Here is a 72,089-nt window from a genome sequence, read left to right as displayed (position 1 = left end):
GTAATTAAACTAGGACTTGTTATGGTTTGTATAATGTGGGCTGGTTGAAACTATTCGATTTTGTTCATTCATTAGTAGTTGTAGTATCAAATAGTTTAATATCCTAGTCAGTTCGATTTCGTTTTCATTGGACGTTAGTCATTTGAAATCAAGTTGGGAATCACAGGGTATTTTGTAATTGAATTTTAGATGTTGCCTGACTGTCTCTTATTTGTAATGATGTGAATAAGGTCATTGCACCTAGTCATGAGTCAATGTTAGAATCAGTGTGATTAAACTGAAGAAGGTTATTCTGGCATAGCATCATTCAAAGTAGTAACTAGGACTTTTATAATCTAGCTTCATTTTAGACACTAATGAATCCTTGTGTTTAGCTTTCTGTAGAATCAATTGTTTAATGCATACATGTCATATCGACCATCCCTCATTGATTATTTTATTAGCTCAAACTCATATAAATCTGAATTGCAAGACCTGCGTTTCATTGTGTGCATTTGGAAAGTGAAACTCCCACTGGAACAGGGCATTGAGTTAGCTTTAGCAATTGAGGTTTCAAAGTACCCTTGCCCAAATGTTAGTTGCGCCAGTCATAAGCCCACAGGCTGAAAGCTTTCGCCTACTGGTCCGGTCATTACTAGCGTCACCAAAGCTGGTCTAATTTCCTTTTTTGTGGGTTGGCCTCGAGACCCATCTATTAAGGCTATTCTCGGGTTGCCTCCAATAATTACTCATTCATCAAATAGGATAATTAATTAGGATCCTTTCTTTGTTATTAGAGGTTAAAAATAGAAAATCGTAGTTGCTTTAGGATTGGCCTTTAAATAAAAAGGATGAGACGAGCCTCGCCGAATAAAAATGCAAATTGCGGGGCCCTCATTCAATGCTTAACTAAAAAATACTTAGACTTCGGGATGGGCCGTTTAGCAAATTTCACGGCCTTCCCCAAAGATAATAACGCGATAGTCTCTGCAGGCGCGCTTTTAATAATTTACTTTCTTAAATTCGGGTGCGCATTTATGTGACCCAAATCCAAAATTCAACGGAGTCGAAACGTGTCAACAACCACGGGTGCATTGATGTGACGTGGTTCGAGACACATTTTCACGATATTGCAATTCTCATAAATAATAATAATAATAATAAAAGCGGTTCAAAATTAAAAGCCCATAAGCAAGAACATGTTTTGAAATCAGATAAAATCAAATACAATAGTTGAGCGACCGTGCTAGAACCACGGAACCCGGGAACGCCTAATACCTTCTCCTAGGTTAACAGAATTCCTTACTCGAATTTCTGGTTTGCGGACTGTTAACAGAGTCATAATTTCCTTGGTTCGGGATTCAACCGATGACTTGGGACACTATTAATCTCCCAAGTGGCGACTCTGCATATTAATAAATAAATCCCGTTCCGATTGTCCTTTAATTGGGAAAACTCCTTTATGCCCTTGCGGGTGTAGTGAAAAAGGAGGTGTGACAAAAGGTTCGAAGGGTCAGAAAATCCTCCTCTTCTTCTTCTATCTCCTGCTTTCCCGATTCGGTCGAGGCTGGTGGCTGTGATTGCTATTTAGTTTCTTGTTTACCTTTGATGCTCGACATTTCCGAGGTTGATAGCATCGATACCGGTATTGCCTCGTCAACTGCAAACATTCCTTTGCAGCATGCTGCTCCCCTTACACTATTTTCATACCGTCCAATATCGGGAATTTCATCATTTGGTGGAGAGTCGAAGGAACTACCCTCATGTTGTGGATCCAAGTCCTCCCGAGTAGGGCATTGTACCTCATATCGCCCTCGATCACGAGGAACTTGGTATTTTGAATGGTTCCAGCCACGTTCACCGGTAGAGTAATCTACCCTTTAGTTATTTCACTGGCCATGTTGAAGCCGTTTAAGACCCGAGCTGAGGGCACAATTTGTTCTTGTAGGCCGAGCTGCTCCACAACCCTCGATCGAATGATATTCGCCAAGCAACCTGGATCCACTAAAACGCGCTTAACTTGAACTTTATTTAATAAGATAGAAATTACCAGGGCGTCATTGTGGGGCTGAGAAATGCTGCTTCTTTGTCATTGAATGATAAGGAACCCTCGGGCACATAATCTCGGGTCCATTTCTCCCTGGTAATCAATACCTTAGTACGTTTGAATATGGTCCCTTGTGGATTATCGACCCTGCCGACTATCATATGAATGACATGTTGAGGTTCCTCCTGTTCATTTTTCCTGTTGGCGTCTCTGTCTCTGAAATGATTCTTGGCTCGATCGCTGAGGAACTCTCGAAGGTGGCCCTCGTTGAATAGTCGGGCTTCCTCTTCCCTTAATTGCCTGCAATCCTCTGTCTTGTGACCATGCGTGCCATATACTTGCACATCAAATTTGGGTTTCTTTAGGAAGGATCAGTTTGTATGGGTCTGGGCCATCTAGTATCTTTGATCCTTCTGATTGCCGATACAATGCCTGATGTGCCGATGCTAAAGTTATATTCCGATAGCCAAGGTGCCTCTATGGGATCGGCATGCTTTTCAAAACCACTTTTGCTCATATGTCCCCGAGAATTATGTCCTCGATTATTTCTTCGATCATTCCGAGTGAAATTGCATCCTGAACCATTATTCCTTCGATCTGCAGTGCATGGTTGATATCGTTCCCTATTCGACCTTGGTTCCCTGTCAACGTCCCTCTGGGTCTTAACTGCCAACTTGTTCGGATATACTGAACCGAAAGTGGCTCCTAATTGGTTGTCCTCGACCTTGATCTTCGATTGATGTCAATTGTGCACATCTGCCCAAGTTACAACTGGATACTCGACCAAATTTTATTTCAGCTGTCGTGTTACTATCGAACTCCGCTCGTTCAGCCATTGAGTGAAAGCTTGAACGACCCAATCATCTGTGACCGGTGGCAACTCCATACGTTCCATTTGAAATCGAGATACGAACTCCCTCAGCATTTCATTATCCCATTGTCTTATCTTGAAAACGTCCGATTTTCTTGTTGCAACCTTTATGGCCTCGGCGTGTGCCTTCCCAAAAGAATCTGCTAACATGGCAAATGAGTCGATGGAATTTGGTGGCAGGTTGTGATATCAAATCATTGCTCCATTTGATAGAATTTCCCCAATTTTTCTCAATAAAATGGACTTGATCTTATCGTCTTCTAAGTCATTTCCCTTTATTCTGCATGTGTACGAAGTGATGCATTCATTAGGATCGGTGCTCTCGTTGTATTTAGGTATATCCGGCATACAAAAGTTCTTAGGAATGGGCTTCAGAGCCGCACACTGAGGAAAAGGCTTTTGCACGAACTCTTTTGAATCCAAACCCTCTAAGATCGGGGGTGCCCCCGGTATCTGATCAACTCGGGAGTTGTATGTTTTCACTTTTTTATCATCATCTTCGATTTTCTTCTCTCCCAACTCAATTCTTTTGGTGAGCTCCTCGAGCATTTTCATAATTGTAGGATGAGTCTCTGATCCGTTACCATTTGACCTCTCTGTCACTGGCTCGGTATGGTGAGTGGATTTCCGGCTCGACCACACTCGGAGTTCTATGTTGACTTTGAAGCTGAGCAATAGCGGCCTGTTGAGTCTGTAGCATCTCAAATATTACCTGGAGACTAACTCCCCTGTCTCATGCGCCCTGTGTTCCTTGGCCACCAGATCGACCTTCCCTGCGCACACTCCCTTCGGGGTCCGCACCTAAATCCGCATTCAAAGCAATGTGCAAACTGACATCGACTGGATCAGCAACCGGTACTCCCTCGAGGTTAACCGATGGCACCCCGGCTCCTGGAGAAATTACATTTCGTTTTCCGTGTGAAACCCCAGACCATCATCACCATGTACGGGTGCGTTTTGTGAGTTTGACATGTTTTAATCTGAAAGCAAAAATACTTGGCAAGAACAAGCGTGAAATAATGTGTGTTATCTGAATCAACACTAAACAATCACTATTATCCTAAGCCCCACGGTGGGCACCAAACTGTTTATCCTGAAATTCGAGTAACAATTAAATTTGTATTGTGGTATTAAGGATATGTGATTTTATTCAATACCAATTGATAAACCAGGAATTACATAGATAAATTAAAGAATAAAGTAGATCAAATCACTGTGTAAGCTAAATCTCGACCTCGACTTGTGACAGTCTCGAGGTATGATGATGAGGATAAATGATAAAACAACTCTGAAAAATAGTAAATGAAATAGCAAGAGAGTAATGCACTTATATTTTCTTATCAGTGAACCGTGGGGTTACAAATGAATGGGATCCCTCTTTATATAATAGGGGAGTCCTAAATAAGGTACACTTCTAATTACAGTAAGAAATCATATTTGACAACTGTCTAACCGTCGAAGACCAATCCATTCCGAAATTCACGCCGTGATCTCTGGCCCGTTGTGGGTATCACGCTCTTTCCGTTACTGAATCGTAACGGTATCATCTCGATGCATGCCTTCTTCTGACCTCGGTAAATGATGTCGACCCCGACATTGGAAAGGAGTTTCGACCCCGAGTTCAGCGTCCTGGCCTTTCGATGTGGTATCATTTTTTCCATCGGAGCACGAAAACGGGTAGCCCCGATTTCTAAAGTATACAGTATCTTTTTTATATTTAAAAAAAAAAAAAAAAAAAAAAAACTTACTCTGAGATGCTGCTCTTGGTCTTGATTTCCGGAAAATAAAATTTGTATTTCGAAATCAACTCATTTGTTTTCGGGTTTTTCTTAACTTTCATATCCTAACGGTAATAGGTTGTTTACATCAATCCATGAATGGTCGACCCAAGCCCACGTCTCGGAATCGGTTAATGGTCACAAAATCCGAACACACGTTCAACCACGAGTCCACCCATATTACTCAAATTCGATACCTAAACCTCGATCAAAACCTCAAAATTCGGTCTAAGAATCTCACACGTTCCTCCTCCCCCCCCCCCCAATTTCACAGCCCAAATCCTTAATTAAATGAAGAAATTAATGATATATTAGTGGAATATAATATTCTTGTCAAAAGATTTTTTATTTCAAACATTCAAAACCAAAATCTCTAATTAAAGATGTATAAATCTTAAGCATCCTATTATATCCCTTAAAGATCCATTATTAATTAGGTTCTAACTTAAATAATTCGACCTACACAAGGTTCACAGAACACCGAATATAACTAGAATATTCATTTTGTTCTACTAAAGAATGATACACAATGTACAGTACAACAACAATATCTTCTTCACAATATGAAGAAATCGAAGAAAACAATACAGTAATTTGGTGTATCCATCTTTGCGCAAAGTAATATATTCGTACGTCAATTTCAAAATAGGAAAGAATAATTTGTAGAATGACGTAACTATGAAAGAAGAATATTATTCTAGTTAGAGAAAGATTGTAGCCATTGATCAGCATCAATGAAAGACGAGCTGAGGAAAGGAAGAGCTTGGGTGTCATTAAGCTTTTGAACGTATGGTGCCCTCTGCGACATATTTGATCCTGCACCTGAGCAATTATACTCCCCATAGAATATTGTCCTGTACTCAATATTTCTAATCAGTTCATAAACTCTACATTAAGAGACAGAACAGAATCTTAAGTGATTAGGTTACAAAAATCATGTTTTGTAATAGTAGTAGTGTATTTAAACATAACAGAGATACTAGATAATTAATCAAATATATATGAGTCATAATTAATATAGTGATATTTGTTGAAACTTGTGGTGGCAAAATGGATAATAATAAAAAAAAAGTTATCCGTCCATATTATCCACTAAAAAATGTGTTGGACAATGAACTTTTTTAAAATGGGTCATATATGGATAATATTTATTATCTCTTAAAAAAATGGATAACCAACAGGTTTAACTTTTATATTTGCTAAGACTCAAATCAGCGGCTCCTCAAGTTTGGGAAACTAGGAATTCTCCCAAAGGTAATCATATTCAAGAAGCCATGAATAATATTGATATCCATATTATCCGCCGATTAACTCATTTTCTATCCGTATTAAATGAATCGGGTCGAATAATTTATTCGATTTTTGTATTACCTATTTTAAACCCACCCATATCCGTGCGAACTCGCCCGTTTAATTTGCCAACCCTGGTTGAAACCTTGGAGCTTCTGACCAAACACTAATCATCACGGTTTACAATCAAATGGGAGAATACAATATCGTCCGATATAGTTATAGTTGCGAATTTGGTTAAACATATAACTTTTTGCTCAAACGTTATATCAGATTTATATTTCATAACTCGTATTTTTAACTCAAAACTGTCTAAATCCTAGATGGAGAGAGGGGGGAATATATATTATATTAGTGAAATGAACTTAACTGGTCTCTTGAAGGGTCATTGAGGTCGTTCCAGCCGTCAGGAGAGATAATATCAGTCATGAAAGTGTTGGCGAAGACTACAGTAGAGAAAGGCCTCCATGCTCTGCCTAACCAAATCCTACCACTTCCTCCCACATTGCAGTTTACGAACGCAAATCCACTGTCTTCCTCTTTGGAAGCTCTGCCGTGTGCTGTCACTGCTCCATTTATCGACCTCGATCCTGGACTCGCCATTGATATCAACTCGCAGTTCTGCACTTCAATTATCATCACATTTTAATTATTTCTCGTTCCAATTTATATGGTGGCGTTTGACCAGGTACAGAGTTTATAAAAAAATAAATTAAATTTATGGTCGAAAACAAGTCATAGACTTTTTGCAAATAAATAAATAAATTATGGCAAAATATATAATAAATGTCGTCAACTAGATAACAATGTTTAGCTTAAATTCTATTGTAGCTATTAATATATTATTAATCTTAATGTTGGCGAAACTTATAAGGATATTATAGATTTTTTTTCTACAGACTAAGTGACCATTGAATGTATGTTCGAAGTGTTTTAAATCTTCTTTTCTTCTTCCAATATAACATTTCCTCTACATCATTCCAATTTCATCAGTGTCCCTCAAGGGACTAAAATCTTCTCCTTTTGGCCTCTTAAAACTTGCATGAGTGTGTTGTCCCCAACTAACACGGCTACATACACCTAAAGTATTTTCTATTGTTATCTTTTGTAGGCGGATTCAGGATTTGAAATTTAATGAGTTCAACTTTATTCTAAATTAATTACTGTTACAATTATGGGTTCAATCTAATATCTGTTGAGATTTTAATACATTTTTACATATATACCTATATTTCATGTCGAAAGTTATGGGTTCAGATGAATTCATAGCCAAAAAGCTACATTCGCACATGATTATCCCCTAGACGGATATACAAAGTGTATTTTCTTTACAGTGATAAAAACTATATATATCTACTCTCGTGATTGTTCGCAAAGTGCGCCTATCTACCTTAATATAGTATATCTAAATATATATATATATATATATATATATATATATATATATATATATATATATATATATATATATATATATATATATATATATTCAGATAACTTTCTGCATTTCTTCTAAAGTGATTTGCCATTGCCAAAAACGAAGTCGATGGAACCTTGAATATAACATTCCTTGAAGTAATGGCGACCCCTATCGTCATGGAGGGTATCCTGAGCTCCAAAAAATCCACAACCCCAGAAGGCAGCTTGGTCTCCTCCTATCCTAATGGCCACTGCTTGTGCTCCTACCGCACCCGGCCCTGGAATCGGAGCTACATTCTGTATTCACAAACATAACGACGTGTAAAGGATATAAGTTATATACACTGACAATTTAATTCGTTATTGTTGGTGCATATAACTTAACTCTATGCATTTTTTTCCAACAACACATTACGACAAGCTATTACTTTGCACAATATAGGAGTAGTAATTACGCTTTCATTAGAGGAAATTTCCTTCTTTTTTTTATTTTATGTTTTGATGCATTATTAAGATGAATGAATAGAGTAGGGCAAGGGTGATATACCATGAAACTTATATTCTTAGCGATGAAGTTGGTGGAGAATACTTGGACAGAGCCACTGTAAAATGTGCCACGTGAAGAATTGGCATTGTCATTATATACAATAGCTGTTGAAGTATACCCTTGCCCTTGAAAGGTGATATTAGGTTTAGTTTTTGGAATAATGACCTTTTCACTGCATACACAATAACAAAATTATTGGTTTTAGTCAGATAATACCTTATACTCAACAACAAACAAGGAATAAAGTTATTACAAGAACAATAAGATCAACAATGATTTAACTAATTGTACACACAGAATCTAAAGAGCTTTTACACCACTAGTACGTACTGTAATTTAATATGTTCGTAGAAGGTTGTCTACCTTATTTTTAAGGTAACTTGTTTCACTTATTAACTACGCAGACTTACCTGTAGTTATCTTTAAGGTGACTCGATAGACTGTAAATGTTTTTCTACACTGTTATTGTATAGAAGTAGAACTCAAGGATAAAGGACTTACAAATATATGCCACTGTTGATCCAAATCAAGCTCCTTGTCGCGCTGAAATTCCCAACTGAATCAACAGCAGCTTGCACGGTAGTGAAATTGCAGCAACCATTATGATCAACACAGAGAATGGAGGTTGTAGTAGGATCTATAGTTGGGAAATTTGGGGAGAAATTGTCACATATTGATTGTTTTTTGTCATCACGGTGATGACGATGATGACCTCGATGAATATTGCTGTGAATTATTCTTGAGATAATAGGAGATGATAATTCCTCAAAAGTTAAACGATCAAATATCTTAAAGGAAATTGATGCCAAAATGGCCACAATTGCAATGGAAAGAGGGAAATATATGCCTTTAGGAATATTCATTTTTATTATTGGAGCTAAAAGAAAGAAGGTGAGAGATATATTAATTGAGAGGATGAGATATTTTTAAATAGGAAATCTTGGATTAATATATATACTTGGAAAAACAAGAGGGAAAAAAAGGGTAAAAAGAGGAGTACATGAATGAATGAAGTGTAAGAATGGTTTGACATGTCTTGCAAATTACCCTGTCCCTTTTGGTTACTTTTTTGCAGAATGCACGTACCAACCTGACTTGACACCTTTGTCACACTGTAATTCCTAAGTAACTGATATTAGAAAACAGCATAAAAGACTTCTATTAACTGGCATGACAATATAAGAAGCATTAGGTGACATTATAAAATACTACTAATTAGAAGCTTTATAGATGTTTTTGTGGCAATATTTTGGGTTTTGGTGACCAGGGTGGCTTGGACGAGATAGAGGAAATTAGTTCAGATAGCTTGATTAGGTGAAAATGGATTATAAAGTGTCATAATGGTTTCGGACCTTATCTAACATCGTTATATGGTAGAGTAACAATCCACCTTTTGATGAAGAGAACAAAAGCAATCCTTGTATTAATTACAATCAATCAAATACGCCTTAATCACAAATTAGTTGGACTCAGTTATGCGAATTCAGATCCATATGCTATGGATTTCATAGTTAGATTAATTTTACATTGATCATTAACATATATGTTCTACCTATTATTTGACCGAAAAATGTTAAGTTTTTTGCTAAACTAATTAAATAAAATGATAATGGGTAAATCATAGTTAAACATAATAAATCCTAGATCTGAAATTGATAAATGTGAATAACGTAAAATCGCACTCAAAGTTATTTCATACCAAGGGGTGTTTAATGGCACTGTTATAAATGTATAATGGAGTAATGACAAGCAATAAATATACTAAATGACAATACATATAAATAGAGAGAATGATTCACCCAAATATTCAATGAGGTGGATGATTCTCTCTCTGAGAATGGTGTAAGACCAATAAACGTGGGAATATAGAAAGCTTTCTTGGATCTGATGTGACAAAGCTTGAGACCAACAACAAATCGAATATTTTTGTAAAGACAATGTTTGTAATTTACTTTATCAGAGTCAACTTTTCAAGAGAGAGCTTATCATATAGAATATTACATGCCCCTTTCTTTTCTCTATTCCTACTTATATGGGACATATCCTTTAACTAACTGAAAGCACAAGTGCAGAGAATATTCTATAGAATATTTCTCTAAAATTTGAGTGCTCGACCTCGACCTCGACCCTAACCATTTAGCTCTCCAATAGGTTCATTCTTAAGTGCGACCTCGGCCCAACCGACTTTTAGTTATCTTCTCTTAGTCAATATTCTCTTGGTCAGATTTTGACCCATACACCTATATCTTAGTTGGGTCTCAGTTATGCTTTGGTATTATAATAAGTAACTAGTTCAGCAACCTGGTTCTTGTAAATGAAATTTGGTATTTGGAACTGTTAGCGGAAACGTAAAAGAAAGAACACAAGATTTAACGTGGTTCGGATCAAAATAATCCTACGTCCACCAGAGAACAGTTGCCTTTTTAATATTAACAAAGGAAGGGGAGAGTTCCCAATTACACTTAAGAGAATTTCTCTCTTAACTCTCTACTCACTACAATGTGTTGTATTATTTTTGGGATGGTTTCTACAAATGAAGGAGTGCATCTATTTATAGAGGTAAAGACCTCCTCTTGATGTCATTGGTGACATCAAACTACCTCCTCTTGATGTCATGGGTGACATCAAAGGAGGAAGCTTCCTCCTAGCATCCACACCAACTCTTTCCACCAACTCTTCTAATTGGCATGTCATTGTTGACTAAACATAAACCAACACCTTCAATCTCCACCTTGGTTTGCGTTTCGAGCGTGCGTGTGAACAACTCTGGCCAAAACTTCTAAGCTTACTGGGCAACCCCGTTGTAAGAAACAAGAAGAATCAAACCATTGTTGAACATACCACCTCCACCTAACAACTGTTCTCTTCGGAGTTGCATCAGTTAATGCACACCCCCGCCAAGTCCTTGCATTGTGCAAACTTAGCGAGTGGGACTATCTTGGTCAACATATCTGCAGCATTATCGTCTGTGATAACCTTCACGACCTTGATAGTTCCCTCTTCAACAACATCTCGAATAAAATGAAATCTGACATCAATGTGTTTAGTGCGCTCATGAAATCTCTGATTTTTCATTAGATGAATAGCACTCTGACTATCACATCTAAGAGTTGATTCCAGCTGAACAAAACTCAATTCCGCTACTAAACCTTTCAACCAGATAGCTTCCTTCACCGCCTCCGCTACTGCCATGTATTCTGCTTCTGTCATAGACAAAGCGGCAATCGACTGCAGAGTCGACTTCCAACTAACGGCACTGCCAACGAGGGTAAAGATGTATCCAGTTGTGGACCTTCTTCTGTCAAGATCTCCTGCATAGTCAGAATCTACATAACCGAGAATTGAAATACCTCCACCACTTTTTTGAAAGGTCAGACCAACACCAGAAGCTCCTTTAAGATATCTCAATATCCACTTGACAGCTTCCCAATGCCTCTTTCCTGGGCTGGACATGTATCTACTTACCACACTTACAGATTGAGCAATATCTGGATGTGTGCATACCATAGCATACATAATGCTACCAACTGCACTGGCATAAGGAATCTTTGACATATGCTCCACCTCATCCTCGGACTGAGGCATTTGTAACTCTGAAAGTTTAAAATGAGGAGCTAATTGTGTACTTACAGGCTTGCACGTATGCATATTGAATCTCTTGAGAACCCTTTCAATATACCTCTTCTGAGAAAGATGTACAACACCGTCTTCTCTTGAAATCTCCATACCAAGGATTTTCTTTGCAGCTCCTAAATCCTTCATGTCAAATTCTTTATTCAACAGTTTCTTCAAAGCATTTATCTATGTAATGTTGTTAGCAGCAATAAGCATATCATCAACATACAACAGTAAATAAATCATTGAGTTACCGACATCTTCTTGTGATACACACAGCTATCAAATGCACTCCTTGAGAATTCATGTGTAGTCATGAATGCATCAAACCTCTTGTACCACTGTCTAGGGGATTGCTTCAAACCATACAAAGACTTCTTTAGTTGGCATATGTGATCTTCTTTTCCCTCAGCTAGAAAACCTTCAGGCTGATCCATATAGATTGTCTCTTCTAGATCACCGTGTAAGAAAGCAGTTTTGACATCAAGCTGTTGAAGCTCCAAGTCAAATTGGGCAACCAATGCTAGTAGCACGCGAATTGAGCTATGCTTCACGATTGGAGAGAAAATCCCATTGTAGTCAATTCCCTCCTTTTGACTGAATCCTTTTACAACCAATATTGCCTTGAACCTAGCATCTTCCACTTCAGGAATTCCCTCTTTCTTTCGGTAGACCCACTTGCATCCAACTGTCCTCTTCCCCTTTTGTCTTTTCACTAAGACCCATGTCTGATTCTTGTAAAGAGAATCCATCTCTTCAATCATGGCTAACCGCCATTGTACAACATCCTTGCAAGAAGTTGCTTCAATATACGAGGAGGGCTCCAGATCCTTAATCTCTTTTTGTGCAGCTACGAACGCATATGCAATCAAGTTTGCTTGATCTATAAGGCGTTTCGGTTCTCGTGTCTGCCTCTTCTCCCTCCCCTTTGCAATTGTGTATGGTTCATTAACAGCAAGTTCTTCAAGGTCTACATCTTCTGACTCATCTTTAACCTGAGTCTCTTGATCCTTTTCCTTGGCAAGCTCCACCGGAAGCTCCACCTGCTAGTCGTTCTTGTTTCCTGAAAACTCCACGGAAACTTTACGGGGATCAAGTATAGAGGATTCATCAAAGGTGACATCTCTACTAACTATAAATTTGAGTAAAGACAAACACCAAAGTTTGTACCTTTTTACTCCATCCACATACCCTACGGATATGGCCTTCTTAGCCCTTGGTTCAAGCTTTCCTTCATTAATGTGATAATAAGTTGGACACCCAAATACTCGTAAGTATGAATAGTTATAGGGTTCACTTGACCATACCTCATTCGGAGTCTTAAAGTCAATTGCCGATGCTGGAGATCGATTGACAATATGAGCAGCAGTGTGAAATGCTTCAGCCCAAAATACTTTGGACATTTTGGCTTGTAAGAGCATACAACGAGCCTTTTCAAGAAGAGTTCTATTCATTCTCTCGGCAACTCCATTCTGCTGTGGGGTATACCTGACAGTCCTATGTCTTGAGATCCCATGAACCTTGCAGAATTCATTAAACTCTTTATTGCAAAACTCCAAGCCATTGTCTGTGCGAATATACTTGATTTTCCGCTCCATTTGATTTTCAACCAAAATATTCCACTCTTTAAATGCTTCAAAAGCATCACTTTTTTCCTTCAAAAAATGCACCCAAACCTTTCGTGAGAAATCATCAATAAAAGTGAGAAGACACCTCTTTTTGCCCTTCGATGGAAGTTTAGAGGGACCCCATAAATCTGAATGGATGTAGTCTAGCACTCCTCTTGTCTTGTGTTTGCCAGTGCTGAAGCTGACCTTCTTTTGCTTCCCTAGAACGCAGTGCTCACAGAAGTCAAGTGTGCTGATCTTCTCACCTTTCAAAAGGTTTCGATTGCTCAACATCTCCAGTCCACGTGCGCTCATATGACCCAGTCTCATGTGCCATAGTCTTGCCTTGTCATCATTAGATAACTGCACTGTAGATGCATTTACAGAGCCAACAATGGTGCTTCCGGCCAATGTGTAAAGGCCGTTCTCCAGCTTGCCTTTTAGCATGACTAAAGAACCTTTAGTAACCTTTATAGTTCCTGCTTCGCTCATGTACCTGTAGCCTTGTTCATCCAGAGTACTCAGGGACATCAGATTCTTCTTCAGATCAGGAACATGACGGACTTGTGTAATAGTCCTCACAACTCCGTCATGGCAGCGAACCAGAACTGAGCCAATGCCAACTATTGCACAAGTTGCATTATTGCCCATTACTACGGTTCCTCCACTTTTCTCATAGCTACTAAACCAGTCTTTTCGGAACGTCATATGCAGAGTGCAAGCAGAGTCTAACACCCATTTGTTTCCATAACTACTATTATTATTACACGGTGTTGTTAGAACATAATCATTATCAAAATCATGTACCTGTTCAACTGTGGATGCACTCGCCTTTTCCTTGGACTTTGACATTGGCCAGTCTCGTTCAAAGTGCCCCTTCTTGCCACAACCCCAACACTCTGTATTCTTCTTGTTCACATGAGACTTTGATTTGTGCTTTGATTTGCTCGTTCCCTGTTGGCTAGTCCGGCCTCTCACAAAGAGCCCACTTGCCTGGTAATCTCTATCTCCTTCAATGTGCCTCCGCACATCACTAGAGTTAAGTGCCTGCCGCACTTGCTCAAGATTGATAGGCTCCTTGCTATACATCATTGAATTCTCAATATCACGATATCCTGAAGTCAATGAAAATAGCAAAGCACATGCAAGCGTCTCCTCCTCCTTTTTAATTCCTGCAATCTGTAAGTCCATGACAAGTTTATTGAACGCATCTAAATGATCTTGTAACGAAGTACCTGACCCCATCTTAAATGTATGAAGACGCCGTTGTAACAACATCCTTGTTGTCACTGATCGGTCTTGGTATAGCCCTTCTAGCTTTTCCCATAACTGTTTGGCCGTCTCTTCGGTACCCGTACTCACTTCACAAAGCACGTTAGGTGCAAGGGATAGTTGGATTGCACTCAATGGATCCCCTAAAATCTTCTCCTTGTCGGGAGTTGATATATCCTTAGGATACTTTCCGTCAATAGAATGGATTGAACCTTCCCTCCGCAGTAACGCCATCATCTGGATCTTCCAGATATTGAAGTTGTTACGTCCACTGAATCTATCAATTTCAAACTTCATGGATCTCATCTTTGCTTGTTCTTCCTCCTTGGATCGTTAAAGAATCATGTTGTTCTGATACCAATTGTTAGCGTAAACGTAAAAGAAAGAACACAAGATTTAACGTGGTTCGGATCAAAATAATCATACGTCCACCAGAGAACAGTTGCCTTTTTAATATTAACAAAGGAAGGGGAGAGTTCCCAATTACACTTAAGAGAACTTCTCTCCTAACTCTCTACTCACTACAATGTGTTGTATTATTTTTGGGATGGTTTCTGCAAATGAAGGAGTGCATCTATTGTAGAGGTAAAGACCTCCTCTTGATGTCATTGGTGACTTCAAACTACCTCCTCTTGATGTCATGGGTGACATCAATGGAGGAAGCTTTCTCCTAGCATCCACACCAACTCTTTCCACCAACTCTTCCAATTGGCATGTCATTGTTGACTAAACATAAATCAACACCTTCAGGAACTTACTTGAGAAGTTATTATATATAACTGAAGTTATTCTTGTTTTCAATTGTAGAGGTCAAGATCTATCTTTGTGATTTGCAATTTAATGAAAAAGCATGAAAATATGAAGCCTAAAAAGAAGCATATCAAAATGTGGAGAAGCAATGGACAAACAACAACACTGAAGAACAAAGGAGAGAGATTGAGTTGATCATGAATTTTTGTATGTAAGATGGAAATTGAGTTTGAGAAAATGAAGGAGAATGAGAAAAAGATGAGGACTTCCCTAAATTTTGGGAAGAATTTGAGAACGACATCATGTTAAAGATGGTGAATGGAAAAATGATATATTTCTGGACTAGATGAACTGATACAGAGAGATTAAAGGATCAACATCCTACTCCATACAGTCTATCTCATAATAAAAACATCAAAACATAGTTAGCAGTTTGCTCAAAAATGGTATATCCTATTCAAACATTTGAAAAGTATAAAAACATTTAACAAGTATCCAACCAGAAATAATTTTGCTAAAAGTCTTCAACAGCATCTAGTTTCAGCAAAAAGTCTTCAACAATTTCAGCAATTACATATTCTATTCAGCTTCCAAACCGAAAACAAAAATAGAAAAACACGCTTTAATTTTAAAATAAATTAGTTTTCCAATTTGGAAATAAAATAAAAAATATAAAGGACCCAAAATCAACCTATGATAAAAAGCAACAACCAGAAAGAAAAATAAAGGTAAAAATTTAGCACACTAGTAGGTAAAATAGATTCTCACCACATGGGCTTGCTTCTGTTGCACCACTCCTTTTGATATACATCGTTGGTAATGGAGAATAAAGTCAATGGCAAAGCTAACAGAATCAAATGGCAAAGTCACTTCGCATGTAACAACAACGTCCCATAACTATGCTTATAGCACTCAGAAAGTCATTCAACTAGATTTTTCAAATTTTTGATTGTCAAATACCTATTTTACCCTCTAAATTATTAGTTTTTTAAACGTTTTAAATATTATAATTTTTTCTCTTTTTAATCTACATTGTGGACTTATGTATAGAATAAATATATTTTATTTATAAAAAATAATTAGTTTTCACCTTATATAATGACAGAATAATAATATAATTGTGCATAATTTTCAAGAATATATATTGTATATTATTGTTTACCTCGAAAATACGAGTAACAATTAAATTTAATTTGTGGTATTAAAGATGTGTCATTTAGTTCAATACCAATTAATAATCAAGAAATACGAAGTAGAAATGAAAGAAATAAGTGAATCAAACCAATGTTACTCAGCAGCGGTGACCTCGAGCTTAGTAGCCTCGAGACGAACTAAGAGCAATAAAGTAAGAACAATAAATGTAAAGGATAATTCTGATGAACAGTAAGAGAGAAAAGTAGCATAGTATATTCTTGCCAATGATTAGATAATATTTACAAAAGAATGGGGTCCCCTTTATTTAGGAGGAGAGCCTTAAATAAGGTACAGTTCCATTTATAGTAAAGAATCTTATTGGGACAGATGTATAACCGCCTAGTACAGATTTGTACTAATTCGTACAAATCAATTCCGGAATTTACGCCATGATTTTGGGGACATGACGAGAATCTTATCCTTCTGTAACAAACTCACAATGGCACTATCTCGGAGTCGGTCATGATTAGCTATGATGTTCCTCGTGTACTTCGATCCTCGAGCATTGCATTCTGTCTTCGAGCTCGAGTCTGGCCCATCGAACTCGAACTTGACCTTACCTAAACTCAGGCTTAAAGCAACTCCCCGAGCCTGGAAAATCAAGCATACCTGATTTCGACCGTATACAGATAGTCCCCGCGTTTCTTAGAATAAAATAATAAGAAACGATTTTATTTTCGATCCTTCAATATCTCGATCATGATGCCAATCTCGTGATGTCAGCATTTGAAGTGTTTGAAAGGTCGCGTCCGCACAATTTCCAAGGTCATTAATTAGAGGCGGCTAATGGTCGGCTATTTGGCTTCTCCAATACGCTTAAGTAACCTCTATAAATAGGCCAACTTCACAGTTTTGCAAACTTTGCTTCTCAATTCGTTCTCAAATCTCATTAGCTCCTTCAACTTCCCTGAGATCACCCTTCTCTCAATTTGTTCTTACTTCATCATCAACCTTTTCTCTTCACTTGAATATCTGAACCATAATGGCTAAAACATCCAAAACTGTTCCCCAACAAGAAAAGCCTCTTCGTCATCACGGCCGTCTAGAAGTAAACCGGTGGTGCCACCTCGCATCGAGGAGTGTATTCCCCTGCCGTACGAAATAATATCCGATTTCAAGATTGATAAACCTGCTTCGACATCAGGCCGATGCGAGCCCATGTCTCGATACATCTATTTGATAACCAAAGATGAGCTCGAGCAGGTGAAAAAGGACTGTAACTGGGAGGACAAAGACGTAGTGATCCCTTCCCCTGAAGAGGACATCACTACTCACAAAGCGAGGTACTTAAGCGTGTATACCTACCCATTCACGTTGGGTTTTGCCGACCCAACTCTGGGTCCTATAGATCCAGTTATCCTTAAGTTCTGCCAATAATACCAAGTGACGCTTGGCCAGATCTACCCCTCATTCTGGCGAACCGTCAATCTGATCCAATACTTCTCGAGCCAGGTCGAGAGGATGCCTTTTACCCTCGACCATCTGATCAAGCTATATATCCCTCGCCTTTATTGAGGTGGCTTGATAAAGCTGCAATGCTGATCCTTGAAATCTCTCTTCTCCAGCATTGATGAGGGCAAAGACCGAGGATGGATGAGTCGATTTGTCCAATTTAGGACCTCTGACCTGATTCCTGCTAAGAGGATGCCATTCCTCGAGGAATGGAACACAAAACGTAAGTACATGCTTATTGATAGTGACTTTTATACCCAGTTTTCCCTTCTCTTCCTCGACCTTATCTTTTTTCTCGGTCTGACCCTTTCCGATGGTGTAGTTGTTACTTGGTTTCTTAGTGCGGACCTAGACCTTGAAGGTTGGGTCCAGAAATTGTCCTCTACTTCTTCTTATGCGGAGCGCAACTGGCGTGACCTGGCCAAAGGTCGATGGGAGGCGAAAAACCATGGTGAGTCTTCTTGTTTGCATACTTGCGTTTCTTAGGGAAATACTTACTTCATCTTTATGCAGGCCTCGGAGACGTCGTTGATATGCGGATGACCTCACATGGTGAAGAAGAGACGCCAAAACCTCCCAAGGAAAAGAAAAGAAAGAGGAGGTCGCCTGCAAATTCCCCGAAGCCAGAGAAAAGCAAAGCTCAAAAGTCCAAGGCTGACACATGGCCCTATCTTCAGAAATAGCCCAACATCTTCGAGATCAGGAAGAGGAGGGAGAAGATGATGACTGCCTACTGGTAGCTCGGGAAAGAGAAGGCCCTGACGCTTCAAAGGCCGCTGAACCGATGGTGACAAAGGCGGTTCGATCTCGAACCGAAGAAATTTCAGAGGGGAGCTCGAGCAAAGTCCCCAACTCATCAGGTGGAAAAAGTGTGCCTTATCTCGGGGGGGGGGGGTTGGTAGGGCCTGGTCTTCTCCGAAGGGCAATTTTGAGATGCCCACGCCATGGGGACTGCCGATGTGGGATCAATCCATGAAAGGAACGATATTTTTCAGGAGTGTCTTGCGGGGATCGAAGAAGGTCCCGATCCTGATGCCTCGTTTATTTTTTAGTAGGCCGAAATGCTTTTCCAACAAGTAAGTTTTGTCTTCCATTGCTTCGAGTTCAATCTTCATCTTTCTAAGTCTGACTACTTTTCCTTGTGAGAAGGCCGTGTTGCTTCACTAATAAGAATTTGCCAAATCTCGGACTAAGCTTTCCCGATGCGAAGCCAAACGTAAGAAGCTCATGGAGGAGAGGGACAACCTTAAGATCCTTTATGTCAAAAAATAGGGGGAGATCAGCGATCTCCGAGTTGAATTGACGAAGGCTCGTCAAGAACAGACCGAGCTCATTGAAAAGGTAATATAGCCTTTGAGAGTCTGCTATGCACTTGCTTGTTTTGATGACTAATACTTCAATTTCATAGTTCCAGCAGAAGGGCGAGTTGGTTGAGCAGCTTCGGGAGGAGCTCAAGATGAAGTAGGCCGAAACCCTCGGGTGGAGACAAGGTATAGACTGTCTCGCCTCGGAGAAAGACACTCTTCGGGAGCAGTTGGCTTCAATCGAACGCCAGCTTTAAAGTGTAAAGGAGGAAATCCTGGCTTGAAGCCGCAAAATCGAAGAGCTCGAAGCTAAATCTGCTGCTGAGCTTGCTAGGGCTAAATCCGAGGTAGAGGCATATGTGTCTTCATATCGGGTTGATACTGAAGCCGCTAACATCTGGGCAAAGGAGGTCTCTATTGCGGCCGAAGTTAAGCTATCATGTGCACTCGACCACGTCAGGTGACAGTCTCAGAGGGAAACCCTCGAGGAGGTGCACGCTCGTGGCTTCGACCTCTCAGCCGACATTGAAAAAGCAAAGACTTTGGAAGAAGAGGTTGCTGCTTTTCTTTCTGATGACGATGATTCAGCTAGTGGCTCTGAGAGCGGAGGAGACGAAGATGGAGTCCCCGAGAAGGAGGTTCCCGGAGACGAGGTTCCCGAAGATGCAGCTGCCGAAGATGTGGCCCCGGAGTAGATTTAGGTTTCTTTATTTTGTTTTTGTGTTTTTGCATAAGGACCCCTTTTGGTATTGTAAATGTCTTTTGCAAACATCTCTTGTAATTATAAAAAACCTCTTTGCTTCATCTTTGATTTGTGTTGAATTCTGTTTCGTCTTCATCTGTGGAAAATCTTATTGTATAAACACTTATGTTTTTTATTGATCAACATAATACCTCTTAGGGATTTAATTAATCCTCGAGCTAAGCTTAAATTGATTTGATGTGAGCTCGGGATATCTAGACTTTGAATCTGAGTTGAATGAGAGTAAGGTCTCGAACCCTATATATTTTGTCCCTTAGGCTCTTTTAAGTTGGCCCTTAGGCATTTTAAGTTGGCTCTTAGGCTCTTATATATTGTCCCTTAGGCTCATTAAGTTGGGACAATTCGGCCTCTAAAGCGGCAGTAATTTTTCCCTCTTTTCGGCTAAAAGACGTATTGAAAATTTATCTATGACTTAGCATGTGTTTTTTGTACCCGTTGGGTTTTTTGAAGGTCCGACGGATCGGAACCTTATTAGTAATTTGTTTGTGTAAACATAATTGAATACCTCTTGAGGTTTTTTCGAAGGCTGATGTTATCGAAACCTCTAAATTATTCGAGGGCTGATATTATTGAAGCCCTTTATCTGTGCTTTTGCCGAGTGTAGCCTGATTTAACTGTTTTTTCAAAGTGTTTGAAGGCCTTTAATTTTATGGCGGAAGTCATACTTCTCCGAGCCACATTATTTCGGCCGTAGCCTTTTATGACTGTAGTCTTTAATATGGCCGTAGCCTTCGAGTATGTCTCTTGGACTTGTTTTTCGATAACCCTTCGAACTTGTTCGAAGTGTTAGTCCCCAAGTATGATGGCTTTGGCCTTTGTATCGAGGGGATGCCTCTTTGAGGTCTTATGAGTCTGAGTTTTTGATGACTCGGATGTGTTGACTGTCGATGACAGTCCTCGAGTATTCGGGGGTGCATTTGCGTTCTGGCTCTTGAGCTATTTCCCGTAGGATTATAAGTACAGAGCTCGTATAATAGTAGACTTTTTCGAGACACGAAGTGTTTTTGATAAAAACAGAATGCTTCTTCACATAATTGATACATGCGTACATGTTTTGTCGTCGGGGCTCGACTATTCTATATGGACACGGTTCATCTGACGGTTTGACCTATTACAAAGTTCTCCTATCGAAGCCCTCTTAGGCGTGAAGTATTTTCCTCAAAAATATAACCTCCGAGGGTGATGCCCCCAGTATTCGAGGTTGTTTGAAAAGAAGCCTTGGATACTTTTGATTTCTCCTTAGGTAGCATATAGTTGTTGCCTCATTAAAAACCTTGCCGGTAAAACCCATTTAGGACAAAATCCGATCTAAGGGAAAAAGAGTGCAACGCATGCTTCATAACCTAAGGCCTTCATGTAAAAAGGTGCCTTCAGTAGCTTCGATTGAACACCTGCAATGGGTTAGTTTCAAATTCAAATGGACAAAAACAGAAAGTCATATCTTAGCAATAGTATCGTTTGAGTAGTGATACGTTCCAATTGTTTGGCAGTTGTTCACCTTCCATTGTGCTAAGTTTGTAAGATCCTTTTCCGACAACTCCGAGGACTCGGTATGGACTTTCACAATTAGGGCCTAGTTTCCCTTCGTTCGGGTCTCGATTGTTGAGGGTGACTTTTCGTAGAGCTAAGTCCCCGACTCTGAAGTGTCTAAGGTTGGTCCTCTATTGTAGTATCTCTTGATTCTTTACTTTTACGCGGCCATCTGAACAAGTACTGCCTCTTGTTTTTCATCTAATAGCTCGAGGCTGGTGTTCATAGCCTCGTGATTTGACTCCTCCGATGCATGTCAAAACTTGGCGATGGGTTCTTCGACCTCTATAGGGATAAAGGCTTCGGATCCATATACTAAAGCAAACGGAGTGGCCCATGTGCTAGACTTCCATGTTGTCCGATACGCCCAAAGGACCTCGGGTAGAATTTCTCTCCATTTTCCCTTTGCATCGTCCAACCTTTTCTTCAGGTTTTGAATGATAGTTTTGTTTGTCTATTTGGCCTGCCCATTTCCAGTTGGGTGGTATGGTGTTGATAAGATCCTCTTTATCTTGTTTGCTTCGAGGAACTCTGTCACCTTGCTGCCGATGAATTGTTTTCCATTGTCACATACAATCTCGGTAGGTATCCCGAACCGACATATGATGTGGTCCCAGATAAAGTCAATAACTTCCTTTTCTCTGAACTTCTCGAAGGCCTGTGCTTCCACCCATTTAGAAAAGTAATCAGTCATAAATAAAATAAATTTAGCTTTACCTGGGGCCATTGGTAGGGGGCCGACTATGTCCATCCGCCATTTCATAAAAGGCCACGGGGATAGGACCGAGTGGAGCTATTCTCCGGGCTGATGGATCATCGATGCAAACCGTCGACATTTATCATATTTTTTGACAAACTCCTTAGTATTTTTTTCCATGTTGTCCCAGTAATACCCTGCTCTGATAATTTTGTGAATCAAAGACTCGGCGCCGGAGTGATTCCCACAAGTACCTTTGTGGATTTCTCGTAGAACATAATCGGTATCCCCCAGCCCTAAACATACCGCTAATGTCCCATCGAACGTTCTTCTGTATAATGTTCCATCCTCATCTAATACAAACCTAGCAGCCTTGGTTCGTAAGGCCATCGATTCTTTATGGGCCAATGGGAGTTTTCCATTTTCAAATAATCGATGTACTTATTCCTCCAGTCCCAAGTCAAACTTTTGAATTTATTTCGGCATGACCTTCCTCGATCACAGATCTTAATAACTAAACAACAGTCCTCGGAACAATGTCATCTTCTTGGACCGACGATCCCAGATTTACAAGCGCATCGGCCTCACTATTTTGCTCTCGAGGCACATGCAATGTCACCTGTAGTTTGTCTAAGTGCTTCTACATTCTATCTTCTCGAACCTCGAAACTCTTGTTTACTTGGTTCGTCACCAATAGAGAGTCACATTTGGCCTCAATGACCTCTTCCCTCAAGCTCTTATCTAACTCGAGACCTACAATCATGGCCTCGTACTCGGCCTTATTGTTAGTCAATCTTGAAGTTTTGATAGATTGTCTAATAGTACTACATGCTGGTGGCTTTAAAACAATGCTAAGTCTTGACCCTTTCACATTCGAGGCACCGTCTGTGATAAGGGTCCATACCCCCAAAGATGTACCCGATCCCAGCAGAAGTTCTTTTTCTACTTCGGGTACGAGGGTCGACGTAAAATCGGGCACGAAGCCAGACAAGATTTGGGACTGGATAGCCGTTCGGGGTTGATATTCGATATCGTACCCCCTTAGTTTGACTGCCCACTTGGACAATTGACCCGACAATTCGGGCTTATGCAAGATATTTCGGAGAGGATAAATGGTTAATACACATATGGGATGACATTGAAAATATGGCTTTTAGTTTCTAGATGCGCTGATCAATGCAACTGCTAATTTTTCTAAGTGAGGGTATCTAGTTTCAGCATCTCCCAGAGTTCGACTTACATAATAAATAGGGAATTGTGTACCTTTCTCTTCTCGGACTAGTACTCCACTTACCGCTATCTAGGACACTGCCAAACATAGGTAAAGCTTTTCATCTACCTTTAGGGTGTGAAGCAAAGGTGGGCTCGATAGATATGGTTTCAATTCTTCTAAGTCTTGTTGGCATTCCGGGGTCCATGCGAAGTCCTTTTTCTTTTTGAGCAAGGAAAAGAACCTATGGCTTCGATCCGACGACCTCGAAATAAATCGACCCAAGGCGGCTATTAGTCCGGTTAGTCTTTGCACGACGTTGAAACTATCCACGATGGTGATATCTTTGATGGCCTTGATTTTATCGGGGTTGATCTCAATTCCTCGATTAGATACCATGAAGCCGAAAAACTTTCCCGAGCCAACTCCCAAAGCACATTTTTCCAGGTTAAGCTTCATGTTGTACTTCCTCAAGATTTTGAACATTTCCTGCAAATGAGTTAAATGGTATCTCTGCATGCAAGGACTTAATTAACATATCGTCAATGTAAACTTCCATTGTTTTACCTATCTATTCCTCGAACATCTTGTTAACTAGACATCGATATGTGGCTCCAGCATTTTTTATCCCGAAGGGAATTACATTGTAACAGTAAGTTCCAAACTTAGTGATAAATGAGGTCTTTTCCTGATCCTCTAGGTCCATCTGAATTTAATTATATCCGGAGTAGGCGTCGAGAAAAGTTAGAATCTCGTGGAAAGCCGTGGCATCGATCATACGATTGATGTTAGGCAGTGGAAAAGAGTCTTTAGGGCATGCTTTGTTCAAATCCTTGTAATCTACGCACATTCTGAGCTTGTCTCCCCTTTTAAGAACTACAACTACATTGGCTAACCATTCGGGGTACTTTACCTCCCAAATAGACCCTATTTTAAGAAGTTTGGTTACCTCATCCTTTATGAATGTATGTTTCACCTCGGACCGGGGCCTTCTCTTTTGCTTCACCAGTTTGAACCTAGGGTCGATGCTTAGCCGGTGTGTTGTTATTTCTAGTGGAATTCCTGTCATATCTAAATGGGACCAAGCAAAGCAATCCATATTATTGAAAAGAAATTGAATGAGTTTTTTCTGAGTTCGGGGGTTAATCCCGGTCCCAGGTATACCTTTCTTTCGGGCATATATTCGATCAATATGACCTGCTCCAGTTCCTCAATCGTTGACTTAGTTGCATCGGACTCTTTTGGAACGACGAACGTTCGAGGAGTAAGGAAATCCTCTTCTTCTTCCTGGATTAACCGTTCCTCTAGCTAGATCGGGACTGGGATCGTTGATTGTTATTTGTCCGCTGGCTTCTTACCTTTGCTGTTCGACTTTTCCGAGGTCGAAGGCTCTATTACCGGCGTCACTTCATCGATTGCAAACATCTCCTCTGCATCATGTTATTCACCATAGACCATTTTCACCCCATCCTCTATTGGGAATTTCATCATCTGGTGAAGGGTCGAAGGTACTGCCCTCATATTGTGGATATATGGCCTCCCGAGAAGTGCATTATATCTCATGTCGCCTTCTATGACATGGAATTTTGTATCTTGTATGGTCCCGGCTATGTTTACTGGTAAGATGATTTGCCATGTTGAAGCCATTTATGACCCGGGATGCAGGTACAATCTGATCTTGCAGGCTGAGCTGTTCTATGACTCTCGATCTAATTATGTTTGCTGAGCTACCTGGATCCACTAAAACACGTTTAACCTGAATTTTATTTAAAAGGATAGAAATTACCAGGGCGTCGTTGTGCGGCTAAGATATGCCTTCTGCTTCTTTGTCATAGAACGATAAGGCGTCCTCAGTCGCATAGCTCCGAGTCTATTTTTCTCTGGTGATTGATACCTTAGTGCGTTTGAATACAGGTCTTTGGGGGACATCGACTCCGCCAACGATCATGTGGATTACATGTTGTGGTTCTTCTTGCTTATTTTTCCTTGTATCTCATTCCCTGAAGTGATTCTTAGCTCGATCACTTAGAAATTCTCAAAGGTGACCCTCGTTGAAAAACAAAGCTACCTCCTCTCTTAGCTGCTGTTTACCGTGAAAATGGTAACAATAATTAAATTTATAAATTGGATTCTAAAAATACGTGATCTATTCTCGAGCTAGTTGTTTAGAGCAGATGATGCTAAGAATGTGGAGCTTAATGATGAAAGGCAAGCTAAAATGAGGCAGTAACCAAGCCGAGGGGCTTGTAGCCCGGATGCAAGATTGGTCGATGGGGGACCTCGGGGTCGATGTCAGGGTTGAGCTTGAGGTACCTGGGATAGTCGGGAATGGGATAACAGTTAGATTATGATCAAGCAAAGCTTTATATGGCCAATATCAAGCGATAGATAAAGAACAAGTAGGAAAGCAATAAATATTAAAGTAGCCTCAGGCCAGTGAGAACGAGAGAGTTTAGAAAGAAGAGAGAGAGAGAGAGAGAGAGATATTATTGCACTTGTGGAGAAAATGTAGCAACATCATCCCTCTATAAGGTAGTGCGAGTTCCCTTTATATAGGAGGGGAACCCGACTACTAGTACATGGGCATTAATTATAAAGTACGGATATGGGATGGCTTGACGCGACCCTTCAGCATAGGCTCTGGATAGGCCGGCCCTGTCAAACATAGCCGTGTGCCTTGGGAGCTTCCCTCTATCCTGGCTTCGATCTTCGTCTTCCCTGAGTCGGGCCTCGACAAGCCCCGATGGAGGGGGTTCGTTCGTGGCTCCACGCCCTCGGGGTCTCGAGGAATTCTTCCGAAATGTCTTAATAGCGAGAAATTAAGTCCTCTGATTTTCGCCACATACAAATAGTCTCCGTGTTTCCCAGAACGAAGCGAAGGGAAATGATTCTAATACTTGACTCTTCGAGCTTCTTACAACGACGTCACACCAGCAATGCAACCTGTAGCACGAGCTTTGTGGCAACCGGGGCATCCCATGGATCTGTGTATTTCGACTTCATTCGACGCACTGCCAATTCCCGTTGTCTAGGGTGGTTGTACCACAGTTGAATTGGTTTTTCAAGAATGCAATAACTGCGTCCGTCGGTCAATCTTCCAAAACCTCGATGACCATGTGGTAACACCTATAAATGGGGGTGCCTTGGTGTTGTTTTTCCTATCCCAGTGACTTCACTGGCTCATTTTCCCATTATCTCTTATCATCTTCTTCTATCCTTGAACAACATGCTTGGGGCTCATGGCCTCAAGGCTATTTGGCGAACCTCCCTTAGATTGTGTTGTGGTCTTTTGCCGGGGATTCCCTTTGTCGAGCACAATCATGATTTCCTGTTGTTGTTGTGGTCGTTGACATGTTTGCGGTGGCTGTTGCTGTTGGCCCGAGATGGTGACGGCGGGGAGTCAGTTTCTCCCTATGTAGACAGCCGTTCAGACTATGCACCGCTGCTCACTCTCCTACTGGTCCTGGTGTGGCACTTCATCCATTGGATTTTTTCTTTCCCAAGGGATAAAGTGGAACTACCGGCTGTTGAGGCTGGGGCCCACCGAATCTTTAACCTTTGGCTTCGGCGGGCCATGTCTCTTTTCTCTGCCTCATCTGCATCCCCTCCATTTCCTCTTCTTCATCTTCTCCAGCGGGAATCCCTCAGGGGATTGAGCTGGGAACCTAGAGGAGGTGGCGGTCGAAGGGGTCGCCTTCGGGATGTGTGCTCGAGGGGGCGGCGCTCGAGGATGCTGATATCGGAGATGGATTTTTGAGGGTGGACCGGTCCCTCGGGCTTCATCGCATGTACATCCTTCCGTTCCTCCGTCTTAGGTTTAGAGAACCTCTATAGGCTTTTGTAATTGTATGTAAGGACCCCTCGAGGGCTGTTGTACATGGATGTTTATGAATATGAATATACCCCATTGACTTCTGCTTTCGATTCTTGCCTTGTAATTGCATGCTCTCATGACCTTTGAGGCCCTTTGAATGTCTTCCTTTACTGTTGACCGCTGATATCTAACACAGGTGCGAGCGTTCTTTCCGATCCTTTGCCAATCGACGTGGCTTTTTTCTGAGCCCCTCATCGTACCTCGGACCAAGCCTGAATAGATCAGATAGGTTCGGGATGTCGGGCTCTCTGATTTGTAAGGAGATAATATGCTGAGCTTTGGAGCTTTTCGAAAATGTTATCCTGAATGAAGGTCAGCTTTGCGTACCTGGGGGTCCCTTTTGATCTTGATACAGATAGCTTTTTAAAGCGTGTAGGATAGACTTCTGTTGAGGAGTTGCTTGTACTTAGGCACTGCCTCGAGCCCTCATGGAGCTTTTGTGATCGGAGCTTCCCGTGTTTATTCCTCTTTTATAAAAGGGAACCATGGGACCGGGTACTGCCTTGAGTCGAGTGATGGCGTTGAAAGCTTCGCGAAGTCCGACTTCTATTTAGCGGGGATCCTTGAGGTAGAATGCTGCCTCGAAATTGGAGATAATACGGCCGACTCCTTGAGTCCTGGCTTCTTGTTGAAGGATGCTTGCGGTATCGGGTATCACCCCATCGATTTGTATCGAGGCTGTTGGCTTCCCGGGACTCACTCCGGGTAGGCGAGTCATCGATGCTTCTCGCATATATGTGGGCCGGCTTCGGCTTCTTTGAAAGACCTCACTATTTTGGATAGCTGCCCTCCCCCTTTGGCATAGGGTTCTTCATTTATTCAGGTGCAAAAAGCGTTGGTGCACGTCCTTGCCATGATCTGTTAGTTTTACCATAGTCATGGCAACCACTTCTAGGCCGGCCCGGCAGGGAGTGGGGAGTGCTGCTCCCGACGCTTAGGATCCGTGGGAGTTTGCTCTGAAGATCGTGTCTTTGATAAGAGAGGAACATCTGGAGATGGCGAGGAGATATTGTGGATGGAGCGAGGGGATAACGCTGCAAGTGCTTTACCCGGGTGAGAGTATTACGGACTCCACTGATGGATTCTTGAGCGTATACCTATATCCTTTTGCATTTGGCCCCCTTGATAGGGTCGTGCTTGATTTTTGCTTGGAGTACCGGGTTACTTTGGCACAGATACATCAGTCATTTTGGCGAGTGGTGCTGATGATAAGGTTCTTTGCAGAGAAGGCCGGGATTGAATTCACGCTTAACCACCTCGTCAGGCTATACTGACCCTTTCACCACCAAGGCATGCTAACCCTAAGGTGCCATTCATCCTTGCCCTTTGTTGTCAATGACGAAGAAGACGGGGATAGAGAGTGGGCTAGTTAGTTTATTCGGGTCTGAACAGCCGACATTATCCCTGTGGAGCTTTTTCCATTTCCCGAGGGATGGAATTATGCACGTGAGCGGAGCGTCTCGTACTTTTTCAGATTTTGCCGATAGCAAAAATCAGTTGAGTAATCGTGTTTGTTCCCTTTTTGCAGCAACTTCATGGATGCCGGGCGAAGTTCTTGACTTGCCCGGCTAGATCCGGAGGCTGGTGACCCATTCGACCTGCAATGAGCGTCGGTGGCGAGTTGTATTCCATATCAGATGGGCAGCGAAATACCAAGGTATGCGCGCACACTTCCTTTGCCTTGGCCTTCGTATATTTGAGGTCATATTTCCCTCCTTTCTTTTGTACCGAATTTGCCGTTTGCAGGTATCAAGTGGTTCTTCGGGATGAGGCAGTGCTCTTTCGAAGGGGAGAAGGAGGCATCAGCCTCCGAGCCGAGGGATGACGGTGATAAATAGGTTTGGTACCCGCAGTGTGATGGAGATTTTAGTGGCGCTGAACGGGCCCATGTCTTCAAGGAGAGGGCATCATCCGAGCCTGCTATTTTCAGAGTGTCTGATTCCCGAGCGGCAGTTCCTCTGAGTGAATATGCTTTGCCCGAGGTTGGTTCTCCTTAGGCCGAAGAGGCAGGATCAATAGGAGTGTGCTCTGACTTCGAGGAAGTCCATTGGCTTCACTTCGTGGTGAGCTTAGGCGCAATTTTCCTGTATTCCGTGTCCTCCTCCCTTTATTGAGTTTTTCCTATGTAGGCCTGTGATGAGCTTATGTCTGAGCTGCTCCGTCAATGGTCCAGGCTTCAAAAATTTCTAGACGAGGGCGAGTCCCTTAGGCTCCTTAGCGAGGAGAAGGAGGTTGAGTTGTTGCATTGGCGATACGAGGCGTACCAGAGCTCCAATTATGAGAGCTATTTGATGGAGCAGGTAACCTTTTGTAGCACGTGGTTCGATCCTTTTGGACCTTATGGTTAACCCCTTTTGTTATTTTAGTTGCAGAAAAAGACTAAGGCCTCGAAGTGCCTCAAGGGCGACATCGACCGCGTCAAAACTGCTTTTGGTGAGCTAAGGGCTCAAGTGCAAGCTCAAGCTTTAGAGGAGACAAGAGCCTCGGCCAAGGTCCCTGCCTTTGAAGCCCAACTCCGCTTGGCTCGTGACAACGCCAACATTCAAGGGGATATGATTGGGAAACTTGAATCTGATCTCTCAAAGATTAGAGCTGAGATAATCGATGCACGGGCTGAAGTGGTACTAAGCCGAACCAAGGCTGATCAGGAGATGGCGATTCGTATGAAGGACGTTGCTGATACCCAAGCCGAGCTGAAGCGAGCCCTCGACCAGGAGAAAAGGGTCAAGGAACATGTTCATTGCAAATACCGAAGAGAGGTGCTCGAGGAGATCGGTGCAAGGGGCTTCATTCTCTCAGAGGAATTGGCTCGAGCAAGGGCAGACGAGCATGACGCTCGGTCACTTCTTGCGAATGTCGCGGAGAGCAAATCTGGCAAGTTATATCCCTTTGGAGCGGAGTGTAGATTTTGCCTCTTTTCCGCTTTGTATTTGATACTTATAGAGCATGTTTGTAGATGGAGAGTGCGCCTTCTTTGCGTATGTAAGATAAGAGGAAACTTGAAGCCTTATTTCTTCAGTATCTCTTTCTGTACTTCTTTTGACTAGGCGGGTTGGTTTCGGTGTTTGGCGGGACCCTCGTAGGTCCGAAACTGATCAGGCAGGCCTGGAGGCTTTTAAGTAGGATCCTTGACGTGAGCAGGCGTTGGGGCCTCTGTGTTTTGCCCAGCTGTTTAGTCTTAGTCTTCGAGTCAGGCATTGACTCGAGCTTGCCCAACCTTAAATATTTTATGCCCGTGCGGGCAGATAGTGATTGTTCTTATTTCTTGCCCTTGGACATTTGCCGTTTCAACTATTTTGGGTCCAGTCTCCTAGTCACATCGTGCTTCAAACTTTAATTGAACCTCAAGTTCTTTTCTGCCTGCATGAGCGGATAACGATGGCCTTTTGTGCTTAGGGTCGAAGTGACCTTACAGGCGCGTGGCCCAGAGGCTCACTCGGCTGGCGACTGTAGCATTTATGTCATACCTTTAGGCATATTGCAGTTTAACTATTTTGGTTCCAGTCTCCGAGTCGCGTTGCGACTCGAGCTTTAATTGACCCTTAAGCACTTTCAATTTTCAGACCGGCAGTAGTGCCTCTTACGCTGTTTTAGTCATTGAGACCTTTTAATATGTGGCCTAGAGGCTTGCATAGTTAACTATTTTGGATCCGGTCTCCGAATCGGGTTACAATTCGAGCTCATTTTAATCCTTAAGTTATCAATTTTCAAGCTGGCGACAATGGCTCTTATGCTGTTTGGTCATAGAGACCTTTTAGTGTGCGTCCCGGAGGCTCGTTTGGCTGGCGAAATGGCTCTTACGCTATTTTTCCCGTGGGATTTTTCTAGGCTTTGTTTTCCGCTCGTTAAGGTCTTTTGAAATAATTTTTCCTGACCCGTCGTTGGTTCCGGAGGAACCTCGATTTCAAGTCATTATCGACAATGTTCGAGCACCTCAGAAGGTTCATAGCTCGTAGTCTGAGTAGGTCGAAGCCTTGTGATCTGGAGCTGACATGGTCGAAGCTCATTTTTTGCCTGTTGATGGAAGCCTGTTTTAACCGGTTCTTTCTGAAGTATATTCGAAGTAGTGGCCTGCGATTTTTGTTTAGCGACAGTCAGGCGTCCTCGAGTCATGTTAATTTGGCTATATCAGCAGTTCTGACCATAGTCATATGTGTTTGGCCGGAGCCATTTTTGCTCCCGAGTAATAGTTTAGGCGCTTACACCGAGGGTATGCACTTTCGGAATTCTTACAAATGCGACGTATAGCCTAAACTTCGAGATTTTCATGCATGTTGAGGTCTTACAGTTTGTCATGCCTATCGACGTCTTACAGTTTGTCATGCATGTTGAGGTCTTAAAGTTTTTGTTGCAATGTAGAATAGATCTGGTTACGCCGAGTCTTCCAGCTAGGGGTCTTGCAGTTTTGAGTTTTCCAGTACATGGCGATTAATGACAGTCTCCGAGTCATCGAGTTTGTTTAAGCTCAAAGGCCACTTTTCGTGAGCTCGGAGTTGCCTTGCAGGGGCTTTATGATCCCGGAGTTCCGACCTTGGGGTCGTGCGGGTGCCAAATTGTTGGCTTTAAGTCTCTGAGTATTTCAAGATGCATTTGATGGAGGGGTCCCTGCTGGGAGTATACTGAGGTTTCCTTGTTTGGCGTATGAGATGCTGAAAATATATCTTTTTATTACTTGGCATAAATACACATTGTTTCATTGTCGTGAGCTCGGCCCGCGCGGGCGCGGGTCCTTTGACCATTCGATCTGGTACATAATCCACTATTGAAACTTAGTCTGACTTTTCCTGGTCCTTCCGATGGGATGGTGCCCTTAAAAGAATATCATCGCTCATCATTTGTCTGTAGGAGAAAGTTTGTGATCTTGTCGGATCCTCCTCCGGGGGTACATTGCTCCACTAATAATCTTGCTAGCGAGACCCTCTTTGGGGGAAAATTTGATCGAGGGAAGAGAGCGCGGCGGGCCCTGCTAAGGCCTTGGGATTTCTGGGCAGAGTTAGAACTTCTGAATGTCCCGGCTGGTTGTCTGTATATAGGTTAGTGCAAAAATAACAAAGGAGTGAAGTAGTTCTTCTTTACCACGATATGTGTAGGCGACGTTTCGAGGTTTGGTACATTCCTGCCCTCTCGAGGTGCGAGCCCTAATACAGCCCTCCCCTGTGTTTAATAAGGCTTGGCCGAAGATGTGATTGGTTTACCCTTTGATCCTTCCGAGGGTGTAGGCATCAATGCCGGCGATGCGCCATATGGTGGGGAATTTCCCCTTGTCGCGTACTGCTCCCTATAGACTTATTTTAATTCTGCCCTTTGCATGGGATTTCATTATTTTGGCGAAATGGAGTTAACGCTGTCTCCCGGCAGTGAGCCCGCGACCATCTAAATAAGACATTCGTACCTTGCACCTTCTTTGATGGTACATAGCCTGGCGTCCCAGCTCGAGCTTAGATGGGCTGTATCGAGAGAACGGTCTTCCTACTTGTTGTGGTGATCGTCGTTTGGAATCCGTCAAAGATTTAGGGTACGGGAGCGATTTGGTTCATTAGTTAGAACCGCCCCATTGACTTTGGCCCGACGTCGTTGGTATGCTTGATCGAACCACCTGTATTCATGAACACATGTTTTATTTGGAATAGATCAAATGAGGGAGAGGGTTACCAATGCATCAGTGTGGGGCCGAGGCGAAGTCTCGATGTCCTTTCCTCTAGATGTAAGGGTGTCCTTTGGAATATATCCCTGGACCCGTTCTTCTCTGGTGACGGACATTTTTACTTTTCATTTTATGAGTCCTCAGAGGGTATCGCCGCTCTTCCACTGTCGTGGTAATACGCCTCGATTTGCTTGCGTAGTTATTCCTGGTTGCCTTCCTCCCTTGAGGCTGGATTCGAGCCTGATCGCTCGGCAGTACTTGGTGGCGATTTTTATTTAGTAGCACAGCCGTTGTTCTCCTGAGATGATGGCCATTTTTGACTCCATGGTCGCGCGCGCCCTGCGGTTCCCGCGCCAAGTTGCAGTTCCTTTGGAGGGGTCTTGGTCGAATAGGTCTGAGTCGTTCGGCGTCCCTGGTTTCGCTTATGGTGATCACGATGTTTGGTATAGCAATGCTGAAATCTCACTCTGCTGGGTGGGGTACCCCCGCTGAACATGCCTCGTCGATTCTGGTTCAGCTGAAGATTCCTCGAGGATGTTGCGCCCAAGCCATTTCTAGATCGTTGCGAGGTAGGTTGCATCTTTCGGCGTTCCTCCTATCCGCGACGCATGGATGGTACCTCCATTTGTTTGGCATTAGTTTCTCTGCCAGGAGCCTGCTTGGGTATACCGAGCCTAAGGAGGCTCCCGAATGGTCATCTACGGCCCTGATTCGTGGCTGGTGCCAGGTATGGGCATCCGACCAGATCTCGGCTGGGTATCTGATCAAGCTTCTTTTGAAATGTCCTGGAGTCATCGGGCATGGTTTGTTTAGGCTTTGGGAGAAGGCCTGTGTTGCCCAGTCATCCAAAATCGGGGGTGATCTCATTCGTTCTATTATGGAATGAGGCGCGACTTCCTGTGGCATTTCATTCTTTCTTTGTTAGGCCTCAGATGCGTCGGGCTCTCCCGTTGCTGCTTCAATGGCATCGACGTGTGCCTCTACGGAGGAATATGCTGGTACAGTAAGCAAGTTTGTGAGGTCAAGCACTAGGCTACGGCGCCACATCATGGTTCCTTTTGAGAATGTTTCCCCGAATTCCTCAACGAGACGGGGTCGAACTCATCATCTTGAAGGTCGCTGCCTTTTCCCGCGCATGTGTAAGCGGTGGTGTGCTCGTCGGGATCCGAGGTCCTGTCGTGCTTAGGGAGTTCCGCGTTTCGGATTTCCGTAAGACAGGTTCCGGGACCGCTTCCTGGGGGGACAACTGTTGCATGAACTTCCACGAACCTGACTCGACCTCTTGGAGAGATCCCCAAGCATTTTTGCTATGGCAGGGTCCATTATCGATCCGTTGTTGCTTGATCTCTCGGGTATTCGTTCGGCGAGGGGAGATATTTCCGGCGCTACCGTGCTGGGAGTCTTCGGATGGCTCTGCAACTGAGCGATAGCCAACTGTTGTGCCTGCAACATTTCAAAAATATCGCGAAGACTAACTTCATGTGTTTCCCAAGTCGGGGTTTATTGGGCTTCCTGTCGGTCGATATGTTGTATGCTCCCATCGGTGTGCGAGGCTTCGTCGACCTGCTGCGCACCTTGCAAACCCGCATTCGCTGGAATTGGCCCGTATTCATTATCGGGGTTCTGCGGCATCGCGCCAACCACTAGAACAACCACACCGTTTCCGCCATGATTTTCGGGGTAATTTTTCTCGACTCTGTTTACCGAGCCAGACATTTTGACCTGAAATCAAGAGATCTTTGCAAAAGAAAAAGTGTGAAAGATAACGTGCGTTTTTGCAATGAAACCAACAAGAAAATAATCACTATTATTTTTAGCCCCACAGTGGGCGCCAAACTGTTTACCGTGAAAATGGTAATAACAATTAAATTTATAAATGGCATTCTAAAAATATGTGATCTATTCTCGAGATAGTTGTTTAGAGCAGATGATGCTAAGAATGTGGAGCTTAATGATGAAATGCAAGCTAAAATGAGGCAGTAACCAAACCGAGAGGCCTGTTGCTCGGATGCAGGACTGGTCGATGGGGGACCTCGGGGTCGATGTCAGGGCCGAGCTTGAGGTATTGGGGATAGTCAGGAATGGGATAACAATTAGATTATGATCAAGCAAAGCTTTATATGGCCAATATCAAGAGATAAATAAAGAACAAGTATGAAAGCGATAAATATTAAAGTGGCCTCGAGCTAGTGAGAACGAGAGAGTTTAGAAAGAAGAGAGAGAGAGAGAGAGATAAATTATTGCACTTGTGGAGAAAATAGAGCAACATCAGCCCTCTATAAGGTAGTGTGAGTTCCCTTTATATAGGAGGGAACCCGGATACTAGTACATGGATATTAATTATAAAGTATGGAGATGGAACGGCTTGACGCGACGCCTCAGCATAGGCTCTGGATAGGACGGCCCTGTCAGACTTAGCCGTGTGCCTTGGGAGCTTCCCTCTGTCCTGGCTTCGATCTCCGTCTTCCCTGAGTTGGGCCTCAGAGCCCTGAGGGAGGGGGTTCGATTGTGGCTCCACGCCCTTGGGGTCTCGAGGCATTCTTTCAAAATGTCTTGATAGCGAGAAATTAAGTCCTCTAATTTTGGCCGCATACAGCTGCCTGCAATCTTCGGTTCTATGACCGCGTGTGCCATGATACTTGCAAATCAAGTTGGGTTCCTTTGAGAAGGATCAGTTTGTATGGGCTTGGGCCACCTAGTGTCTTTGATCCTTCCAATAGCTCACACGATCCCAGATGCATCTACACTGAAGTTATACTCTAAAAATCGAGGTGCCTCCGCGGGGTTGGTATGCTTATCGAATTCGCTCTTACTCATGAGTCCTCGAGAACTTTGGCCTCGATCAATTCTCCGATCATTCCGAGGAGCGTTACGATCTGAGTTGTTGTTTCTTCGATAGACATATGACTGATATCGTTCTTTGTTGAATCTAGATTCCCTATCTATATACCTCGGGGCTTAGCCACCAGCCTATTAGGATGAACTGAGCCTGAGGGAGCTCCCAACTAGTCGTCCTCGACCCTAATCTTTCACTGGTAACGGTTATGTATGTTCGACCACATCACATCTGGATACTCAATTAGATTTTGCTTTATTTATCGAGATGCAATCGAACTGTTTCCATTCAAACCCTGCATAAAAGCTTGTACTGCCTAGTCATCCGAGACTGGTGGTAGTTCCATGCACTTCATCTGAAACCTAGACACGAACTCTCTCAACATCTCGTCGTTCCTTTGTTTTATCTTGAAGACGTCCGATTTCCCCGTTGCCACCTTTATGGCCCCGGCGTGTGCTTTCACGAAGGCATCTGCTAACATAGCAAATGAATCAATAGAGTTAGGAGGCAAGTTGTGGTACCAAATCATAGTTCCTTTCGATAGTGTTTCTCCAAACGTTTTCAACAAAACTGATTCGATTTCATTATCATTCAAGTCATTTCCTTTGATCCTATAAGTGTATGAAGTAATATGCTCGTTAAGGTCGGTTGTCCCGTTATATTTGGGTATATCGGGCATGCAAAACTTTTTGGGAATGGGCATCGGAGCCACGCTCTGAGGGAATGGTTTTTGTATGAACTTTTTGGCATCTAAACCTTTCAAAACTGGAGGTGCCCTCGGTATTCGGTCAACACGGGAGTTATAAGTCTCCACCTTTTTATCATTGTCCTCAATCTTCTTTTCCCCGAACACGATCCTCTTAGTGAGCTATCCGAGCATCCTCATACTAGTGGGGTCAATCCCCGAGTCATTTCTGTTCGACCTCTTTGGTGCTGGTTTAGCACGTCAAGTGTTTTCATGTTCAGCTACAGTCAGAGTCTTATTCTGACTTCGAAGTTGAGCGATGGTGATCTGTTTAGCTTGCAGCATGTCGAATATCACTTGAGGTTGATTCCCCCATCTCCCATTTCTTGTGCTCCTTGGCCACCAGATCGGGCCTCCCTGGGTATACTCCCTCTAGAGTCTGTGCATAAATCCGCGTTTAGAGCAATGTGCGAGCTAACATCAACTGGTTCCATATTTGGCACTTCTATGTTGTTGTTTTCTCCAAGACCTTCGTTGTCATGAGCATGTGCGTTTTGTGAGCTAGACATGTTTCAGCCTGAGAATAAAAAATTCTTGACAAGAAAAAGTGTAAAAATAACATGTGTAATGAGAATCAGTAATGAAATAATCACTATTATTTTTAGCCTCACGGTGGGCGCCAAACTGTTTACCTAGAAAATATGAGTAACAATTAAATTTGATTTGTGGTTTTAAAGATATGTGATTTAGTTCAATACCAATTAATAATCAAGAAATATGAAGTAGAAATGAAAGAAATAAGTGAACTAAACCAATGTTACTCAGCAGCGGTGACCTCAAGCTTAGTATCCTCGAGACGAACTAAGAGCAGTAAAGTAAGAATAATAAATGTAAATGACAATTCTGATGAACAGTAAGAGAGAAAAGTATGATAGTATATTCTTGCCAAGGATTAGATAATGTTTATAAATGATTGGGGGTCCCCTTTATATAGGAGGGGAACCCTAAATAAGGTACATTTTCATTTAAAATAAAGAATATTATTGGGACAATTGTATAACCGCCTAGTACGGATTTGTACTAATTCATACAAATCTATTCCGAAATTTACGCCTTAATCTTGGGGACGTGGCGAGAATCTTGTCCTTTTGTAACAAACTCATAACGACACTATCTCGGAGTCGGTCATGATTTTCTTTGATGTTCCTCGTGTACTTCGATCCTCGGGCATTGCATTCTGTCTTCGAGCTTGAGTCTGGCCCATCGAACTCGAACTCGAACTCGACCTTACCTAAACTCGGGCTTAAAGCAACCCCTCGAGCCTAAAAAATTGTGCATACCTGATTTCGACCGTATACAATTATAAAATTACCTTTATCTAAATAATTATTTTTATATTACGTGCATGAAATATATATTTTACAAACTTTATTTTCTTTCATTCTCAATTGTGTAAATAAATTTTTGAACTTTTGTTGCTAATACTAAAATTATTATTACGAACAAATTATTCTAATTTTTTTTACTATGCTCATTATTTTGTTATTCCAGCATTCTATATGCTCAAATACTTTTTATTTTTTTAATTTACAAATAAAATTTATTTATTCTATAGGTAAGTCCATAATATAAAGTTCGGAAAAGGGCCTAAACTACCCTTATCGTTTGCTAAATGATTTATAAATACCCTCCATCCATCTATCCGTCCAAAAAAAACGCGACGTTAATTCTATTAATAAAAATACCCTTGCGACTAACGACAGAATTGGTGGGTCTTTCATTTAATGACGTGGAGATTTTTAACTAGGCCATGTGGCAATCTTTGACTGGAACAAAAAATAAATATTGTTTTAACCCATTTACCTTATCCGGCTCATTTACAAAAATGGGTGGTATGTATCACACCTATTCCCACTCATCTGACCTCCCCTTTCTTCTTCTCCAATCATAGATCCCATCTTTGGAAAAATTACAGAACAGAAATAGACCAAATTTTCACTTGTAAATGACCAATACAAAGACCCAATATATAGCAGATATTAATCAATAGGCTTTAGCTAAGGTAAAAAAGAAGTAGAGTTGTTGGTTTTCGGGTACACTATTGAGATTGATCTCTATTTCAACGCTGGTATGTATTTTCTCTTTGTTTAGTGTTTCTTGTTATTTGAATATGAAAATCTTTTCTGAGTTTTTAATATTTTCCTTTTTTTGATTGGAAGAATTGGTGGTTATTGAATTTTACATTTGTGTTTGTATTGATTAATCAAAGGTGGGATTTTTATCTATTCTTTGTCTCGATCTAACGAGAATTGAGTAATTGATCCTTACCTTAAAGATTTTGCGAAGAACTAGGTGAGAACAGTGAGGAAAAAATATATGTTCAGATCCCACTTTTGACAAAGTTGCCTCTTTTATTTATAAAAAAAGAGATGGGTATTGGGTTGTCAGAGATTGGAGTTAAAATTAGAAAAGTTGTAATCTTTCAGATTAAAGTGTGTTATAGGACAATTTGGAATCATCCATTCCTTGTGTGTATGTTGTGTTTCTTGTTATTTTTGTACACATCATTTCCTTTTGTGTTTTCCCTATTGGTGATTGTCTCGCCTGTTCTTGTTTGCACTGCTCTTCTGCTTGGAACTTTGCTACGACAGTTATAGGGGTTTAAAGATCGGGTTTATGATTGGAGAAGAGGAAAAGGGGAGGTTAGATGAGTGGGAATGGGTGTGATAGATCCCACCCATTTTCGTAAATGGGTCGGATAAGGTAAATAGGTTGAAATAATATAAATTTTTTGTTTCAGTCAAAGATTGCCACGATGCCCAGTTAAAAATCGCCACGTCATTAAATGAAAGACCCACTAATTCTGCCGTTAGTCGCGGGGTATTTTTGTTAATAGAATTAACATCGTGTATTTTTTTGGACGGAGAGATGGCAGAGGGTATTTTTAAACCATTTAGCAAATGATAGGGGTAATTTTGGCCCTTTTGTGATGACCCGCCATGTCATCATGCCACATAGGCGCCATTTGGCATATATTAATGCCATGTGGAAGCTTACATAAGAAGAAGACTAGCATTTGTGAGAAAATTCTAGAGAGGTATCGACATTTCCTTAGGAAGAACCTAGATCCTTATGGATTTAGTAGGAAAGTCCTTGGAATCTTCTAAGCATGTAGAGAATTCTAGAAAAAGCCCTTATCTTGTAAATATCAAATACTTGTGTAATAATTAATATTTACACACTAGCCCCTAGGAGACTAGTATATAAAGGGGGTCATTCATTTGTAATTCATCAAGCAAACAATTCAAGTTATCTCTAATATAAAGCTTCCTTTAACAATTCTCTTGTGTTCTTTCTTCCATTCTCTTAGCGATCTTGAGTGTAGTAAGGCTGACTTGACATAGCAAGAACGTGAGCAAGTTGTGCAAGATCGTGAGCGAGTTATCAAGTGTCGCATGTGTACTTAGTTAACAACTAAGGACGTGACAACATGGTATCAGAACGAAGGTTTCAACTAAGGGAATGGCGAACGACGGAGAAATTAACGTTGTCAACACCCAAGCCAATGTCATCCAGGATGCTATTGTCAAGAGTGGCCGTAGCAAAAAGAGGAATGCCACCAACAAGAGCCACGAGGTTCCACCTGAGGTTGTGTCAAACGAAGGGCTTACATCCCAAGAACTATCTGCCACTAAGGCGAGTGGGGATGAAGTGGAGGTCCTTCCAGAGGACGTCTCGCTCGGTAAAGAGTGGGTGATAAAGATGGACGCGGGGATGGACGCCATGGAGATCTTTGGCCAATGCTTGGGGAAGGTGGAATGTACCCTTAACGTTCTTGAGGGGCACACTCTTGAAGAGATTGAGAGTATCCGAAATGACTTGGAGGGACGTACACAGACTGAGATGGAACTAAGGCAAACCATCAATGCCTTAGAGTGCAGACTCATGGAGGCTTTGAGTACTATCGATGCTATGAAGGCAAAGATAGAGTCACTCAAGGAACATGTCAATGCTGGCGTGACCGAGGTAGCCAGCAATGTTGTGGTGACGAGAGAGGCCAAGATCGAGGCTCCTAAACCCCCGGTGTTCAAAGGTGTTCGTGATGCCCAAGAAGTGAAAAACTTTCTTTGGCACTTGGAGAACTACTTCAGGCACGGCAAAGTGAGGGACGACGAGGCCAAGATCAACACTGCGGTATTGTACCTCTCAGAGACTGCCATGCTATGGTGGAGAAGGAAGATGGCCGACGTGGATAAAGGTCTATGTACTATTAGCACATGTGATCAGTTCAAAGCGGAGTTCAAGCGACAGTTCTTTCCAAACAATGTCTTGTATGAGGCAAGGTGCAAGCTTAGGGAATTAAAGCAAACAGGGAGCATACGTAACTATGTCAAGGAGTTCACTACCCTTATGCTTCAAATCCCCAACCTAACCAATGATGACTTGTTGTTCCACACTTCATGGACAGGTTGCAAAATTGGGCTAATCAGGAGTTGCAACGCTGACAAGTCACTGATATAGACCAAGCCATAGTGGAGGCCGAATCATTGATGGATTTCAGGCATGACAAACACGACAAAGGCAATGTCAAGGAGTCAAAGGTTAACAGTGCCAAAGGTGGGGGAGACCGTGGAAAAGTCAAGGAGATACAACAACAATACTCCAAGACTCAAGATTTCAAAAAGTCGAGTGGTCATCAGGGCTACGCCAAGAAGAAGGCGCAGGTCGAGAAGAAGGGATGCTATATATGCGAAGGGCCACATGGCTTCAGGAATTGTCCTGACCTCAAGAGCCTCAGTGCCATGGTACGTGAGCAGAAGGAGCAACCATAAGGAGAGAGTCCGGGAACCGCACAGTTGGGTATGATCGGAATATGTGGTGTTGTCGCGAAGCAAGTTATCCAACCTACCGAGAATGGCAATCAGTACGTGGATCTCACCATCAACAACAAGCCCGTTCGTGCAATGGTGGATACTGGAGCAACTCATAATTTCGTGACTGAGGTTGTCGCAAAGAGACTAGAATTGAAGCTTGCTCCAACCAACTCTCACGTCAAGACCGTGAATTCCAAGATACAGAATGCTCGTGGGGTAGCTAATGGAGTTGGTGTCAAATTGGGAACTTGGAAAGGTATGACAAACTTTACCATAACCGCTATGGATATCTTTTACATCATACTGGGGCAAGAGTTCTTTAGACATTGTCATACTTTAATCGAACCCTACCTCCAACGTCTCTTGGTTATGGAGCGAGAAGGAGCTTCATGGTACCTACAGTGACTATGTCACACGGACAGATCCAAGCACAACTCTCAGCTATGCAGGTTGTCAAGGGGATCAAGAAGGGGGAGCCAACGTTCGTGGCAACCATTGCAAGTCTAGAGGAAGACAAAAAATTTCAAGAGAAAGTGTCACCTTGCATAGAGAAGTTGCTTAAGGAAAACAAAGATGTCATGCCCGAGGAATTGCCTAAGTTTGGAGACATTAGACGGCGGATCATAAGGGAGAGTCATGATACAATGTGGGCTGGTCATCCAGGCCAACGTCGCAGCAGGACCTTGGTTGAGTCAGTCTACTATTGGCCACACATGCGAGATTATGCGGTGCTGTCACAAAGCAATCTATCCAACCTACCGAGAATGGAAACCAGTACGTGGATCTCACCATCAACAACAAGCCTGCTCGTGCAATGGTGGATACTGGAGCAACTCATAATTTCGTGACTGAGGCTGCCGCAAAAAGACTAGAATTGAAGCTTGCTCCAACCAACTCCCGCGTCAAGACCGTGAATGCCGAGGTACAAAATGCTCGTGGGGTAGCTAATGGAGTTGGTGTCAAATTGGGAACTTGAAAAGGTATGACAAACTTTACCGTAACCGCTATGGATATCTTTGACATCATATTGGGACAAGAGTTCTTTAGACATTGTCATACTTTGATCGAACCCTACCTCCAACATATCTTGGTTATAGAGCGAGAAGGAGCTTGCATGGTACCTACAGTGACTATGTCATACGGACAGATCCACGCACAACTCTCAGCTATGCAGGTTATCAAGGGGATCAAGAAGGGGGAGCCGACGTTCGTGGCAACCATTGCAAGTCTAGAGGAAGACAAAAATTTTCAAGAGACAGTGCTACCTTTCATAGAGAAGTTGCCTAAGGAAAACAAAGATGTCATGCCCGAGGAATTGCCTAAGTTTGGAGACATTAGACGGTGGATCATAAGGGAGAGTCATGATACAATGTGGGCTGGTCATCCAGGCCAACGTCGTACCAGGGCCTTGGTTGAGTCAGTCTACCATTGGCCACACATGCGAGATGCTATAGAATGTTATGTGCAAACTTGTCTTGTATGTCAGCAGGACAAGGTTGAGCAACAACAACCCGGAGGACTTTTGGAGCCACTACCAGTTGCAGAGCGTCCATGGGAGAGCGTGACTATGGACTTTATCACTTGTCTACCAAGGTCCGACGGTTATGGTACTATTATGGTGGTCGTGGATAGATTTTTCAAATATGCCACCTTCATGCCCGCCTCACCAGGTTGCACAGCCAAGGAAGCCGCCAAGCTATTCTTTAAGAACGTGGTGAAGTATTGGGGCTTACCAAGGCATATAATCAGTGATCGAGACCCCCGCTTTACTGGAAACTTTTGGAGAGAGTTGTTTGACATACTTGGTACGGAGCTGCACTTTTCTACTAGTTTCCACCCACAGACGGATGGACAAACGGAACGAGTCAATGCCTTACTAGAATGCTACTTGAGGCATTATGTAAGCACGCATCAGAAAGATTGGACAAAGCTCATAGACATCGCCCAATTCTCTTATAACTTGCAGCGGAGTGAGTCCACGGAACGGACACCATTTGAGCTAGCCACAGGCCAACAACCACAAACTCCACATTCCTTACCAGTCGCGTTCGAGGGAAAGAGTTTGGGGGCTTATCATATGGCCAAAGGATGGGAGAAGCAGCTCGACACTGCTAAGTCCTACTTGGATAAGGGAGCTAAGAAGATGAAGAAGTTTGCGGACCGTAAGTGGCGTCCCACATACTATAGAGTTGGGGACATGGTCATGGTGAAGTTTAACCCAAGACAGTTCAAGGCACTACGGGGCATGCATCAGAATCTGATTCGCAAGTATGAGGGGCCATTTAAGATCGTCGCCAAGGTAGGCAAGATCTCATACAAGCTTGATATGCCATCGTATCTTAAGATCTACCCTGTCTTCCATGCCAACATGCTTAAGTCATATCATGAAGATAAGGATGATCCGAGTAGGGGCCAATCAAGTCGAGCGCCAATGACTATCACCGCCTCGCATGATCGGGAGATTGAGGCTATCATAGATTACCAGGCCAGGAGAAAACAAGGGCAAAAAGCCACCGCTATGTTCCTCGTCCATTGGAAAGGGCAATCACCGGAGGAAGCCACGTGGGAACGATATGAAGACTTGTGGCAATTCAAAGATAAGATCCGAGAGTTTATGCAGCAGCATTGCGCCGCGGTCGTCGCAACATTGGGTGGGGGAGAGTGTGATGACCCACCATGTCATCATGCCACATAGGCGCCATTTGACATATATTAATGCCATGTGGAAGCTTACATAAGAAGAAGGCTAGCATTGTGAGAAGATTCTAGAGAGGTATGGACATTTCCTTAGGAAGAACCTAGATCCTTATGTATTTTCTAGGAAAGTCCTTGGAATCTTCTAGGCTTGTAGAGAATTCTAGAAAAAGCTCGTATCTTGTAAATATCAAGGACTTGTGTAATAATTAATATTTACACACTAGCCCCTAGGAGACTAGTATATAAAGTGGACCATTCATTTGTAATTCATCAAGTAAACAATTCAAGTTCTCTCTAATATAAAGCCTCCTTTAACAATTCTCTTGTGTTCTTTCTTCCATTCTCTTAGCAATCTTGAGTGTAGTAAGGCTGATTTGACATAGCAAGAACGTAAGCAAGTTGTGCAAGATCGTGAGGAGTTATCAAGTGCCGCACGTGTACTTAGTTAACAACTAAGGACGTGACACTTTTCCGTATAAAGTTTAGCTGCGGTTCTCTTTGCTTTGGCACCAAAGCAAAGAGAAGATATTAAGGATTTTACCTGCTCCCGCATATCAGTAATGTTTTCGGTCTTCTTTACATTTAGCTTAATGGTTGACGTAACCTTTGTTTCCCCCGTTAAGGATTAGATCAAAGTTGTCCTCTTTTACAAAGATAAGAGATATTTTATATTCACTAGTATAGATAAGGAATAAAAATTACTCCTATAGGCATACATAAGGGACTACCTAAGTCTTTTTTCCTCCACCTGCAACTGCCGACGGCAACCTTCTGCGGGAAAAATGCAAATAAGTAATACGTCGATGTTGCTCTTTTAAGATGATTATGTCTAAAATCGACACCCAAACAATTGCTGCATTTTCACCTGAATATAAACTATAACATGCTCATATATATTTACCCCCATCTTTTCATCCTGTCCTGTGTCCTTCATTAATAAGTATCAGTGCTTGGCAAGTGAACACTTACTAGTACATTCATATTACAACACTAGCTGCAACACTTATTCTAGTGTCAGCAGCTAAGATTTAGATATACACTTAATATGATGCTCTTATTAAGCAGAACCGCCTCATCTTCCCTAGCAGATTGTGCAAGGAGGTCCTGGCGTAGAGAAACGAATGAATATTCAACTGTAGGTTAACCGAAGTATTACTTGATTGTGCAGATTTAAGACAGGAAGATAACTCAGCCGCTTTGTCCATGGGAAAGATCACAAACATTGTCTTGTTTGGATCTCGGTAGTTCATGTTTGAAGAACTTCTCAGGATACAGAAACAACACCTTCTATCATTTTCTCAATCATAAAGGTCATCTGCTGCTCCTTCCATACATCCTTCTCAAGAGACAGTTCATAAAATGTTACCTCACCGGAACTCCTCACTGCGAGAGAAGAAGTGCTTCTTGTGCCATAACGCCCCTATGCACCGGCCGTTAGAAAGCAAAATTTATCAAAATGGAACAGGCAAATACATGTTCACTTCCTTAAGCTGAAAACAAGAGGGGTGTAAACACAATACCATAGAGGTTTTAGTATCAATGAATATGGAGCTCAACTGGTACTCCCACTCAAGGGGGTAGATGCCTGGCAGGTTGCTGTCTTCTTTAGACACGTCTCTCATTATTCTTTCAGCTGCCCGTTCTATTGGAATTTCAGCTTCACCATATTCATCTAATAATTGCTTGAAACTGCACTTCAGCCGTTGAGACTGCAAATTTGAAATTTAGAATATGGAGGCAAAGGCACTTTTAATAATCTTAGGTAACTATCGCTCACTGAACCACTGGAAAAGAAAAAAGAATGAAAGCAGCAACATAAAAGAGACGGCACTCTTAATAATCTTTTGCTTGTTGTCAATTGCTTTAACAACAAGCAAAAGCACTTTGACAGCAACTGATAGAAGCCTAAAGCATTAGGATAAACGCTCTCAGTATTATGACTTGAACACTGAGTTGCAAGTTAGAAAAACAATGAGAATGCAGAGTGTTCAAATACTCCCACGTCACAAGTTAGACCAGTTCCAACCAACATGTTAAGAAAGTTAAGATTTTACATTTAAGTTGATGGGCTTCAATAAAGCTAGGGATATGGATCTCTGTCTTCACTTCTTTTTCCATAACCCCTTTTTGATCTTGGGACGAGAGTTTGACATAGTATTAGAGGGTCTAAACATCCATCTGTAGAGCAGTTATAGATATAAACTCTTTTACCAAATTCTGCTGCAGTATATTTCCTCCTAGATTAACGATCTATGTCATCGAAGGAAGGAAGTTTAAGAGAACATTAAGTATGTGACGACAAAAAACTTTTTCCATATGAAATGTTGTGACGATGTTCATGTAGATACTTGAAATTGCAGCACTTGTCACTTTCTGAACTGATTTATTGCTCTTAGAACTTCTTAATCTCCCCGTTCCAGTTTATGTGAACCTATTTCCTTTTTGGTCCGTTCAAAAAAGAATGGCCCTTTCTGAATTTGAAAACAATTTCGCTTAAACCTCCAATTTTACCTTTAATGAGAACTTTTATAACCATACAAATACTCTGGCAAGTTTACCATCACAAGTTTCAAAAGAATTATAGCCATACAAAAATTCTGACTTGTTTAGTACCACAAATTACAAAAGTCTTCATTTATTTCTTAAACTCCGTGCCCAGTCAAATAGGTTCAATAAATTGGAACGGAGGAGTAGTTGATTCTGTTTAAGCTGTGTCGAGTCTTATCACACCATCGGGGAGCTCCTAAAACTATTTATCAGATCTCAAGGTGAGTCTCTTAATCATAAATTGATAAAGTTGTCCCTAAATCTAGGTAGTGAATCTCCTTTTACCAGAATTGCATGTAACTAAAATAAATTTATGATATCCATGGCTTGATCCTTTTTTCGTCAATCTCTTTTCCACCTATGTGTAGTGGACCTGTATATCTCAATTATCAACAGCATAAACCTATCATTTAATTTCAGGAATATTGCACATTCTTTCTACATCCAGAATAATATTTTGCTTTGACTAGTTAGGTTTGATTTATCACAATCCAACTGCCTCACAAACTGGTCACCTCTCCCCACTATGAAAACACTCAGAACTCTTGTTCAGAAAGTTCTATAGACCATTGTATTGCATCTTTAATTGTTATATTAATGATGTCCGAAAGTGAGGGAGTGGAGAACTAGTATAGACCAGAAACTCTAGAATGAATAGATATTGTAAATCATGTCAAGCCTAACGGATAATGTCCTTCAGAGTCTTGGAGCTCAACTGATAAACAGAAAATAGTTATCATCAGCATTAGATTTGTTATAATCAGCATTAAATGATTTTAGACCACCTATTTGTTTGTTTACCGGCTTCAGCACGAAATCATAAATAAGCTCTACCACGGATTGCCAAGCATTTGGTACTGAGTTTCCTCCATTTTTAGTAAGAAAATAAACCAAAAGTAGGACCAAACGGAGAGTTAGTAGCATAAACAAAGATGGATTTGTGAATGAGAAATATAAGTTTCCTATTTTCATAGGAATCAATGAGATTATTCAAATTGTTCGAGTGGGCTGGAGATGATCTGCGCTAAATCCAGTGTTAAATAAGTGAATTTATCCAGTTGAGGCATTTTTGATTGATTGACACAAAACAATTCCCTCAATACAAGTTAACTCCGTCAGCCTATGTTCTTAAATGACCCCATCATCAATTCAACTTGTTTTCTTTGGTGGCCTATATTTTCTTTCAAGACATGTGCCTTTTTGAGTGCTACGTAAAAGCTTTCAGACCACGGAAGGTATATCCCTAAGCACAGCCTTGCAGTGCAGGTTTAAGCGTCAATAGTCTAACAGAATCATCAAGAAGAAGACCATGATGAAGCAGAGAAATTTGTTACCTTAGTCCATGGAGTATCAAGTGTTGCATTTGATAAAACATGAATACCAGCTGAAACCTCAGTCGCGGACATACCGCTGTCTTTTGGTCGGTTGGTTATATAAACCATGTTCATCGAACAAAGATCAGCTACTATCAAATTAAACCCATTATATTGACCAGCTTCTTCCAAAAGTTGCTCCGAAAAATCATGTGGGCTTTTATCACTCTGCAATTACAAACCCACAAAAATATATTTCACACAGGAAGTACCTAAGAGGCTTATTTTTACCAAGTTCAGAAATTTTCATTAGAATCTGGAAAGTAAGGCAAGGGCAATATCAACGGTGAATTCACTAATTAGAAACAAAAGGATGCATAACCAGAAACATGCTTAGGTAACATGCAGCTATATTCCAAGAGTTCAGAAACACCTAAAACGGACAGAGGGATTTGAAAGCTCCCAGCAGACTTATAAGATTCTCCATTTTTGTATACCCCATGGAACATCACATCAATAAAACATTAATTCATAAGAAAGCTCCAGGCAATTAAACAAACAGGTGGAGTGCTTAGTATTGCTGAGAAAGCACCTTTAAGAATCGAACAGGAAGGTCTCCTCTACTCTTGGCGTCTGAATTTGAATTGATTTCCCGAACATTAGTAAGGAAAGCCACTCTTCCAGAGTGAGTACAAGCCAGCCAAGTCCCGCCAGCGACTTCATCTCTTCCACCAACTATATCACTATCTTCCCACCATGCCAAAGGCTTTGTGGGACTTCCAACAATAAGGAAACCAAGATAAACAAAGTCGAATAGAATAAATAGAAAAAAGTGAGTGAAATTCAAAATGGCTTACCGATTGTGGTATTCATCTCTGTTGAGGAATAGGAGGAAGGGATAGAGCGGATGCGCTTTCCATATGAATACGGCTATACACATGCTTTCTTGCCAACTGACTGCACTTTCTGTAATTGCAAATCCTAGTCAACTCTCCACGAAGTGGCAAGTGAGACCGACAATATTTCTATAGAACGCCACGTTTAAGTAAGAGTAATTTTCTTTTTCGGCTAAATATATATTTGTGCTACGTTAAAGATAAGAGCGACAAAAATGAAATGTTTAAAATTTAATTATTTCCAAATATAGTAATGTGTTACTCCCTCCGTTCCAGTTTACGTGAACATATTTCTTTTTTGATCCGTTCAAAAAAGAATAACCCCTTTCTAAATTTGAAAACAATTTAGCTTAAATTTTCAATTTTACTCTTAATGAAAAGCTTTTATAACCACACAAATATTCTGGGTCACTTTGACTTGTTTAGGACCGCAATTTCCAAAAGTCTTCATTTTTTCTTAAACTTCGTGCCCAGTCAAACAGTTTCACATAAATTGGAACAGAGGAAGTATTTGTTTTGTACAGATTAATAAGAAAAGTGTGTTATTTAAATTAAAACAGAGGGAGTATTAATTATATAACCATCTAACACTCCTCTCAAGTCGGTGCACACAAATCATATGTACTAAGCTTGTTACATATGTAACTAATACGAGAATCAGTGAGGGACTTGGTGAAAACATATGCAAGATGATCATTCAATTTTACAATCATGGTAGCAATATCTTCTAAGAGTATCTTTTCTTCACAAAATGATAATCAATCTCAATATATTTAGGTCATGTAATATAAAAGGTAGCTTGATTATTACACAAGTTCCAATTAGCTGATCTCACCAAATTTCAACTCCTTGAGCAAATGTTGATCCAAACTAGCTCACATGTAGTCATTACTTGATAATCTGCTTCTGCATTGGACCGGGCAACCACATTATGTTTCTTGCTTTTCTAAGACACTAAATTACCTCCTACTAAAGCATAATTTCCAAACGTATAACGTCTATCAAAAAGTGATCTTTCTCAATGAACATCTGAGTATCCAACGATCTGCTCATCGCCTCAATCCTCAAACAATAATCATTTACCTAGAGTTGATTTTATACATAGAAGAATGCGAACAAGTGCATCTCAATGATGTAACGACCCGATCGGTCATTTTGAGTGTTAGCATGTCGTTCGGCGATTTGAGACCTTGAGTAGCTTCACATTAGGTATTATGACTCGCGTATGTGGTTGGTTTTGATTTCGAGAGATTCAGAGTTAATTTGGAAGAATAATTCTCAATTCGCAAGCTCTAAGTCGGAAGAGTTGACCAAGGTTTGACTTTAGAGCAAATGACCTCGGAATCGGGATAAGAAGGTTCCTATAGGTTCGTAAGGTAATTTTATACTAGGGCGTATGTTTGGGTTGAATAGCGGGTGGTACGGGAGCGATTCAGCACTTATTGTTGAAAGTTCGCTATTTGAAGATTTTGGCAACTGCAGATTTGCCTTCGCGATCGCGGCTATGCTTCCGTTATCATGTAGAGGAACGAGTGGGCAATGTATAAGTTGCAAAATCAGGACTTAGCTCATTTCATCTCATTTCTCTCACTTGGAGCCAATTGTGAGGTGATTTTAGATGGCATTTTCATTATCTATCACAAGGTAAATAATTCTTACTTATTGTGTACCAATAACATGGATTATATATGGTTTTAAATATGAAAATTTGTAGAAATTGTGAAATTTTTGAAAGAAATCCTAAAATATTATTTTTGAGTTTTGACCATGCAATTAGGCATGGAATTAAGAATAAATTATATATCTAAGTTCGTGGTTCTATGGGTAATATTTATCTTCGAGAATTTTTGGAATCCAAGCACGTGGGCCCGGGGGGTTGACTTTTATTGATTTTCGTGTGGGGTTGAGGAATTATCTCTAATTGTTAAACGAGTCTTTGAGTATTTTGATTGGTTTGCACATTCTTTGGCTAGTTACAGATTGTTTGGCATTTGTTTGAGATGTTTGAGAGGCGTTGGAGCCGATTATCAAATTTCAGAGCAAGATAAGTCTCTTCCCTAACCTTGTAAGAGGGAATTTACCCTGAAGGGACTATATTTGCTACGTTCTATGTGTTATAGGAGTTATGCACGTATGAGGTGATGATTATCCATGTGTATGCTAGATTCTTGATTTGTTCTGGTTAAAGACTTAGACTCACACCATGCTTTAACTATACTACTTGAGTTATTCCTACTTGTTTAAATGCTTTAATTTATGTGTTAGCCTAAGACTAGACTTGCATAGAGTATTAAGACTTATTATTTAGGCGCGTTGTACTTGATTAGCCAAGGAAAATTATACTTGCTCTTACGAATTACTCCCGTGTTGTACTTATTTGTCCGAAAGATTCTTGATTTCATAACTCGCATATATATATTCGTGAGTTGGTTTGATGACCCATCAAAAGTTTCACTATTCTTATGGGATCAGGCTGAACGCCTCATCACTACTTTTATGGATTGGGCCATACGCCCTCGGCAGTATTATGAAATATCTCTATGGATAGTCTCGACAGTATTATGAGATTCATCTATGGATCGAGTCATACATACCTCGGCGATATTATGGGAGCGATCCGTACGACCATAGCGAGATATTGTACAATCACTCTTAGGGATCGGGCCATTTGCCTCGGCATAATCATGCATAATATTTCGATTGGGAGTCGATGCATATATGAGTATCTTGACTTAGATTCTATGACGTTTACACCTAACATTAGTCATATATATTCCATTCGAGGTAGTATTCGATATTTGAGGATTTCATATTTATTCTTCTTTTGAGGATCATGTTATACACATATATCTATTTTTGTTGCTTTTTTAGCTATGCTTGATCCTAACTACTTTTATTGTACTTTAATTATTGAAACACTAGTAAGTGTTGTTATCGACTCCTCGTTACTACTTCTTCGAGGTTAGACTAGATATTTACTAGGTACACATTGATATTCATACCCATATTATACTTCTGCACTAATTGTGCAGGTAATGAAACATGTACATTTGATGGTCACGCGGGCGTGTGGGCGCAACTGCTGAGGAGACTTTGTGATGAGTTGCTCTCTATGTTATGATCCATATCACAAAGATTTTCCGTCCTATTTATGTACTGTATTATGTCCATTTTTTATTCTAAACAGTTATTGTAGTAGTAATGTTTATTTCAGTAGATGCTCATGCACTTGTGATACCGGATTTTGGGAATTCAAATTTTTGTTCTTGGTTGCATTTTTGTTATGATATCAAATTTATATTTCGACCACGTTCCAATATTTAAGATAATATCAGTAATTTACTATGAAAATTGAATAGTTTTGCTTATTTATTTCATCACTTGTACTAAATCTATTATGGACAATTGTTAAGCATGTCAATTAATTGTTGGCTTGCCTAACAGCAGCATTAGGTGCCATCATGGCCTATGGTGGGAATTGAGTCGTGACAGCTTTGTATCAGAGCACTAGGTTCACTTAGGTCTCACGAGTCATGAGCAAGTATAGTAGAGTCTTGCGGATCGATATGGAGACGTCTGTACCTATCTTCGAGAGGATACAAGACTGTTAGGAGAACTTCCCATTCTTCATTCCTTATCATGCGACTTGATTTTGGTTGAAGCTTATATCTTTAGCTCCATCCCACTCATTCAAACACGATGTGGAGCACTTGATATCAGTTGGGCATCGACGAGTTGATTCTACAGGTGTGGTTGATGATGTTTTTCCCTGTGCTATAAGGGTAGACTACTATCATTTCCTTGTAAAGGGTTGTTCAATCATTTTGTCACAATGTTGGCGTTGCCCACGGGTTCAAGGCTATACATAGTGTATTGCAATAATTCACGTATTGTTATCGCACAGTGTTGATGTAAATGGTAGGGTGTTTATTGATGTGTCGCGGTCATGAATGCTTCAACAGGAGGATTATTCGGTTCACGATTGGGAGGTTGGTGTTTATTCAAGTACGGGAGAGGCATTTGGGCTATTAATGTTCCAGCTTTGGTCGACAAAGTTGCTAGATTCGGCATTTTTGAATTTGGTAGAGTTCTTTCTTGTCTTGTTGTGTAGTTGTCCTTGTTCGATCGCACTAAGGCTCGTCACTATGATTTCTTGTCCTTGGAGACACGGCATGGCGAGGTGGTGCATAAGGAGAAAATATCGAAGATGACGGTGTGTTGCGACTTCAGGGTTGAATCTGTGTTCCATTTTTGATGGTTCAAGGGAGATGATCCTTGAGAAGGCTTAGAGTTAATGACATTCTATTTGTTTGGGTGCTACGGAGATGGATAGTGGTTTGAGGCTGCATTATTGGTTGCAGAGGATTAAAAGGATGTTGTTGAATGTGTCTCGTGATGGTTGAATTATTAGCAGATCGAGTATGAGGAGCATAGATCGAATAGTTGCCTAAGAAGATGTCTAAAATGGAACGAAAGTGGGAGCGTATCATCATGGATATTGTGGTAGGATAGCCACATGCTTTGAGAAAGCTTAATGTAATTAGGGTCATTGTGGACAAATAACTAAGTCTATGTATTTTATTCTGGTAATGACTTGTACACTTAGAAAGTTCGAATACCACGTAAATAGTTTGCTTGGAACGCAGAGGAAATGTGAATGCTTATATCCTTTTAGAGTGCAATATAGTCTCGAGCTTTGAACGCGTTGATGTGCCTTCAGTTTATGTTAATGGAATGAATGGTTTCTTACAACTGGTGGACGAGTGTGGACTCGGGAGGATTAACGAATTTCATAGTGGATATAACTATGGAAATGTTGTTGGAGGATGTCAATATAAGGTTATACACAGGTGGGATATCTCCTATGAGAGTTTGCCTGATTTCTTATGAGGTTCCTATAAAGAGTTTTACCTTCTATCCAATGAGAGGCATGTACTACACTGTGTGTCCGAATCGCTTGAGGAAGATGGCGTGACTGTCATGAGGTCGAATGTGTATTTGGGAATGATAACTTGGATTATGTGATTATGGCTTAAGGCCAAGTGGGGGAGCCTACTATCAATATTTGGGTCGCATGGTCTTATGTGGTTGTAGTTTCAGAATTAAAGGACGCGGGGTGGATTATTTATGACTTTGAGGATGATTTGAGCAAAGAATTGGTGGGTGCGTGTTATATTTTACCTTATTGATTGTGGAGTTTGCAGGATGACTCAAATTTGATATTCCTTGTGGATGTGATGTGCAAGAGGAAGTATTCACTTGGGTGCTTCTTTTGGAGTATTCATGTGCTAATGGAGCATTAGTTATTTGCTTGTTTGTTTATCTATTCAGGACTAGCTTACAGTGACCGACTCTCAATAATGATTTTGTGGGTTCAAGATTCAAGGTGTGGTACCTAAGGATTTTCGAATTTGTGTGTGACTAAAGGTTCGGAATTTGTGTTGGTTTGTGAAAGATACTTGGAGTATTTTTATATTATTTTGGGGTCTGTGAGATAGTGTTAGAGAGATGGAAGAAACAACTTCAGATTCACAAAAGGTATCTTCGTAACGGATGTATTAGTTGGAGGTAATATTGAGTGCATGAGATGGTATAAAATGGCTTATGGTATTGAGACGACGTGGTCTTTCGATTTGGGGTCACTCAAGGTGAGTGTTGATTGAGATCCAACATGTGCTGGTAAAAAGAGGTGTTATTTTTAAGGCAAGTCAATAGTAAATCAGAAGAAGTAGTGTCACTTTGGTAGTGGCTTCGATTAGCATAGTAAGGGAAATGATCGGTTCTTTTAGTATGAAGGCTATACATGTGCTTCATAGCAATACTTGCAGGCTTGGAAGTCTCCATGATTTGGTTGATTTAGAGGGATTCAATCCTGATGGTTTGATTACGTGCAAATGGGTCCCGAAGAGTTATGTTAGTTTAGATCATGACTTGAGATTGGGTTTTCTGCGGTCATGGCAAGTTGGTTACTTGTTGCAATTTTTCTCCTAAAATGAGTTAAGTGAAAGGTTTCTAACCGATGGAGTGATTATTCTACTTGTGATTAAGAATTTATAAAGGTATTCTCATATTTTCATATGATAGCATGCTGGATGCAGTGAACTGTACAGAATTGGGATTTGAGGGGTCAAGGTTGTGGTTCAATTTTGACTGGAATGTCATGAGTTCAAGATAGCAGGGGAGATTTCAGATGTTCAGAGTATACTAATACTATTTAGTATCGCTTGATAGTGGTGTGTTTTGTGGAAGATGCATTGTGTATTGATTTGTGGATGCTTGGCTTGTACTACAGAAACTTCATGGTTGGTGACCATTTATGTCCAGGTTCTGCTACTTGGTGTAGATGGTTTTGGGAGTATCTCCTAGGGGATGGTTGTGTATGCGTGACATGTCAGTCATTTAAGTGGGAGAGTTTGAGATCAGGTATAGAGATTTTGGTACTATCGCAGATTGGAGAGTTTATTTCTAAGAGGCAGGACTATTCCTCTAGTTGCGGACTATGGAAGTTTGTTCAAAATTTGACAGTTGATTTGTATGTATCATGGATAAGGTCACTGTGGACTTATGGAAGGTTATTGACCTATTTTGGTATGATCCGAATCGGTTTGGAGGCCCATTGGTAGGCCTAAGGTGAAGGTGTATTCTATAATAGCTCGAATCTGTTTATTCACCGCAGTATTTGTCTATAGAGGAGTCATCAGGTATAATGGACGTTATTCATGCCATCATGTGCTGTTGATACCCAATTTTTCCCTCATATATTTTAAAATGCATATATATTTTCAAAATAGTGCATGAGCATCAACCAGTATTTTTTCATAATTTTCTGTAATTTTAAAAGAATTCTAATTAATTTATTCCAGCATTTTATTATCTAAATAATTACTAATTGCATAACAAATAATTTTATAATGATTTATTACTTGATATTTATCATTTATATTTATATTAAGCTTTAATTATTTTATGCATAAATATATTTCTATCTTTATGCATAATTACATTATTTAAATGGAAAATGACTTTTTATATTTTTATAATATTAAATAATTATTTTAAATCATTTTCATGCACAAATGACATTTTTATCATTTATAAGCTATTTAAATTAAATGGGTATTTAAAACATAGCCCTTTTTAATTAAATTTTCGGACCTCCCAACCCAATACTAGCCAACCCAATAACCTAACCCAATTACCCTACCCGTCTAATTAAACCCACCCCAGCCTTAAATTGATCTTGGTCGTTGATCTTAGAAGATCAACAGTCCAGGATCCACCTTCCTTTTTTAATATATCAAAACCCCCCAAACCCTATCTCATTTCTCCCAACCCGCCGCCTCTAGATCCATTCTCTCATCTCTTCTCTCTCTCAAACCCCTCTAACCCTAGCCCGCCGTCACTGATATCCCCCTTGATTCATGGGGTTTTCCTTCGATTTCATGCCTTATTAGGCCTCACCTCTCTATTGGTTATACGATTTCTATGTTTCCTGATGTGAATCTCAAGAGACCCGAACCAAATCTAGTTCAAAGTCTCTTATTTCTCGATTATTCCGTCTATTGTAACGACCCGACTGGTCGTTTTGAGCAATTGCGCCCGGATCGGCAGTTTATGGTCTCGAGCAACTTCATAATATGTGTATCGACTTGGGTGCGTGGTTGAATTCAATTAACGGATGATTCAAAGTCAAATTGGAAGAAAGAAACTACTTTTGGAAATTTAAACGGTGAGAATTTGACCGGAATTGGACTTTTGAGAAAACGGCCCTGGAATGGGTCGTGGGTGATCTCAACAGCTTCGTGTGGTGATTTTGGACTTAGGCGCACATCCGGATTCGGATTTGGAGGTCCGTAGGATAATTTGAGGTGTTTCGGCAAAAGTTGGAAAAGTTGAAGTTTGAAAAATGGACAGGTTTGACTCATAGTTGACTTTTGTGATATCGGGGTTGGAATACGATTTCGAGAGTTGGAACAACTTCATTATGTCATTTTGGACTTGTCTGTAAAATTTGGCATCATTCTGAGATGATTTGATAGGTTTCGGCACGAGTTTTGGAAGTTGGAAGGTTTGGAAGCTCCTAAGTTCGATTCATGGTGTGATTCATCGTTTTGGCATTGTTTGATATGTTTTGAGATCTCGAGAGAGTCCGTGTTAGGTTATATGTCTTGTTTGTGTGTTTAGACGGGGTTCCGGGGGACTCGGGTGTGTTTCGGGTGTGTTTCAGATTATTTTGGGCTACTTTGGATGTTGATTATCTTATATCTGGTGTTGTTCTTCGCGTTCGCGAGGAGCCTCTTGCGTTCGCAAAGAAGAATTTGGCTTCTGGAAGTTTATTTCATCGTGTTCGCGAAGAGACACTCACGTTCGTGAAGAAGGAAATCTCGGTTGAATAGGTGTGACTTCGGAAGCTCATATCTCACAATCTATAAGGAATTTGGAGATGATCCAAAAATGAAAGTTGTAGCCCTTTTTGTCCAGCTTTCAGAAAGATAAATGAATTGGCAATTAGATTTGTGTACAAAAAGTTATGGTAGTTAAACTATAGGCTGTCCGGGAAGAGTTCGAAAATCTCTGATGCACAGGGTTGACTTTGGAAGCTTATATCTCGCAATGTATAATGACTCAAGAAATGAGAGACCTATGAAACAAGTAGCCCTTGGTGTCTAGTTTTCAGAATATCAAACCATTTGTCATTTGGGGTTGCGTGCAAAACATTATGGCCATTATACTAAAGGCTATTTGGAATGAGTTTGGAAATCGCTGGCGAGGAATTTACTCATCACGAATGCGAGATAAGGGTTGCGAGCAAGAAGAACAGCCCCTGGGTTGGCAGAATATATTCCCAAATTGAGGGTTAGACCATTTTATTCATATCTTGACTTGTGGAGCTCGGTTTTGAGCGATTTTTGAGGGTTTTTTCTTACAAATCGATTGGGTAAGTGTTCTTCATATAGAATCTAATATATTCCATGATTTTATCTTCTTTTTTATCATTTAATTTGTGTTTTGGGTTGGGAGAAATGTTGGTTTTTGAAGGAAATTTCAAAAATAAAAAATCATGATTTGAGGGACCAAATGGTATCGGAATTTGATAAATTTTGTATGGTTAAACTCGTATCGGAATGGTATTCAGTTTTTGTAAAATTTGTCGGGTTCCGAGGTGCGGGCCTAGGGGTTGACTTTTGGACCAATTTTTGGATTTTGTGAAAGATTGAGGCTTTATGATCCGTAATAGTTTCTTATGTGTTTTATTTGTGATTTGAAGTTAATTTGGTTAGATTTCAGCCATCCGGAGGTCTTTTCACACGAGAAGTGCATTTTAGGGTATCGGTTTATCGTCTTTGAGGTAAGTATCTTCCCTAACCTTGTGTGAGGTATTTCCCCTTAGGATTTGAGTCTTCTATGCTAATTGTAGTCCGTGCATGCGAGGTGACGAGTGTATGCTCGGACTTATTTGTAGGAAATTTTCTCTAGGGTTCTTAGGTCCTTATGTTCATTATGTGGAAAGTATCCCGTTATGATTGAGTTTAATAATTTCTTAAATTGCCTCTATATGCCCCATATGATGTTGTTAGCTTTCCTATAATTCTTACGTGTTACATTGACCCTTAATTGCCTTAATTGAAGTGATTGCCTTCCTTATTGTTTGATACTTCTTGATTGTGAGTTCTTCTATGACTTCGTACAAATATGTTACATGTCCAATTATTGTGGTTACCTGTGTAGTTATCACGTGCTTATTATGTCTTGTTGTTTTGTTGAGGTTATCATGCTTCTTGGTTTTTCCGTGTCCCTTGTTATGTACTTGTTGATTCCCTTGGCGGGATGTTATTGCTTATGATATTGTTTCCCTTGCCGGAATATTCTTGTTATACTATTGTTCCCTTGCCGGGATGTTATTGCTAATGAAATTGTTTCCCTTGCCGGGATATTGTTGTTATACTATTGTTCCCTTGTCGGGATTCTTTTGTGATTGGTGTTGATTTGTATATTGGGATCGGGTTGCACGCCGCAACAATATTATATGGGATCAGGTTGCATACCGCAACAAGGAGTAATAAGGGTGGATAGATGTGGTCGAGTTGCACGCCGCAACATCATTATATGATTGGGATCGGGTTGCACGCCGCAACATCATTATATAATTGGGATCGGGTTGCACGCCGCAATAGTATTATATGATTTGGATCGGGTTGCACGCCGCAACAAGAAAGAACAAAAGTGAATATTGATTGCATGGTAAGGATTGAGAGTTAAAGCATGAAGGGTGATGTTGTGCACTTTCTGTTGTTGTGTTTATTTGTTGTTATCAATTTAAGTGTTCTAACTGTTTAAATTCCTTTATTGTAGTGATTCCTTGTATTGGAACCTACAGTGTTTTAAATACTGCGCTGTATTTATATATATACATTCCAATACTTCAAACTTCAATAATTGTTACATTTTTAATTCAATTAGTTTCTCAATTATAACCCCTTAAACAGTCTGAGGTTGTATTTTACTTATAAAGGAATTTTTACTAAGTTTTAAGTTATTAACTCCCATGTTAAAGGTAATAATCCATTCGATGTTGTATTTTAATTGAAAGGGGTACTTTCTTTACTCAAATGATTTCAAAAGAAACAACCTTATCTTTTCTCGCTAGCTTTCCTAATTAGTTTAGAAATTGTAATTTACTTATATTAGTTAAATGAGACTTCTTAAACATCTTCAGTGCATTTGTACGGACATTATGTATTGTATAGCATGTGGATTTTGTTGTTAAAAGTGAGTTGGAAAATATGGGGGCACGAGGTGCCATGTGGGCTGAAGGCTCGGAAGTTGATATTTTGATATGAGAAACCGAGAATTGAGATGGTCGGGATTGTATATTAGACATGATGTGATTGATTGAGTTGGCATCACCTTCTTTATTTGAATACATTCTTACTTGTCTCTGTTCTTGTTATGTCAGTGTTGATTTACATGGTTATCTGATTTAATTGATTATCTAATTTACTTGGTTATTGTTCATTACTACCCGTGTTCTCCTTGTATTGTTCCTACTGTTTGTATTTTTTATTTCTTTCCATTGTTGATATTACCTCGTTATCTTTATGTCGATATTTATTATCATATCCTGTTCATTTCATTTGACCAGTAGGTGTCTTGACTATTCCTCGTCACTACCCCATCGAGGTTAGTCTTGATACTTATTGGGCACCGCCGTGGTGTGCTCATACTACACTTCTGTACATTTATTTGTGTACAGATCTAGGTATTGATCGATAGTAGCTGTGCGGGTCATCGTAGTAGAGACTCACGGTAACCTGTTACTGCATTCGCATGCCTCGGAGTCACCTTCGTTTGTATTTACGTTCCATTGATTCCTTTTCGTTCTGGAACAGTGTTGTATTTATTTTGTATAAGTACTCTTAGAAAGGCTTGTGACTTGTACCACCGGTTTTGGGAATTGTGATTTATTGAGAGTTGTTTAATTTAAAGTCAGTAAATATTAATGTTATTTCAGTAAATGTTAGGCATACCTAGTTTAGAGACTAGGTGCCATCACGACTCCTTTGGAGGGATTTTGGGTCGTGGCAAGTTGGTATTAGAGCTCTAGGTTCATAGGTGCTACGAGTCATAAGCAGGTTTAGTAGAGTCTTGCAGATCGGTATAGAGACGTCTGTACTTATCTTCGAGAGGCTACAGAACTGTTAGGAAATTCCACTTGTTTCATTCCTTGTCGTGCGATATTGATTCAGCTCGAAGTATATGACTTATGTCCCTTTACATCCGCTCATGTATAATATTACGCTCTTAGCGTTCGCTATGTGCCAGTGGTTCGTGATACCAGAGATAGTCTACGAAGGAGTCAGGGATGCTCAGGCATTGTCTCAATGTGTTGTCCAGAATGAAAATATAGAGGTAGTGAGAGACTATTCAGTTGTTCGTATGAAGGCGTAGTGGTTTCCGACATCTGGTTGATGAGTGCGAGCTTGGGAAGGTTTAATTGGTTGACTAGTCGTTGCGATTATGGCAAGGTCACGAGGTGGGTGTTGATTTGGAATTGTTGGTGGTATTGGAGTACCTTGTGATTTGTGTTGTGTGAGCTATGAAGGTTAGTTTTACGGATCATCAGATGTTGTTTTCTATGGCTTTGCGTCGAGTGGAGGAGTCCAATAGCGGCATTCCAATTGTAGAGTCAGATTTATATCAGTTTCAGCCCGAGGTATGTGTATATGTAGTATTGGTAGGTTCCCGGATTTGGGTTATGACCAGGGTCTGAGATCTTGGACGAGATGATGTTGGGGCTTACAGTATTTCTACGTCAATAATGGATCTACATTTCAGCATCAAGGGGAGTCAGAGGAACAACTTCAAATTCACAGGAGGTCTATTCAGTGTGGGTATCGTGGTTGCAGCAGAACTGGGTGCTTTAGAGGAAATGCGGTGGTTTATGAGCTTCTGGCTACATGGTTCGTGTTAGGATCATCTATATTAGGATTATTGCATATCGACTATCCGAATAAATGGGTTAGCTCAGTAGTGTTGGGTCAGCATAGTAATGGAAGTAATTGGTCCTTTTGAATAGGAATTCTCTACTAGCATTTGTGGCAGCACTCTGGTATTGGAAGGTTTGTGTGACTCATTTGATTTGGGGAGATACAGTCCTAATGACTTAGTTGCGTGCGAGTGGATCCTAGGGAGTTCTCGATGGTTTAGGCAACAACTTGATTTTGCTGGCTGCTAGGGGCATAAGGAATATGTTGCACATTGTGGATTTCTTCTAAATAGGTATCAGAAATTAATAGGGTGTTGGCATTTTAACTGTTATATGTGAAGAGTGTGCATTTTTTGAAAGGACCTTGAGTTTTGGTTTGTAGTGCGTGGCTGGTAGCATGGTGATTACTGGGTTTTGAGGCTTTCGAGGTTCATGTTTTGTTACGCGGCCAGAAACTCTATATGAGTGCTTCAGTAGAATGATAGGGTGTAAGTGATATATCGGCCATTTGATTTGCAGAGTTGAGTTTGGGTATGGAAATTTTGGTATTCCTGAGGTTTTGGGGCTAGATGCCCTCATATGTGGACCATTTCCTGTTTGCGAATTGTGAAGAAACATTGAGGATGAGGTAGTTAATAGCATGTATAATTGATAGGTCGCTGTGGATTTTATAGAAAGGATATTTACCTATGTGGAAATAATCAGTATTTGGGTTGGGGGCTATTTGAAAGCTCAATGAGAATATGTATCTTGTATCAGGTCAAGTTTGTGTGCTCCTGTGAGATAGTCATTATGGTTATGTTATCAGGCAGAATGGATATTATTTGTACCCCTAGCCTATGAAATGTGCTACTCTTTTATGCTGTGATAGGCGGTGAGGTTGTATGATTATTCCCCACGCATATAGTAATTCTGTGTAGGCCTTATGGCGATGTGGACGAGATAGCCCTCGTGATATTGATTTGCTCATGGCACCTTAGTTGTGCTTGCTTCTTTCTTGTTTTAGCACTTTCATTCATTTTCCCACAGTTTTATTTGTGCACTCTGTTGTACTTGATATCAGTATTTATGTAATCAGCGAACTAGAGCATTTTGGCTCGATGAGCATTTGGGAGCGGGTTGCATGCCACAACGGATGTTATGTGGGATATCCTTTCCTTGTGTTTATTTGGTGTTGTATTTTCCCTTTACGGGACGATTTGATGAAGAACTACACTTTTGTTGTTACACGTGTTGTACTCGTTAGATAATTCTTATACTTTGCTTTTCTTTACTTGTGTTGCATAATTGAGATATTGTTGGTTTGGTGTACGAATGGTGTAATGTGAGAATCTGTGTGGTTCCGTGATGAGCTGTTAGTTGGGTTGCTTGTATTGGCTGAGATGAGGTTCGTAGACCTAAGATTAGTAGTATGGTATCGGGGGTGAGGAGCGTTTGGAAGTATGAGGGTGTTTCTGCTAAGATTTGGGTGATGGACCTTGGCGGGCGAGAGAGCTTCTTGACTTGTTGTCTTCATGGGCGGCTACGAGTTCCCGCACGTTTCTTTATCATGAGCAGTGATGTGGAGGTCTGGAACAAGGTTATATTAAATGTGAAGTGTATTGTTGGCATCCAGGATGTTATTGAGCGGCTATGGTGGTCAGAGGTTATTGCTTCGGGCATTTGAGTTGTGTGGAGCAGCATGTGATTCTATTCTGGATTGGAATATTGGCTCGGTTTAGCTTGTTAAGGTTCTTGCAGTGTGATGACGTGAAATTCGGATCGTATGGTAAATTTTAGATAAAGAGGTTTGGGGTTCTGTTATAAGGTTATGGGCTAAGAAGATGATGAGACCTTAAGTAAGTTGCATTGTCAGTTCTGCTTAGGCTGGGTGATGGGGAATCACCCTGGGTGTATGTATGGTGAGCTCATGCAGTGGTTCGAGGGCTTTGAAACGATTCCGGGCACGTTCGAGGACGAACGTAAGTTTAAGTGGAGGAGGATGTAACGACCCGACTAGTCATTTTGAGCAATTGCACTCGGTTTGGCAGTTTGAGGTCTCGAGCAGCTTCATAATATGTGTATCGAATTGCGTGCGTGGTTGAATTCAGTTAACGGATGATTCAGAGTCAAATTGGAAGAAGGAAACTAGTTTTGGAAATTTAAACGGTGAGAATATGACCGGAATTGGACTTTTGAGTAAATGGCCCCGGAATGGATCGTGGGTGATCTCAACAGCTTCGTATGGTGATTTTGGACTTAGGCGCGCGTCCGGATTCGGATTTGGAGGTCCGTAGGATAATTTGAGGTGTTTCGGAGAAAGTTGAAAAAGTTGAAGTTTGAAAAATGGAGAAGTTTGACTCATAGTTGACTTTTGTGATATCGGAGTCAGAATGTGATTTCGAGAGTTGGAACAACTCCGTTATGTTATTTTGGACTTGTCTGCAAATTTTGGCATCATTCCGGGTTGATTTGATAGGTTTCGGCACGAGTTTTGGAAGTTGGAAGGTTTGGAAGTTCCTAAGTTCGATTCATGGTGTGATTCGTCGTTTCGGCATTGTTTGATATGATTTGCGATCTCGAACGAGTCCGTGTTAGGTTATATGATGTTTGTGTGTTTAGACAGGGTCCCGGGGGACTCGGGTGTGTTTCGGGTGTGTTTCGGATCATTTTGGGGTACTTTGGATGTTGATTATCTGATATCTAGTGTTGTTCTTCGCGATCGCGAAGAAGAATTTGGCTTCTGGAAGTTTGTTCATCGCATTCGCGAAGAGACACTCGCGTTCGCGAAGAAGGAAATCTTGGTTGCACAGGTCTGACTTCGGAGGCTCATATCTCACAATCTATATGGAATTTGGAGATGATCCAAAAATAATGTTATAGACCTTTGTGTCTAGTCTCTAGAAATGTAAATTAAATGGCATTTAGATTTGTGTACAAAAAGTTATAGTAGTTACACTACAGGCTGTTCGGGAAGAGTTCAAAATATCTGCTACACAGGGTTGACTTTGGAAGCGTATATCTAGCAATATATAATGACTCAGGAAATTCTAAACCTATGAAACAATAGCCTTTGGTGTCTAGTTTTCAGAACATTAAACCATTTGTCATTTGGAGTTGTGTGCAAAGAGTTATGGCCATTATACTAAAGGTTGTATGGAATGAGTTTGGAAATCGCTGGCGAGGAATTTACTCATCGCGAACGCGAGAGAAGGGTCGCGAACGCAAAGAACAACCCCTGGGCAGGCAGAATATATTCCAAATCGAGGGTTAGGCCATTTTATTCATATCTTGACTTGTAGAGCTCGGTTTTGAGCGATTCTTTGAGGGGTTTTCACACAAATCAATTGGGTAAGTGTTCTTCATCTAGAATCTAATATATTCCATGATTTTATCTTCTCTTTTATCATTAATGTGTGTTTTGGGTTTGAAGAAATGTTGGTTTTTGAAGGAAATTTCAAAAATGAAAAATCATGATTAAAGGGACCAAATGTTATCAGAATTTGATAAATTTTGTACGGTTAAACTCGTCTCGGAATGGGTATTCGATTTTTGTAAAATTTGTCGGGTTCCAAGGTGCGGGCCCGGGTGCCGACTTTTGGATCGATTTTTGGATTTTGTTAAAGATTGAGGCTTTATGTTCCGGAATAGTTTCTTATGTGTTTTATTTGTGCTTTGAAGTTAATTTGGTTAGATTTGAGCCGTCCGGAGATCTTTTCACACGAAAAGTGCATTTTAGGGTATCAGTTTGTCATCTTTGAAGTAAGTATCTTGACTAACCTTGTGTGGGGGACTTCCCTGTAAGATTTGAGTCTTCTATGCTAATTGTAGTCCGTGCATGCGAGGTGACGAGTGTGTGCTCGGACTTATTTGTAGGAAATTTGCTCTAGGATTCTTAGGTCCTTATGTTCATTATTTGGAAAGTATCCCGTTATGATTGGGTTTAATAATTGTTTAAATTGCCTCTATATACCCCATATGATGTTGTTAGCTTTACTCTAATTCTTACGTGTTATATTGACCCTTAATTGCCTTAATTGAAGTGATTGCCTTCCTTATTGTTTGATACTTCTTGACTGTGAGTTCCTCTATGACTTCGTGCAAATATGTTACATGTCCAATTGTTATGGTTATAGGTTGTCACACCTCCGTTTTCCTACCCCGAAAGGGTATAAGGGAATTTTGTCCAATTAAAGTGACAATCGAAACGGGATTATTATTTAAGAATCAGAGTCGCCACTTGGGATAATTTATGGTGTCCCAAGTCACAGGTTTGAAATCCCGAATCAAGGAAAGATTGACTCTGTTTTATAGTCCGCAAACATAGATATTCGGGTAAGGAATTCTGTTAACCCGGGAGAAGGTGTTAGGCATTCCCGAGTTCCGTGGTTTTAGCACGATCGCTCAAACTATTAAAATTGGCCTAATATCTGATTTTAATTACACATTTTAGCCTATGGTGCATTTTCAACTTATTAACCGCTTTTAACTATTTGAAACACTTTTAGGAAGATTTAGCGTCATTTAAAACATGCCTTGAACCACGCCACATGAAATGCACCTGCGACCCACAACACATTCTATTTAACGTTGTTGAGAGTTGAAATTGGGTCTCGTGAAATACACACCCAAATTTAATAGATAAAGGAAATCAAATTAAATTTCGCGCCTAAAGCAACTACAAAATTTCAAATTAATAACAAGGTTTGCGAGGGCCATGGAAAATTCAATTAATGGCAAGCCCCGATTTGAAAGAGTTAGTATTAATTATCTGAGGGCCATGGGTTATCTAATTTTGCTTATGGCACACCTCGAGTCTAATTTTTAAAGGCTGTTTGAACTAATCTTTTGAGGGCCATAAATTATAGCTTGCTTAATATGGCACGCCTCAAGTCTAATTTCAAAAGGTTCTAATTGATTAATTAAAAGATTTAAAGGAATTTAAAATTATTTTTATGCTAATGTTTAAACCAAACTTAATAATTAGCGGAGTAGTGTTGAAAGAGGTCAGATACTTGGTTGTTTGAAGGGCCTAAATTGGCAGTAGGCCCCAATATCTTTTTGCAAGCTTCCACATCAAAGTAAAAGGGGAACTGGGCGCCAACACAAGCCCAAAGGGACTGTAGGGCCGCAAATCTTCCCATTTCGGAGCGGCTTCAAGGTCCATGCCCAAAAGGGACCCAAACCTCATGCAAATCCAAGGATGAGGAGCATGAGACTCGAGATCGAGTCCTCACCAAAACGTGAGCAGTACTTGAAACTCAATGATACCACTGAGCCCACTCGACTTTCATCAATACTCAGCAACATGACACAAGAGAGAAAAAGAAAACTTTAAATGTTATCACAACATACTACATGCCTAAGAGTAACATTATTTGAATTGAATTGCACTAGTGACATGAGAGGCTAAGCCGTACGATATTCATATTTAAATCAGTCCTAAGATAGCCTATAGACAATTGCATGAAATTCAAACCTTAATTAAACCCCTTTTTGACACACATATTAGCAACAAAAACCCCATGAGATTGTCATATGACAAAACCTAAATCTAAACATCAAGTCAAATTTATACATACTCGAACACAGACCAAGAATAGTTCAACATAAGGCTTAAACCCTTACTGCAAATGACCTGGAGCATTCCACCCGCCCCATAGCAAGTTTAAACCAAATTAACAACTAACAAGAGACTTAGAGATCTTAAATTTCAGTTTAACACTAGGACACTATATCCATAACATGAAATAGACTAACAAAATGCACCTAGAACCAAAATATTACAAGCCATGAATAAGATTGAAGAATAAGAAATACAATTCAACAAAAGACACTGATGTTCATCATATTTCCATATTCAAATTCCATATTACACTTCATGTCTTATCCATAGTCCAAAAGTTACCTGGAAATCAAGAGAAAAGCAATGAGAGTGGGGGATGAACAACAACAGTGAATCAGCTCAGCAAACTTAGCAAATTCAAGTTCTTTCAAATCATTTTTTTTGAACCCAGATCAGACAAGAGGTTTTTGAGGTGTTAAAATGACCCTAATAGTGTATCCCACAGTGTAGTTCCAAGAAGTTTTTGACCAAGAATAGTGCAGTATTTATAGGGTGTGAGTGTGTATGCCAAGAGTGAGGGGAGGTCCTTACTTATTCAACAGAAATCTGTTGTATGCCCTCCAAGGCAAAGGAATGGAATTTTTCTAAAATGCCACTCACAAGGCATCTTTTCTTAACAGAAAATGGACAGTTGTCTTTTTCTCATTGGTCTCAGCACTTCAGCTAACCAAATGAGGACATATGTCCTGTAATCTAGAACCTTCCAGCTGGTTCTTATCCTATTACACTTGCCTAATCGCTCAAACAGACCCCTCAAGTTTCCTCTTTGTGCAATTAAGACCCTAAAAGTTCCTATCAATTAACAAGCTAGGACTAACACAAAAATCCAAAATCAAAGGAAAAGTGAAGATCAAGAAGAAAAATACTGATTCACTCTAAACCTATAACTAAATATGAAGTAATGAACTTGAAATTAAACACACACAAGAACATTTAAATCTAAAATGAGTCCGGAATTCTTGGCCAAAGGGCCATCCCTAGAGAATTAAACCTAGTCCGGGGGCCAATAACAACAAACAAATAACATGCAATTTTAATTTTTCCTAATAAATAAACCATTAAGCAAAAAAAAATCAAAACTAAAATTCACTAGAAACAGAATCTAAACATGCTGAAAATCAATCACAAATAATGAAAACAAGACTTGACAAATTGGTGCCCTAAGCATAACGTATCCTAATCACATGGAGCAAATAAATAAACAATCATTTAGATGAACAGAGGTTGGAAACTAAAGAGATAGCCGGAAAACAAAACAAAGACAATAAAAAGAAAGACCCCGAGGAGCAGAGGAATATGAAGAAACAATGGCAGAAAAATAAAGGAAAATGAAAGAAAGAAAGAAACACAGAAGTAGGCAGAAACATAAAAGAAAGAAAAAAATACCTAATTAACTTGAATAATCACTGGACACTCCGAACCAAAACCAATGTTAATCGCTTATTCTTTGTCAAGAACAAACGAACAACATTAATTTTGATGTTAAATCAAACCTTCGAAACTTTGAAAACTTAGAGGTCTAAGTCTTGCATGCTACAGATTCGAGGGTAAGACGATTTTGGGGTTTTAAGGCTTGGGTCTAAGATCTGAAATTCGAGGCGAGGGAGAAGGATTTGAGGGGAATTAGTTTGGGATTTAGGAAGAGGAAGGGCTGGGGGTTATGGGGTGTAGTTTTGGAAGCGGTTTGGGGTGGCGCCGCCACCGGAGATGGTGGGGAATTTAGGGCGGCGCTAGGGTTTAGTTTTAGATGAGGAAGATGAAGTGAGACCATTTGGAACTGGGTGGGGGGGGGGTAAGGGTCATTCAGACACATATATGAGAAGCTAATGACCAGTTCAGGGTCGTCTGATCAAATGAAATCGATGTCTCCGTTGAAAAGGGTTGAAAACGGGGTCGTTTAGTTAGATAGGGGTTTGGACCGGGTTAGGGGCATGGTTTGGGCTGGATCCGGAACGGGTTTGGGGGAAATTGGATTAGGCCTGGGAAAATTCAATTGGAATAGGCCAAAAATCAGCCTTTCTTTGGATTCTTTTTCCTTTTCTTTTCAATTTCCATTTTTTTTTTCAAATTAAATTAAAACCTAAATTAACTCTTAAACTAAATTAACTTACCTATTTAAGCTAATTACTCACTATAATATTTACAAAAATTAATTAACTCTTATATTAAAAGAAAAACTATAAAATTCAAAATTAAAGAGTTAAAATGCAAAGTGAGTTATTTTTTATGATTTTCATTTTTATAAAATGACTAATTTACTAATTAACCTAAAAAAATGTAAAAATAAATCCTAAATGCAAATGCAGATTATTTTTGTATTTTCATGAATTAAACTAAAAATTAAACATGCACAGAAAAATGCAAATAATTAAGAAAATTCCACAAAAATTTCTAAAATGGCAAATAATCAAAATAAAAATCTATTTCTTTGGGATTCTGTAGGAGTATTTCATATAGAGCAAAAATCACATGCTCACTGCTACCCCTCTTTGCTCGAAAACACGAAGAGTTTTCGTGCAAAGATAAAGTGAGCGGATACGAGCGATTTTTGCCCATTTGAATACTCTGTGGAAAGCATTTTGAAAAGATTTGACCGCACCCTGCTTCCGAGGTTGCCTACATATCCTTGGCTATAAAGGAATTAGGTTAGTGTAGTTCGGGAAGTTTTGGTAGCTGGAACTACCAGGAAGCTGTGATTTCACTGTTGTTGCTGCTGCTACTGCTTGCTGAACTCCTTATTACACCAAGACAAAATAAAAGAAGCTAGACTAAACTATGATCTATGAATTACAAGAATCCTATCTAATCTTCAAACTTGATCTTGCAATTTATGTTGCTCTATTGACTTGTACTCTCCAGGTGAAATTCCTTTGTTGCTGACCTGAATCGTATTTTGAGGTGCTTTCCCTTTGTTCCCCAGGCGGGTACCTGATTGCTGAACTTGAACCGTCTTCCTTCGAACATTGCTGATTTCCCTTTGTTCTCTAGGTGGGCTCCTGATTACCAACATTTGAGTTATTTTACTTTCCTCCGACGCTTGACTTGTTTTCCAGGTGGGCGCCTGATTGCCGAACTTGTACCGTCTTCCTTTGAACATTGTTGCCTCCCTTTGTTCTCCAGGTGGGCTCCTAATTAACAATACTTGGATTGCTTTCCCTTTGTTCTTCAAGAGGGTGCCTGATTACCAACATCTGCACTGTTCTTCCTCGAAACTTGAACGGCTTCCCTTTGTTCTCCAGTGAGCTCCTGATTACCGACACTTGAATTGCTGCTTCCCTTTGTTCTCTAGGTGGGCTCCTGATTGCCGACACTTGAATTGTTGCTTCCCTTTATTCTCCAGGTGGGCTCCTGATTACCAACACTTGAATTGTTGCTTCCCTTTATTCTCCAGGTGGGCTCCTGATTACCAGTACTTGAATTACTTCTCCCTTTGTTCTCCAGGTGGGCTCTTGATTACCAACACTTGAATCGCTCTCCTTTTGTTTTCCAGGTGGGCTCCTGATTTCCAATATTTGAATTGCTCTCCCTTTGTTCTCCAGGTGGGCTCCTGATTTCCAACACTTGAGTTGTTTTTCCCTTTGTTCTCTAGGTGGGCTCCTGATTACCAACACTTGAGTTGCTTTTCCCTTTGTTTTCCAGCTGGGCTCCTGATTACCAAAACTTTAACTGCTCTTCCCTTTGTTCTCCAGGCGGGCTCCTGATTACTGAACTTGAATTGTATTCCTTTCCTTTGAAACTTGAACTGTTTTCCCTTTGTTCTCCAGGTGGGCTCCTGATTGCTGAACTTGAACTACTTCCTCTTGCGACTGTCTTTCCTTTGAACTGTGTTCCCTTGTTTCTCCAGGTGGGTGCCTGATTGCTTGAACCTGAACTGCTTTCCATTCTCGAAACTCGTGTTGTTTTCCCTTGCTCTCCAGGTGGGCGCCTGATTACAATAGAATAGACATAACAAAGGAAATTTTCTGCCCCAGTTTGGTAGCTGGGCACATCTGTTAATTGAGTCATATTACCAAATATCTCTAAGAATTTGAAAACTTGATCCCATTATCTAGGAGGGTCCTGAGAATTCCTAGTTAACTGACAGTTTTTAAAGCTAAATGATATTTCCTAAAGATATGACTTCCGCTAAATCTTGTTATCTGTGAAAAATCTTAAACTAAATCTCATTATCCAAGAGGGTCCTGAAAATTAAAATCAAATCTCATCTTAAGAGTGACAACTTTTAAGGCTAAATTATATTTTCGTACGGCAGAACTTACGCTAAATCTTGTTATCTGATAGAGGTCTTAAATCTAAGTCTCATTATTTAGGAGGGTCCTGAAAATTTCTAAGAATGAAACTTCAAAGCCAACTTATATTTCCTCAAGGTAAAACCTACGCTAGATCTTGTTACGCATGAATGTTTTGAATTTTAAAACTAGGTCCCATTGTCCAGGAGGGTGCTGAGAATTTATGGTCGAACCTGTCCTGTACTTGCTTTCCTTACGGAGGGTTTCTCCAAAACAAACAAAATTTTTTGCCCTTGTTTCAATCAAAGAAAAATCTTGTCAGTTTAAAATGTGGTGGTTAGTTTGTGGCATTCTTGCTGAAGGCGGCCTCTCCGCTGCCGTGCTTTTCTTTGACTAGTTGACTTGAACTGGCCAAAAACCGTTTGACTTTATGACTGACTCTCAACTACAGGACCTTGGATGACCTGAGTGTTCTACACCCAAACTGTTGTTTTACATTTCTGACCTTTCTACCTGAACCTCTATATTTACCACAAGATTACTAAACCATTCGTCCAGTGGAACTTTCACTGACACCTTATTTCCCACTTTACATCATGCTATCTTTGGTATGCTTTGGCCGCACTTTGCTTTGTGCAATTTTGGAAGTTCGTAGTAAGGTTTGAAATCCCTTCTCTCTTGCTCAAACAAAACTGACATCAGAAAAATCTTAGAGAAATAAACCCAAAAAAAATGAAATGCAATGACTTCGAGAGTTAGGAATAAAGAAGAAAATCTAAAACTAGATGACTGTTTGAGGGGAAAAAAGAAAAGAGACTTATCTGAGCGGAACAACTGGCACCAATGATCATGACATGCATTTCAGATTAATCAGCCCAGCCTATTAAACCAACCAACTTTTAGTCATCATACTTTATGCCCCGAGATCTCAAAAACCCAATTTCTTCACCAAATCACTGACCCTGCTCGGCCTGCGGTGCACTGAAGGGTTTTCACCAACAAACCTCTCTCATTTGTTCATCTCTCAACTCACTGTCGCCTTATAGTGCTCGTGAGGGTTTTCACCAATAAAACTCT

At 40.6% G+C, this 72,089-nt stretch overlaps 1 protein-coding gene and 1 pseudogene across 1 annotated transcript; both read right to left on the bottom strand.

Moving 5' to 3' along the window:
- Positions 1 to 5,162: 5,162 nt before the first annotated feature.
- On the bottom strand, positions 5,163 to 8,834 carry LOC107815647 (putative pectinesterase 8; annotated as a pseudogene).
- A 36,009-nt stretch (positions 8,835 to 44,843) lies between these two features.
- Positions 44,844 to 48,832, bottom strand: LOC107815648 (uncharacterized). Its single transcript, XM_016641261.2, has 5 exons — positions 48,653 to 48,832; positions 48,388 to 48,571; positions 47,817 to 48,023; positions 45,456 to 45,644; positions 44,844 to 45,355 (listed from the first exon to the last, which is right to left on the bottom strand). The coding sequence occupies exons 1-5, from the start codon at positions 48,733 to 48,735 to the stop codon at positions 45,200 to 45,202; spliced, it is 819 nt and encodes a 272-aa protein (XP_016496747.1). The 5' UTR covers positions 48,736 to 48,832; the 3' UTR covers positions 44,844 to 45,199.
- Between the last annotated feature and the right edge of the window lie 23,257 nt (positions 48,833 to 72,089).

Source organism: Nicotiana tabacum, chromosome 11, assembly GCF_000715075.1.
Source record: "Nicotiana tabacum cultivar K326 chromosome 11, ASM71507v2, whole genome shotgun sequence".
Classification (NCBI taxonomy): domain Eukaryota; kingdom Viridiplantae; phylum Streptophyta; class Magnoliopsida; order Solanales; family Solanaceae; genus Nicotiana; species Nicotiana tabacum.
This window is presented reverse-complemented; position numbering and strand designations above follow the sequence as displayed.

Coding starts and splice junctions, on each gene's coding strand:
- LOC107815648 (XM_016641261.2), bottom strand. CDS start 48,735: ATGTGTATAGCCGTATTCATATGGAAAGCGCATCCGCTCTATCCCTTC. Junction 48,572..48,652: donor AGAGATGAATACCACAATCG/GTAAGCCATTTT, acceptor TATTGTTGGAAG/TCCCACAAAGCCTTTGGCAT. Junction 48,024..48,387: donor TTCCTGTTCGATTCTTAAAG/GTGCTTTCTCAG, acceptor TTGTAATTGCAG/AGTGATAAAAGCCCACATGA.